The sequence below is a fragment of the Ranitomeya imitator genome, chromosome 2, assembly GCF_032444005.1.
Source record: "Ranitomeya imitator isolate aRanImi1 chromosome 2, aRanImi1.pri, whole genome shotgun sequence".
NCBI classification, from domain to species: Eukaryota; Metazoa; Chordata; class Amphibia; order Anura; family Dendrobatidae; genus Ranitomeya; species Ranitomeya imitator.
Window position 1 is genome coordinate 304004265 of NC_091283.1, and position 72089 is coordinate 304076353.

At 45.7% G+C, this 72089-nt stretch overlaps 1 protein-coding gene across 2 annotated transcripts; it reads left to right on the forward strand.

Annotated features, from left to right (window-relative positions):
• Nucleotides 1-8272: 8272 nt before the first annotated feature.
• On the forward strand, nucleotides 8273-60500 carry LOC138666955 (oocyte zinc finger protein XlCOF22-like). Of its 2 annotated transcripts, none has more exons than XM_069755160.1 (7): nucleotides 8273-9697; nucleotides 53418-53554; nucleotides 53684-53854; nucleotides 53938-54064; nucleotides 54148-54245; nucleotides 54444-54534; nucleotides 58641-60500. In XM_069755160.1, exons 1-7 carry the CDS (start codon nucleotides 9682-9684, stop codon nucleotides 59909-59911), a joined length of 1911 nt encoding a protein of 636 aa, XP_069611261.1. In that variant the 5' UTR covers nucleotides 8273-9681; the 3' UTR covers nucleotides 59912-60500. The 2 variants fall into 2 exon arrangements, with proteins under 2 accessions (XP_069611261.1, XP_069611262.1); XM_069755161.1 differs by having other exon boundaries at nucleotides 8273-9679.
• The last annotated feature ends 11589 nt before the right edge of the window (nucleotides 60501-72089 follow it).

A 72089-nucleotide genomic window follows, 5' to 3' on the forward strand; every position in this document is an offset into this window, starting at 1 on the left:
AGTGACTCTCCCCATTGGAGCCCGACCGTGTGCACTCATTTCTGACCTCGGGTTTGGGGACAAATTTCTGTATAAATTGTGGCTCCATTTTACTCTGTGAAATTGAAAAATTTAGATCTAAAACATTTTAGTGGAAAAAAATAATTTTTCCCTGACCCAGAAATATAAAGATCTATGATGTAAGGCCGGCGTCACACTAGAGAGAAATATGGATGAGTGATGAAGGCGAGAGATCCCTGCCTCTGATACAAGTAGGCATGTTGACACCGGGGTGCTGAATTACCTGTCCAGGGCTGCCCAGGATGAGGGTGAGGAGGCATATTTTCGCAGTCTGACCCGGTACCCTACCCCATGTATCCGTCCCCTACCCCGTGAGGTGAGGCTACGTGTGCAAGGATCAATTCAGATCCTCATTGATGCATGCACACCCCCCAATACCCCATATGAGGTATTTGAGTTCTTGGAGAGGTGGCAGCTGTCACCCCATAAACTTCTCCGAGTTAACGCCAACCCAGAAGTGCATGGGCAATATGGATCTGAGACCCCTACTCCACAGGTGCCTACACCTCAACCCATTCCTCCCCCAAACCAACCTTGGCCACAACAGGCTCAAATGGCATCCTACAACCCACCTGTCCAATATGGCTACTTGTACAGACCCAGTGTTGGAGGCTGGTCCCAACCTGGCTTTGGACGTTATGGCCATATTGGTGGGTATGAGTCATGTGGCTTCCAGAATCACCAGGAGTATAATGTAAATTATCCCTGTGGACACTTTTCCGCTCACCAATCTGACCCTGGCCACAACATACATCATGGCCAAGATTATGCACCCACACAGGGTGAAGGCCAAGGTGGACACCAAAGCCAGCAAGAAAGAAAGGCTGTACTCCCGCCATCACCTCCACCAACGTTCCAAAATCTGTAATGTATTTTAGTATCTGATTTTGCTATAGTAAATTTATGATTATGTTTGATTGTTTTGTTTAACAAAATTTAAAAAAAGTTTATGGCCAAATTTCTCAGGCCACAAAAGCCATATGACTGAAATATGGTTTGAATGTAAAAAATTTCTCTTTTGGTATTATAAAAATATAAAAATGCCAAGTTTTGTCTATTATTGAAATAATTACTACAAGATAAAAAAAGAAAAACAAAAACATCTATAAGCTAAAGAAAATTAACACACGCAACAGCTTAAATGAAAAAAATATATTTATATACACAAACATTTTAAAATTACAACATAGATACAGCATGTTCTTGCCAGGGAGTAGCACCCTGAGGTGTCACAAAATAATTAGTGAAAATATCACGTACTTTCAGTCCGAAGAGCGGACGACGCTGAGGGATCACGTGGTCTAAGCCTACCCACATTGCCCAACACACCTTCAGCACCATCAGATGATGGCTGCCCAACGTGGCGTGACAAAACCCAGTTGTATAGGACATGCTCAGTTGGGGTGAACCTAAGTCTGTCTGACACGTTGCCAATAAACCACCAATACACAACACAAGCACAGCAACAAAATGGCCAGATTGGAGCGTGCCACCTGTTGTAGAGGCAATAAAAATAGGGTTGCTGATGATGATTTTACCGTATATACTCGAGTATAAGCTGACCCGAGTATAAGCCGACCCCCCTAATTTTGCCACAAAAAACTGGGAAAACTTATTAACTCGAGTATAAGCCTAGGGTGGAAAATGCAGCAGCTACCGGTGAATTTCAAAAATAAAAATAGATGCTCCATACCGTTCATTATGGCCCCATAGCTGTGCCATATAGTGCTCTGCACCGTTCATTATTGCCCCATAGATGTACCATAGAAAGGTGTGCCATATAGTGCTCTGCACCGTTCATTATTGCCCCATAGATGTGCCATATAGTGCTCTGCACCATTCATTATTGCCCCATAGCTGTGCCATATAGTGCTCTGCACCGTTTATTCTTGCCCCCTAGCTGTGCCATATAGTGCTCTGCACCGTTCATTATTGCCCCATAGATGTGCCATATAGTGCTCTGCACCATTCATTCTTGCCCCATAGCTCTGCCATATAGTGCTCTGCACCGTTCATTCTTGTCCCATAGCTCTGCCATATAGTGCTCTGCACCGTTCATTCTTGCCCCCTAGCTGTGCCATATAGTGCTCGTCACCGTTCATTTTTGCCCCCTAGCTGTGCCATATAGTGCTCTGCACCGTTCATTATTGTCCCATAGCTGTGCCATATAGTGCTCTGCACAGTTCATTATTTCCCCATAGCTGTGCCATATAGTGCTCTGCACCATTCATTATTGCCCCATAGATGTGCCATATAGTGCTCTGCACCGTTCATTCTTGCCCCATAGCTCTGCCATATAGTGCTCTGCACCGTTCATTTTTTCCCCATAGCTGTGCCATATAGTGCTCCGCACCGTTCATTCTTGCCCTATAGCTGTGCCCCATATAGTGCTCTGCACTGTTCATTATTGCCCCATATATGCTCCTAATAAAGCTCTGCCATTGCTGCTGCTGCAATAATAAAAAATAAAAAAAAGCCATACTCACCTCTCTTGCTTGCAGCTCCCAGCGTCCGGTCCCGGCGTCTCTCCGCACTGACTGATCAGGCAGAGGGCGCCGCGCACACTATATGCGTCATCGCGCCCTCTGACCTGCACAGTCAGAGCGGATAGACGCCGGGAAGATGGAGCGGCGCCGGGAAGATGGAGCGACGCCCGGCGTGTGGAACGCGGAGAGGTGAATATAATACTCACCTAGTCCCGGCGCTCCCCCTGCCTGTCACACTGTCTCCGGGTGCCGCAGCTCTTCCTGTCAGCGATCACTGGCACCGCACAGAGGAATGAATATGTGGCTCCACCCCTATGGGAGTGGAGTCCATATTCAGTTCTCTAATGAGCGGTCCCACGTGACCGCTGACAGGAAGAGCTGCGGCACCCGGAGACAGTGTGACGGGCAGGGGGAGCGTCAGGACTAGGTAAGTATGCCTCAGCGCCCTCTCCCCCTCACCCGCCGCCCCTGCCACCCACCGTGACTCGAGTATAAGCCGAGAGGGGCTGAAAATCTCGGCTTATACTCGAGTATATACGGTAATTATTTTTTGGCCTCAAAACCGTTAAATGTCCATTTAGGAAGGATCCAAGAAAAAAATGCTGTACGGATGCCATACGGAGGATTACATGCGCAAAATGCGCAGCCACACATTGCCTACGGATCACATAAGGATCACTTTTCAGGAAACATTTCTGCGTATTACAACCATAAAAAACGGACCGTATTTTTATATGGTAGGTGTAACACCGGCCTATTGGTGGGAAAAAAAGGCCCCCCACACCCAGATGGATTCCCTGAGGACTGTTGATCTGAAATGGGGTTACACTGGGGGTGGGGGGGGTCACTGTTCTGACTGCTGCACATTATTCCAGACAAATGTACAATCCAGAAACCAAACAGTGATTCTTCCCTTTGGAGCCGCGGAAGCGAGATCTCCTGCCACATTCTGGGGGTCGCCTCATTCTCCAGAAATTGCTTTATAAATTGTGCCGCGTCCTATAAGATATTCCTGCCCACAGCGCCCCCATCCAGCGAGTGTCTGAGAAAGGTCATTACACCGAAACGTCACGATGTTCACGTGTCATATACGTTCTGCTCCGTACACACACGGCTCTGCTCTGTACACCTCTTACACATGTGACTCCTCTTCGTACACCTCGTACACACACGAATCCTCTCTGTACGCCCATGGCTCCACTCCATACACACATGGCTCCTCTTCGTACACCTCGTACACACACGCTGTCATGTCTCACGACTTAGGAAATCATTTAATATTTGCATTGCTTGTGTTCGTTCCTTCTTTCTAGGCAGAAGTTTGCCTTTCCCTGTATTTTGTCCCAACTCTCTCACTGTAGTCTTGTGATGTATGTTTGTTCACGCCCTTATTCTCCATTTTGTCATCATTCCTCCATCTGTATGCATCCTACTACATGTCCTCTGTTGAATATTCCTTTTTACCTGCTACTTTCATCATAATACAAGAATTTCAGTTAAAGCAACTCTCTTTTCCTGGAGTCTTCTTACATGAGATCGTGGCTGAGTTAAGCTGTCTGATTAATCGGTATGAACGTGAGTACAGGTGAATACGGAAGCGCCTAAAAAGAAGGGTCTATCCAGGCACCACTACGTTCTACATATCCATGAGTCAGAACAGTAAAAAGGAATAGCCTGCCTTCAGAGACAGTAACTCAAGGTCTGTGCTGAACCTCAGTGGAAAAGGACATTTCCCAGATAGATAGTAACCCAGTTCCCAGCCAGACCCCAGCGTGCATAGAAGCACACACTGCAGATAAACAGGGAGAAGTATATCCCTCATCCTCCACTCTTCCTGCCTGCAATCAAATCATGTCTGAAGCAAGGAATACAATGTCCCTACCAGACTTACAAACACAGGAAAGAGACCCAGATCCCCATCCACCAGCTAGTGAAAGGGGAAAACGTACAGTCAAACCTACATGGAAAGTCATGGAGAATTTAGAGACTGCAAAATGTGTCGTATATAGTGACGTGTCTTCACTGTGGGAGAAAGTGCTGAATCACATAGACACTGCATCAAGGCCTGCTTCTCATGAGCTACCACTTGAGGGAGTCCTAGAACAATTATGCACAGCATACCAAATGTATATGGAGAAGACTGACCAATACATTATTCTCCTGAAAAAACAGAATCTGCCAGAGACTTTAATCGAATTGCAAAGTTTCCAGCAGCTTAATTCTGAAAGAGACTGCACCGTACGTGACATTAAAACCAAGTTAGAGGCTAAAATTGCACGGACACCAGATGTATCAACTCGCTCATCCAAATTGTCCAAGCACTCAAAACGCTCATCTAGGTCAAGTTCATCAAAATATTCCACTCTCAGCGAGCAGCTTATAAGAGCACGTGCTAAGGCTGAAACGTCTAAGATACAAGCTGCCTTTGCGCAAAGGAGAGCAGAAATGGATACAGCCACAGCACAAAAGAGAGCAGAAATGGATGCAGCCACAGCACAAAGGAGAGCAGAAATGGATGCAGCCGCAGCACAAAGGAGAGCAGAAATGGATGCAGCCGCAGCACAAAGGAGAGCAGAAATGGATGCAGCCGCAGCACAAAAGAGAGCAGAAATGGATGCGGATGCAGCACGCAAGGAAGCTCTGGAGAAGGAATGCGAGCACGTGACAGCCATGGCAGAGTTAAGGATCCTGGAGCGAGCTATCAGTGGGAGTCAAAGAGACAGCATCAGTTTGTGTGAAGTGGAGGCAGAAGACCCTATTGAACGCACAAGAGACTACGTGCTAAGCCAAAATGGCGAACCGCAGATCATTACTAACACTCCTGGTGGCGTTCATGCTTCTCCAGGGCACCAGGATGCCGATCCACTTACACAACCCTGCATTCAAGGTCAGTACAATGCTCCCAAACTTGAACTTCCTTCGTATTCCAGTATGCGCCAAGACCCCGCATCTCACCAAACTCCACAGGTTATTATCTACACGCAACCCAATATGCCGGCAGGTCATTATACTCTCGACAACCGCGCAGTGCCAGCTCCGCATGTAGCAGAGACTATACCCACCAAACCGGTTGCTGGACTAAATGCATATGCCACTCCATACTTACCCACGTTTCAAGGCCAGGACATCTCCACCCCTATGTACAACACTGCTCAGCCTACATTTGTGCATCCTAAGTCAGAAAGAACAGACATGTCCGACTTCGCAAGGTACATGATTCGCCGCGAACTTACTAAAACCGGTCTCACAAGGTTTGACGACCAACCTGAAAATTACAGAGGTTGGAAAAATGCCTTTAGAACCGTAACTAGTGACCTCGGCATCACTGCTACCGAAGAGCTGGACCTGCTAATCAGATGGCTAGGACCACAATCCACAGAGCGTGTCAAGAGACTCAGATCTGTACATATCAGTAATCCAATGGCTGGTCTCATGGCTGCATGGGAAAGACTAGAGAAAAACTTTGGCAGTCCAGAAGCCATAGAGGATGCACTGTTCAAGCGATTACAGAGTTTTCCAAAGATATCAACCAAAGACAGTTCAAGGTTCCTAGAGCTCAGTGACTTGCTGTTAGAGCTCCAGCTGGCCAAGGCAGACACCTACCTACCTGGCCTCAGCTACCTGGACACTGCTCGTGGAGTAAATCCCATTATCTCCAAGCTACCGTACAATGTACAAGAAAAGTGGACTACACTAGGGTCAAAATACAAGAAAGACCATCAAGTGTCATTTCCTCCATTCTCCTACTTCTGTGAGTTTATAAAAGACGTGGCAGAGCGTAAGAACGACCCAAGCTTTTCCTACGAAGAATCCAGTGGCCCAGCTTCACCTCCTTCTAAGTACGTCAGCGCACGCTCGAATGACAGAAACCGCAGGGGTCCAGTGTCAGTGAAGAAGACGGATATTCTTCCCTCACCAACATCAGCCCCAGGCAAGAGCAACAAGGGTGAAAAGATAGAGAACCCAAATCGTGAATGTCCCATCCACAAGAAGCCACATCCCTTAAAAAAGTGCATCGGCTTCAGGAAGAAACCGCTCCAAGAACGCAAGGAGCTTCTAAAGAAGTTCGGGGTATGCTACAGATGTTGTGCTTCTACTGAACACCTTGCTAAAGACTGTAAAACTACAATTAAGTGCATGGAGTGTGACAGTGAGGACCACGTACAAGCACTCCACCCATTCCGTCCTGACTCTACACTTGCTCCTTCCCTCACCATGAGCCATGGCGGGGAGGACGCAGCTCAAACTGCAAGCCATACCACAATATCTTCATGCACAGAAGTCTGCGGAGAAGACCTCTGGGACAAGTCCTGTGCGAAGATTTGCCTGGTGAACGTGTATCCCAACGGTCACCCAGAGAAAGCCGTGAAGGTGTATGTCCTTCTCGATGATCAGAGCAACCGATCACTTGCAAGGTCAGAACTCTTTGATATGTTTAACTTAAAGGGAAATGCTTACCCTTACACCTTAGGTACCTGCAGTGGTGTTACAGAGGTTTCTGGGAGAAGGACCAGTGGCCTTACAGCGACATCTCTCGAGAACACCGTCGAGATACCGTTACCTACACTGGTCGAGTGCAACCAGATTCCATCCAATCGAGAAGAGAGCCCAACGCCAGAGGCTGCTCTTCATCATCAACATCTCAAGAGGATAGCAAACAAGATACCAGCCCTCAACAACAAAGCAGATATCCTGATTCTGCTGGGCAGAGACATTCTCCGGCTGCACAAGGTACGTCAGCAAATTAACGGACCACACGATGCACCATTTGCCCAACGCTTAGATCTAGGCTAGGTAATCGTAGGCAATGTTTGCATACATAAGATGAAGAGACCTAACAACATCTCCTCTTACAAAACACACATCTTGTCAAATGGTCGCAGCACCCATTTCCAACCATGCCCACATCACTACTTGGTGAAAGAGAAAGTGAGCAACACCAAGTGGCAACAGGAATCCTTCAACAACATGAACACGCACCAGCCCTGGGATGAAAACCTCGGGTCATCAGTGTTCGACTCTACAAGTAGTGACAACAAGTTGGCACCCACAAGGGAAGATAAAGAATTCATAAAGGTTATGGATAAAGAATTTGCTCAAGATGACTCCAACAGTTGGGTAGCTCCTTTACCCTTTCGTTTCCCAAGAGTGAGGTTGCCGAACAACCTGCAACAAGCTACTGCAAGGTTCTCATCCTTAAAGCGTACCCTAAAGAGGAAACCAGAGATGGAGAAGCATTTCATTGACTTTATGCAGAACATCTTTGACAGAGATCATGCCGAACCTGCGCCACCACTGAGGGAGGGAGAAGAATGTTGGTATCTTCCATCCTTTGGTGTTTATCACCCTCGCAAGCCTAATAAGATCAGAGTGGTGTTTGACTCCAGTGCTCAGTTTGAAGGCCTCTCTCTCAATAACCTGCTCCTAACTGGGCCCAACCTGAACAACAGCCTCCTTGGAGTATTGATCCGCTTCAGACAAGAACCTGTCGCCATAATGGCCGACATTCAGCAGATGTTTCATTGCTTCATCGTGAAAGAAGACAACAGAAACTATCTTAGGTTCCTATGGCACAAAGACAACAATGTCAACAATCAGGTCATAGACTACCGGATGAAGGTCCATGTCTTCGGCAACAGTCCCTCACCTGCTGTGGCGATCTATGGTCTGAGACGGACAGCCCAGGAAGGTGAGAGAGAATACGGATCCGATGCTCGGCAATTTGTAGAGGAGAACTTCTACGTGGACGATGGGCTCAAGTCCTTGCCCACAAGTGAAGATGCAATTGACTTACTCTCCAGGACACAGGAAATTCTATCCACATCAAACCTCAGACTCCACAAGATTATCTCTAACAGTCAAGAGGTAATGAACGCGTTTCCATCTGAAGACCATGCCACAAACCTAAAAGACCTCGACTTGGGTTCTGATGTTCTTGCAACACAGAGCAGCCTTGGTCTACTGTGGGATATCAAACGGGACACCTTCACCTTCCAAGTGTCAGCCATAATAAATGCTAGACCTTTGGTTCCAGTATCATCCGACCCCGATGCTCCAACGATCCTTACTCCAGCTGCACTTCTTACACAGAAGACTGGAGCTGCTACAGTTCCGCCTGGGAATTTCAATAACAAGGACATTTACAAACGTCAGTGGAGGTAAGTACAACATCTGGCTAACGTGTTTTGGCATCGCTGGAAGACCGAATATTTGCACTTGCTTCAAAACCGTCACAAATGGCAGACGCCCAGTCCCAATCTCCAAGAAGGAGACCTCGTTCTCTTAAAGGACAAAGAGGCTCATCGTAATGACTGGCCAATGGGACTTATCGCCAAGGTCCTACCCAGTGAGGATGGAAAGACTCGTAAGGTAGAAGTTAAGGTGACAAAAGGGGGCTCTACCCGAACCTTCTTCCGCCCGGTCACTGAACTCGTGCTGCTTCTACGAAAGGAGGACATCACATGAACTGAACATGCTCCTGGACGTTGCTCACGGCGGGGAGCATTCCTCCTCGTCTCCCAGTTTATTGAATATTTACATTTTCCATTGGATTGAACTGTTAACATTCCCATTGGATTCTGGGTTGGTGGAAGAGTTGGCATGTTTGCGGCTTCCCCAATCTGAAGATGGGTTTAATATATTTGGACTTATCTTTCGGTGTGATCTACGGGTCGACACAACGAGTTTGGACTTTAAAATCTTTGATGTTTATTATTGCATGCATGTTATCTTTCCTCTTATTTTTCTTTTTCAGCTTCGAACGACTTCGAAGAATTACGGACATCGTGAAATCCAAGGACTTCAGACGGGGAGTGTCATGTCTCACGACTTAGGAAATCATTCAATGTTTGCATTGCTTGTGTTCGTTCCTTCTTTCTAGGCAGAAGTTTGCCTTTCCCTGTATTTTGGCCCAACTCTCTCACTGTAGTCCTGTGATGTATGTTGTTCCCGCCCTTATTCTCCATTTTGTCATCATTCCTCCATCTGTATGCATCCTACTACATGTCCTCTGTTGAATATTCCTTTTTACCTGCTACTTTCATCATAATACAAGAATTTCAGTTAAAGCAACTCTCTTTTCCTGGAGTCTTCCTACATGAGATCGTGGCTGAGTTAAGCTGTCTGATTAATCGGTATGAACGTGAGTACAGGTGAATACGGAAGCGCCTAAAAAGAAAGGTCTATCCAGGCACCACTACGTTCTACATATCCATGAGTCAGAACACACGCCTCTCTGCTGCGTACACTTCGTACACACACAACTTCTCTCTGTACATCTTGTACACACATGGCTCCGCTCCATACACCTTGCACACACACGGCTCCGCTCCGTACATCTCATACACGTGCGGCTCCGTTCCGTACACAAGCGGCTCCGCTCCATACAGCTCGTACATGAGCATCTCCACTCTGTACACGTTGTAAACATACGACTCTGCTTCGTACACACGGCTCAGCTCCGTACACCTTGTACACACACACGGCTCTGCTCCGTACACCTCAAATACACATGGCTCTTCTCCGCACACCTCGTACACAAGGCTCCGCTCCGTACACCTTGTACACACACACGGCTCTGCTCCGTACACCTTGTACACACACACGGCTCTGCTCCATACACCTTGTACACACAGGGCTCCGCTCCGCACACCTCATGCACACGGCTCCACCCCGCACACCTCGTACACATGGCTCCGCTCCGTACACCTCGTACACATGGCTCCACTCCGTACACCTCGTACACACGCGGCTCCGCTACATCCACACTGTAAACCCCTCCTGACCCCACACATTAACTTCCCCTCATCCAGCACCATGACAACCAGCACAGCAGAGTCCTGCATACACTGAGACCCCTGATCATGTGACCCTGACTCCTCCCCTCCTGTGACCTCATCACAGGTCCTGTGTGCACAGTTCAGCCATTCAGCTCATTTGCTGGTGTTGCTTCTTAAGATCAGGTAACATTTGGCAGAAGTCTCCTGCAGAAAGTATAATTCCCCCACTAAGTGATTGGATCCTGCAGATCTCTGGAGGTGCGGATCTCGGATCTCGGCGCTTTCTTGTGCCCCACGGTACATTAACCCAGGGCCGGCTCCAGGTTTTTGAGGGCCCCGGGCGAAAGAGTCTCAGTGCCCCCCCCCCCCCGTTAACACATACTCGATTTATGATGCACAGATACGGCAGAGAAATGTATAGTACAATGCCAGATTTCACTTCTTACATGAGTGACAGCTATTGTAAATTCTTCAGTGTATATATACAGGACAGGAGGAGTGGTACTGTGCAGTGTATATATACAGGAGGAAAGGTGCTGTGCAGTGTATATATACAGGAGAGGTGCTGTGCAATGTATACATACAGGAGGAAAGGTGCTGTGCAGTGTATATATACAGGGGGAAAGGTGCTGTGCAGTGTATATATACAGGAGAGGTGCTGTGCAGTGTCGTGAGCAGGGCGTTGTTGTATCAGAAAATCTTTTCTGTTTTGAGTTTTTCTATGAAACAAAGACTTTTATACATAAACAACGTTGTTTGGTTTTGCTGCCCTAACAGATCTGTGCTACAAAGTAACATCGCTCGGGCATTAATGAGGGACCTGATGCTGAATCCTTTCCACAAACCCTAATGACCCAATTAGTGCCCCGTCATTAGAAGCTCATTAAACGCCTCCCTGTCCCGAGCAATCATGTACAGTATGGGGGGATCCTGCAGCCCACCCCAACTGCTCCATACCATACACTGCCCTCTGTCACGCTCACTATTATCCTGTGCATTTCTCCTTCATCGTTACCCCATGTTACACTTGTCACCCCCCACTACAGAGTAGCAGGGCAGCCAATGTCACCCCCTCCCGGACCCTAATGGCAGCAGGAAATGTCTGCTCCTCTATTGGGTTGGAACCTGATTTAATCAAGGAATAATGTGGATTTGTTGCCGGTGGCTGCAGGGGAAGGGTTAAGTGATGCCATGTCCTTGGTGGGAACAGTGGCAGCTGCTGGGACCTGGACAGAGACAACCAATGTTGCTGTGACTGCACAGTGTGATGTGGAGGAGAGAAGCTGAGACTCCGGAGCAGAAATCACCCACATGCCAGCACTGGGCAGAGTCCCTCCAGTCACCAGCCTGGGGCCACGGGGCCCCAACCTACAGCCCACAGCTCAGTTTTATCCATGGCAGCAGCTCCCCTTCCTCCTGGCATCTGGTTAACCCCATTTATGCGGGTCAGATTGTTATCTTTAAGGTTTAGCAATAACCTTCATACAGATGGGAAGGGGTTAAGCTTCTTCCTACCCCACTGGTGCAGGTTTGGTGCAGCATGCATGTATTCTGGGGTTCTGGGAGAGCTGGGTGGCTGCAGGCTGCACCCCACCAGCTGCTCCTCCAGACATCACCCACATTTTTAGGCAGCAGACTGAGCCACAGGACCAACTGCAATTATTGCTGGATACCTTTGCACTCTGGTAGGACAGAGCTCCTCTGGAATCTTCCTGATAAGTTCAGCTCAGCACTGCAGCCAGCCAGGGGCCAGAGCAGAGAACGTACCCTCTCCGCCCACAAACAGTCACACTGGCTGCCTTCTGTTAACCCCTATGTGTGCCTGCCTGGCTGCACTGACTGAGTGAGAAGATGCTTGTGTCTTGTGGCATTTGCCCGCTGTGCCGGGTGCTGACGCCGGCCCTGCATTAACCTCAATTACCTTCCAAGTCTGTGATACTTTCTCTTCCCCTGAGCCCTCAGTGATATTAGAGGGAGTTTCCAGAGCTCTAGTGTGATGCCCCAGGGTCCTGGTCGTCACAGTGACATTGCTTTCCTCTTGGGGAGAGTGATGTCACGCTTGGAAGCGATGAAGGATATCTTTCACCAGGTAAATACTGCGTACAACATGTTCACACTCCAGGCCAGAAGGGGGAGCTCTGTACCCGGATTTAGGGTGAACTCCCCTTGATATATTCTGGTTTTGGAGGGAAAGTAGTTAGTTTGTCCCAGACAGCAGACAGTGCAGAGTGTCAGAGGACATGAAGAGAGCGGACACTGTAGTGATGGGCAGTCCGGCTATTTTTGGTAATCAAGCTCTCCTGGCTCTGCTTACCAAAAGGAGTCGGCTCTTTCGGCTCACAAAACGGCTCTTTTTGGATCCTAAATGGATCCCCATTGCATGTGTGTTCAGGCGCCCGAAACCACGACCACCTACCACAGAAACTCCACCCACTTGCTAGGAACCAATGAAATAGACGAGTGGGTGGAGTTTTGCTCAGGTGGGTGGGGTTACGCCTGCCGAAGTTCGGGATTTTATGCACAATGAAAGCTTTTCAGGGATTTTTGTGGCTCTCACTGGCGTGCCGGCTCCCATTGTTCACAGCAGGGAGCCGGCTCTTTGTGTCAGATCGTTCACAACGACACATAACTAGCGGACATGCAGTGAGTGTCAGAAAGTCGGAAGGGGCCGTGTAGTCCAAAGTACTACAGCTCCTGGAGGAAGAAGGAAACAGAAAGAAAGAACAGATGGTAGGAAGATTGCAGGAGGGAGAAAGCGCAGGAGTATAACACCAGTGGAGCAGAGCTGAGAAGTGGCTACCTCCCTGGCTAGTACAGATTCCGGAAGACTGTGGCTGTGCTGAACTCTATAGTGGCAAAGCTGAGACCGGCAGGACAGCTGGATTGTACATCACCTGTCCGCATTGATACCCAGGAGACACAGTGATAAATATAGGGCCCGGGTCATGATAGAGACCCTGTAAAAAGGCCCAGTTCACCTGTCAAATGGGTTGTGTCCTAACCTTTATGAAGGACAGAGAGGAACTGTGAGGACCTTATTTGACGTCTTAGGCAGTAATAGACTACAACACCACCACACTTGGAGGAAGGCTTTGATCTCCACCTGGTAAAGGGGACTCTGGATTTGCTTCAAAGCGGCCGGACCCTGCCTGTACCTGTTGTCTTGTGCACTGGACTGCAGTCAATCAGTTTACACCCACAGTCTACAGCTCATGCACCTCCTCGTCCTCCTCTTCAGCCTCCATCTCTGAAATCAACACATCAGTCAGAAGCTGGAATCATTGCAGCACTGCCTCAGCCAAGCAGCAACAGGCTGTGCTGAAGCTTATCTGCATAGGTGACAAATCGCACAATGCAGAAGAGTTGTGGACAGCGCTGAAAGCAGTCAGATATTTCGATGACACCGCTGATCCTACAGACAGGCATGGTCGTGTGTGACAATGGCGGGAACCTGGTGGTGGCTCTGAGGCAAGGTGAGCTCACACACGTACCTTGCCTGGCCCATGTGCTTAACCTCGTGGTTCAACATTTTCTGAAAAGCTGGATCTGCTAGTGAAAGTACGCCGTCTGTCTGCCCATTTTTAAAAGTCAGCTTCAGCTTCAGCCGCCCTTGCTGTGCTTCAGCAGCGTTTTCAGCTAATGGCTCACCGAGTGGTGTGTGATGTCCCCACAAATTGGAACTCTACACTGCATATGTTGGAAAGGATTTGTGAGCAGAAGAGGGCAGTTGTTGATTACAAACATCAACAAGGCCCTCGAAATTCAGTTCAGACTCCACACATAAGACCTCAGGAGTAGACATGGATGTCAGACATATGTACCATCCTACAAAACTTTGAGGACTGCACCAAGCTGAAGAGTGGTGATGATGCCATAATTAGCGTCACCATCCCGCTTCTAAGCATTCTGAAAACCTCTCTGGTCACAATTAAAGAGGATGCATTGCAGGCAGAGCACGAGGACATGGACCAAGGAACCATACAGGGGGATTACACTCAGCCCAGCCTCATGTCATACCAACGTGGATTGGTAGGCAATGAGGAGGAGGAGGAAGAACAGGAGCTACTTTCATGCCCTATAGACGGTACTACAAGCACAGCTGTCATACCGTCTGTTCAGCGGGGATGGCCTGAGGACATAGTAACATAGTAACATAGTTAGTAAGGCCGAAAAAAGACATTTGTCCATCCAGTTCAGCCTATATTCCATCATAATAAATACCCAGATCTACGTCCTTCTACAGAACCTAATAATTGTATGATACAATATTGTTCTGCTCCAGGAAGACATCCAGGCCTCTCTTGAACCCCTCGACTGAGTTCGCCATCACCACCTCCTCAGGCAAGCAATTCCAGATTCTCACTGCCCTAACAGTAAAGAATCCTCTTCTATGTTGGTGGAAAAACCTTCTCTCCTCCAGACGCAAAGAATGCCCCCTTGTGCCCGTCACCTTCCTTGGTATAAACAGATCCTCAGCGAGATATTTGTATTGTCCCCTTATATACTTATACATGGTTATTAGATCGCCCCTCAGTCGTCTTTTTTCTAGACTAAATAATCCTAATTTCGCTAATCTATCTGGGTATTGTAGTTCTCCCATCCCCTTTATTAATTTTGTTGCCCTCCTTTGTACTCTCTCTAGTTCCATTATATCCTTCCTGAGCACCGGTGCCCAAAACTGGACACAGTACTCCATGTGCGGTCTAACTAGGGATTTGTACAGAGGCAGTATAATGCTCTCATCATGTGTATCCAGACCTCTTTTAATGCACCCCATGATCCTGTTTGCCTTGGCAGCTGCTGCCTGGCACTGGCTGCTCCAGGTAAGTTTATCATTAACTAGGATCCCCAAGTCCTTCTCCCTGTCAGATTTACCCAGTGGTTTCCCGTTCAGTGTGTAATGGTGATATTGATTCCCTCTTCCCATGTGTATAACCTTACATTTATCATTGTTAAACCTCATCTGCCACCTTTCAGCCCAAGTTTCCAACTTATCCAGATCCATCTGTAGCAGAATACTATCTTCTCTTGTATTAACTGCTTTACATAGTTTTGTATCATCTGCAAATATCGATATTTTACTGTGTAAACCTTTTACCAGATCATTAATGAATATGTTGAAGAGAACAGGTCCCAATACTGACCCCTGCGGTACCCCACTGGTCACAGCGACCCAGTTAGAGACTATACCATTTATAACCACCCTCTGCTTTCTATCACTAAGCCAGTTACTAACCCATTTACACACATGTTCCCCCAGACCAAGCATTCTCATTTTGTGTACCAACCTCTTGTGCGGCACGGTATCAAACGCTTTGGAAAAATCGAGATATACCACGTCCAATGACTCACCGTGGTCCAGCCTATAGCTTACCTCTTCATAAAAACTGATTAGATTGGTTTGACAGGAGCGATTTCTCATAAACCCATGCTGATATGGAGTTAAACAGTTATTCTCATTGAGATAATCCAGAATAACATCCCTCAGAAACCCTTCAAATATTTTACCAACAATAGAGGTTAGACTTACTGGCCTATAATTTCCAGGTTCACTTTTAGAGCCCTTTTTGAATATTGGCACCACATTTGCTATGCGCCAGTCCTGCGGAACAGACCCTGTCGCTATAGAGTCACTAAAAATAAGAAATAATGGTTTATCTATTACATTACTTAGTTCTCTTAGTACTCGTGGGTGTATGCCATCCGGACCCGGAGATTTATCTATTTTAATCTTATTTAGCCGGTTTCGCACCTCTTCTTGGGTTAGATTGGTGACCCTTAATATAGGGTTTTCATTGTTTCTTGGGATTTCACAAGGACAGGGAGGAGGACAGCGTGGTCAGTCATCCTGTTGCTGAGGACACAAAAATCTTGCCTGTTAGCAGTCTGGCATGCATGGCTGACTGTATGTAGGGCTGCGCTTCACGTGACTCTCGCATTATAAAAATTTTTGGTGACACTCATTACTGGTTGGTGACACTTCTAGACCCACACTACAAGGAGAACTTTCAATCTCTGCTGCCAGAGGCAGAGAGGTGTACTAAAATGTTGCAGTACCAGAGGGCCCTTGTAGTGGAATTAATTAGAAAATTCCCATGTGAGAACGCTGGCAGCAGACGTCAGAGATTGTTGTACAACCAAGGAGTCCAAGAGAGAGAGAGACAGAAGTACAATCCAGCTCAGAAAAAGGAATGATGGCAAAGTTCTGGGACAGTTTTCTCAGACCCTCCCATTGTGCCGGCACAGAGGCAAGGGGTGGTGTCACAAGAAGTGCAATGTTTGGGAAGATGTTGAGGGAGTACCTTGCAGATCGTACAAATGTCCTTGGTGATTCCTCTGTGCCTTTTAATTATTGGGTATCCAAGCTGGATACGTGGCATGAACTGGCTCTCTACGCCTTGGAGGTCCTGGCCTGCGCTGCTGCTAGCGATCTGTCAGAGCAGGTTTTTAGTGCCGCTGGTGGAATTTTAACAGATAAGCACATCTGTTGTGAATTCTGTGGCAGAGCTCCCTCCTGTGGTCACAAGTGGTACTTCGGCTGATTCTCTCTGGGAGCTTCCGTTTGTGGAGGAAAGTGGTACTGCGGTTTCTGAGTTTCCTCCCTCAGGTGATCTGGTGAGGTCGTTAGGTGCTTCTCTACTTAACTCCACCTAATGCTTTGATCCTGGCTTCCTGTCAATGTTCCAGTGTTGGACTTGTTTTTCCCTGGATCATTCCTGTGGCCTGCTGCTCTGCATAGCTAAGTTCTTCTTTGCTATTTGTTTGCTATTTTTTCTGTCCAGCTTGTCTAATTTGTTGCTGGAAGCTCTGGGACGCAAAGGGTGTACCTCCGTGCCGTTAGTTTGGTACGGAGGGTCTTTTTGCCCCCTTTGCGTGGTTTTCTTTAGGGTTTTGTGTAGACCGCAAAGTTATATTTCCTATCCTCGCTCTGTTAAGAAAGTCGGGCCTCACTTTGCTGAATCTATTTAATCTCTACGTTTGTCTTTTCATCTTAACTCAGTCATTATATGTGGGGGGCTGCCTTTTCCTTTGGGGTATTTCTCTGAGGCAAGGTAGGCTTATTTTCTATCTTCAGGCTAGTTAGTTTCTCAGGCTGTGCCGAGTTGCATAGGCAGAGTTAGGCGCAATCCACGGTTGCCTCTAGTGTTGTTTGGAGAGGATTAGGGATTGCGGTCTGCAGAGTTCCCACGTCTCAGAGCTCGTTCTATGATTTTGGGTTATTGTCAGATCACTGTATGTGCTCTGACTGCTATGTCCATTGTGGTACTGAATTGCCTCTCATAACAGTACAGGAAGCCAAAAATACTAATGATTCTCAATAGAGGGAAAAAAGAAGTTCTGAGACCATTTTTTTTCTTTGCACTGTGTTTTGCCTTTTTTTTCCCCTAGACATTTGGGTGGTTCAGGACACAGGTGTAGCGGTGGACATTAGAAGTCTGTCTTCATTTGTGGATCAGCTCTCGGCAAGAGTACAAAAGATTAAAGACACTATTGATCAGAAATCTATGTTAGAACCAAGAATTCCTATTCCTGATTTGTTTTTTGGAGATAGAACTAAGTTTCTGAGTTTCAAAAATAATTGTAAGCTATTTCTGGCCTTGAAACCTCTCTCCTCTGGTGATCCAGTTCAACAGGTTTTGATTATTATTTGTTTTTTGCGCTGCGAACCTCAGGACTGGGCATTTTCTCTTGCGCCAGGAGATCCTGCATTAAGTAATATCGATTCGTTTTTCCTGGCGCTCGGATTGCTGTACGATGAGCCTAATTCAGTGGATCAGGCAGAAAAGAATTTGCTGGCTCTTTGTCAGGGTCAGGATGAGATAGAGGTATATTGTCAGAAATTTAGAAAGTGGTCAGTGCTCACTCAATGGAATGAATCTGCGCTGGCAGCTATGTTCAGAAAGGGTCTCTCTGAAGCCCTGGTTTGAATGAGTCTATGTCTTTGGCCATTCAGATCGGTCGACACTTGCGTGAGCGTAAATCTGTGCACCATTTGGCGGTATTACCTGAGCTTAAACCTGAGCCTATGCAGTGCGATAGGACTTTGACCAGAGTTAAACGACAAGAACACAGACGTCTGAATGGGCTGTGTTTCTACTGTGGTGATTCCACTCATGCTATCTCTGATTGTCCTAAGCGCACTAAGCAATTCGCTAGGTCTGCCACCATTGGTACGGTACAGTCAAAATTTCTTCTGTCCGTTACCTTGATCTGCTCTTTGTCATCGTATTCTGTCATGGCATTTGTGGATTCAGGCGCTGCCCTGAATTTGATGGACTTGGAGTATGCTAAGCGTTGTGGGTTTCTCTTGGAGCCCTTGCAGTGTCCTATTCCATTGAGAGGAATTGATGCCACGTCTTTGGCCAAGAATTAGCCTCAATACTGGACCCAGCTGACCATGTGCATGGCTCCTGCACATCAGGAGGTTTTTCGCTTTCTGGTGTTGCATAATCTGCATGATGTGGTCGTGTTGGGGTTGCCATGGCTACAAGCCCATAATCCAGTATTAGATTGGAAATCCATGTCAGTGTCCAGCTGGGGTTGTCAGGGGGTACATGGTGATGTTCCATTTCTGTCAATTTCGTCATCCACCCCTTCTGAGGTTCCAGAGTTCTTGTCTGATTACCGGGATGTATTTGATGAGCCCTACCTCCGCATAGGGATTGTGATTGTGTTATCAATTTGATTCCTGGTAGTAAATTCCCAAAAGGTCGACTGTTTAATTTATCCGTGCCTGAGCACGCCGCTATGCGCAGTTATGTGAAGGAATCCCTGGAGAAGGGGCATATTCGCCCATCATCGTCACCATTAGGAGCAGGGTTCTTTTTTGTAGCCAAGAAGGATGGTTCGCTGAGACCTTGTATAGATTACCGCCTTCTAAATAAGATCACGGTTAAATTTCAGTACCCCTTGCCATTGTTATCTGATTTGTTTGCTCGGATTAAGGGGGCTAGTTGGTTCACCAAGATAGATCTTCGTGGTGCGTATAATCTGGTGTGAATCAGGCGAGGCGATGAATGGAAAACTGCATTTAATATGCCCGAGGGTCATTTTGAGTATCTAGTGATGCCATTCGGACTTGCCAATGCTCCATCAGTGTTTCAGTCCTTTATGCATGACATCTTCCGAGAGTACCTGGATAAATTCCTGATTGTGTACTTGGATGACATTTTGATCTTCTCGGATGATTGGGAGTCTCATGTGAAGCAGGTCAGAACGGTTTTTCAGGTCCTGCGTGCTAATTCTTTGTTTGTGAAGGGATCAAAGTGTCTCTTTGGTGTGCAGAAGGTTTCATTTTTGGGGTTCATCTTTTCCCCTTCTACTATCGAGATGGATCCTGTTAAGGTCCAAGCCATCCATGATTGGACTCAGCCGACATCTCTGAAAAGTCTGCAAAAGTTCCTGGGCTTTGCTAATTTTTATCGTCGCTTCATCTGCAATTTTTCTAGTATTGCCAAACCATTGACCGATTTAACCAAGAAGGGTGCTGATGTGGTCAATTGGTCTTCTGCTGCTGTGGAAGCTTTTCAAGAGTTGAAGCGTCGTTTTTCTTCTGCCCCTGTGTTGTGTCAGCCAGATGTTTCTCTTCCGTTCCAGGTCGAGGTTGATGCTTCTGAGATTGGAGCAGGGGCTGTTTTGTCGCAGAGAGGTTCTGATTGCTCAGTGATGAAACCATGCGCTTTTTTTTCCAGGAAGTTTTCGCCTGCTGAGCGAAATTATGATGTGGGCAACCGAGAGTTGCTGGCCATGAAGTGGGCATTCGAGGAGTGGCGTCATTGGCTTGAAGGAGCTAAGCATCGCGTGGTGGTATTGACTGATCATGAGAACTTGACTTATCTCGAGTCTGCTAAGCGTTTGAATCCTAGACAGGCTCGTTGGTCGCTGTTTTTTGCCCGTTTTGACTTTGTGATTTCGTACCTTCCGGGCTCTAAAAATGTGAAGGCGGATGCTCTGTCTAGGAGTTTTGTGCCCGACTCTCCGGGTTTGTCTGAGCCGGCGGGTATCCTCAAGGAAGGAGTAATTGTGTCTGCCATCTCCCCTGATTTGCGGCGGGTGCTGCAAAAATTTCAGGCTAATAAACCTGATCGTTGTCCAGCGGAGAGACTGTTTGTCCCTGATAGGTGGACCAATAAAGTTATCTCTGAGGTTCATTGTTCTGTGTTGGCTGGTCATCCTGGAATCTTTGGTACCAGAGAGTTAGTGGCTAGATCCTTTTGGTGGCCGTCTCTGTCGCGGGATGTGCGTACTTTGGTGCAGTCCTGTGGGATTTGTGCTCGGGCTAAGCCCTGCTGTTCTCGTGCCAGTGGGTTGCTTTTGCCCTTGCCGGTCCCGAAGAGGCCTTGGACACATGTCTCTATGGATTTTATTTCAGATCTTCCCGTTTCTCAAAAGATGTCAGTCATTTGGGTGGTCTGTGATCGCTTTTCTAAGATGGTCCATCTGGTACCCTTGTCTAAATTGCCTTCCTCCTCTGATTTGGTGCCATTGTTCTTCCAGCATGTGGTTCGTTTACATGGCATTCCGGAGAATATCGTTTCTGACAGAGGTTCCCAGTTTGTTTCGAGGTTTTGGCGAGCCTTTTGTGGTAGGATGGGCATTGACTTGTCTTTTTCCTCGGCTTTCCATCCTCAGACTAATGGTCAGACCGAACAAACCAATCAGACCTTGGAAATATATCTGAGATGCTTTGTTTCTGCCGATCAGGATGACTGGGTGTCCTTTTTGCCTTTGGCTGAGTTCGCCCTTAATAATCGGGCCAGCTCGGCTACCTTGGTTTCGCCATTTTTCTGCAATTCTGGGTTCCATCCTCGTTTCTCTTCAGGACAGGTTGAGTCTTCGGACTGTCCTGGTGTGGACACTGTGGTGGACAGGTTGCAGCAGATTTGGACTCATGTAGTGGACAATTTGACCTTGTCCCAGGAGAAGGCTCAACGTTTCGCTAATCGCAGACACCGTGTGGGTCCCCGACTTCGTGTTGGGGATCTGGTTTGGTTATCTTCTCGTCATATTCCTATGAAGGTTTCCTCTCCTAAGTTTAACCCCTCAGTGACAGAGCCAATTTGGTACTTAATGACCGAGCCAATTTTTGCAATTCTGACCACTGTCACTTTATGAGGTTATAACTCTGGAACGCTTCAACGGATCCCGCTGATTCTGAGATTGTTTTTTCGTGACATATTGTACTTCATGTTAGTGGTAACATTTCTTCGATATTACTTGCGATTATTTATGAAAAAAACGGAAATATGGCAAAAAAATTTAAAATTTTGCAATTTTCAAACTTTGTATTTTTATGCCCTTAAATCAGAGAGATATGTCATGAAAAATAGTTAATAAATAACATTTCCCACATGTCTACTTTACATCAGCACAATTTTGGAAACAAAATTTTTTTTTTGTTAGGGAGTTATAAGGGTTAAAATTGACCAGCAATTTCTCATTTTTACAACACCGTTTTTTTTTAGGGACCACATCACATTTGAAGTCATTTTGAGGGGTCTATATGATAGAAAATACCCAAGTGTGACACCATTCTAAAAACTACACCCCTCAAGGTTCTCAAAACCACATTCAAGAAGTTTATTAACCCTTTACGTGCTTCACAGGAACTGAAACAATGTGGAAGGAAAAAATGAACATTTAACTTTTTTTTGCAAACATCTTAATTCAGAACCATTTTTTTTATTTTCACAAGTGTAAAAACAGAAATGTAACCATAAATTTTGTTATGCAATTTCTCCTGAATACGCCAATACCCCATGTGTGGGGGCAAACCACTTTTTGGGCGCACCGCAGAATTTAGAAGTGAAGGAGCGCCGTTTGACTTTTTCAATGCAGAATTGGCTGGAATTGAGATTGGACGCCATGTCACATTTAGAGAGCCCCTGATGTGCCTAAACAGTGGAAACCCCCCACAAGTGACACCATTTTGGAAACTAGACCCCTTAAGGAACTTATCTAGATGTGTGATGAGCACTTTGAACCCCCAAGTGCTTCACAGAAGTTTATAACGTAGAGCCGTGAAAATAAAAAATCGCTTTTGTTTACACAAAAATGATCTTTTCGCCCACAAATTCTTATTTTCACAAGGGTAACAGGAGAAATTAGACCACAAAAGTTGTAGTGCAATTTCTCCTGAGTACGTCGATACCCAATATGTGGGGGTAAACCACTGTTAGGGCGCACCGCAGAGCTTGGAAGAGAAGGAGTGCCGTTAAACTTTTTCAATGTAGAATTGGCTGGAATTGAGATCGGACGCCATGTCGCGTTTGGAGAGCCCCTGATGTGCCTAAACAGTGGAACCCCCCCACAAGTGACACCATTTTGGAAACTAGACCCCTTAAGGAACTTATCTAGATGTGTGGCGAGCACTTTGAACCCCCATGTGCTTCACAGAAGTTTATAACGTAGAGCCGTGAAAATAAAAAATATTTTTTTTTCCACAAAAAAGATATTGTAGCCCCCAAGTTTTTATTTTCACAAGGGTAACAGGAGAAATTGGACTGCAATAGTTGTTGTCCAATTTATCCCGAGTACGCTGATGCACCATATGTGGGGGTAAACCACTGTTTGGGCGCACGGCAGAGCTCGGAAGGGAAGGAGCGCCTTTTTGGAATGCAGACTTTGATAGAATGGTCTGTGGGCATTATGTTGCGATTGCAGAGCCCCTGATGTACCTAAACTGTAGTAACCCCCCACAAGTGACCCCATTTTGGAAACTAGACCCCCCAAGGAACTTATCTAGATGTGTGGTGAGAACTTTGAATGCCCAAGTGCTTCACAGAAGTTTAGAATGCAGAGTCGTGAAAATAAAAAATATTTTTTTTTTCCACAAAAAAGATATTGTAGCCCCCAAGTTTTTATTTTCACAAGGGTAACAAGAGAAATTGGACCCCAGAAGTTGTTGTCCAATTTATCCCGAGTACGCTGATGCCCCATATGTGGGGGTAACCCACTGTTTGGGCGCACGGCAGAGCTCAGAAGGGAGGGAGCACCATTTGACTTTTTGAGCGCAAAATTGGCTGTCGTGTTTGGAGACCCCCTGATGTACCTAAACAGTGGAAACCCCCCAATTCTAGCTCCAACCCTAACCCCAACACACCCCTAACCCTAATCCCAACCTGATCCATAATCCTAATCACTAACCCTAACCATAATCTCAACCCTTACCCCAAAACAACCCTAATGTCAACCCTAACCATAACCCTAATCAAAACCCTAAATCCAACACCAACACACCCCTAAACCTAATCTCAACCCTAACCTCAAACCTAACCCTAATCCCAATACACCCCTAATCACAACCCTAACCTTAACCCTAATGCCAAACCAAACCCTAATCTCAAGCGTAACCCTAATGCCAACCCTAACCCTAATACCAACCCTAATCCAAACCCTAACCCTAATCCCAGCTCTAACCCTAACTTTAGCCCCAACCCTAACCCTAGCCCTAAGGCTACTTTCACACTTGCATCGTTTGGCATTCCGTCGCAATCCGTCGTTTTGGACAAGAAACGGATCCTGCAAATGTGCCCGCAGGATGCGTTTTTTGCCCATAGACTTGTATTGCCGACGGATCGTGATGGATGGCCACACGTCGCATCCGTCGTGCACTGGATCAGTTGTGTTTTGGCGGACCGTCGGCACAAAAAAACGTTCAATGAAACTTTTTTTGTACGTCGCATCCGCCATTTCTGACCGCGCATGTGTGGCTGTAACTCCGCCCCCTCCTCCCCAGGACATAGATTGGGCAGCGGATGTGTTGAAAAACTACATCCGCTGCCCACGTTGTGCACAATTTTCACAATGTGCGTCGGTATGTCAGGCCGACGCATTGCGACGGCCCCGTACCGACGTAAGTGTGAAAGAAGCCTAACCCTAAATTTAGCCCCAACACTAACCCTAAATTTAGCCCCAACCCTAGCCCTAACCTAACCCTACCCCTAACCCTAACCTAACCCTACCCCTAACCCTACCCCTAACCCAGTAACATAGTAACATAGTTAGTAAGGCCGAAAAAAGACATTTGTCCATCCAGTTCAGCCTATATTCCATCATAATAAATCCTCAGATTTACGTCCTTTTACAGAACCTAATAATTGTATGATACAATATTGTTCTGCTCCAGGAAGACATCCAGGCCTCTCTTGAACCCCTCGACTGAGTTCGCCATCACCACCTCCTCAGGCAAGCAATTCCAGATTCTCACTGCCCTAACAGTAAAGAATCCTCTTCTATGTTGGTGGAAAAACCTTCTCTCCTCCAGACGCAAAGAATGCCCCCTTGTGCCCGTCACCTTCCTTGGTATAAACAGATCCTCAGCGAGATATTTGTATTGTCCCCTTATATACTTATACATGGTTATTAGATCACCCCTCAGTCGTCTTTTTTCTAGACTAAATAATCCTAATTTCGCTAATCTATCTGGGTATTGTAGTTCTCCCATCCCCTTTATTAATTTTGTTGCCCTCCTTTGTACTCTCTCTAGTTCCATTATATCCTTCCTGAGCACCGGTGCCCAAAACTGGACACAGTACTCCATGTGCGGTCTAACTAACGATTTGTACAGAGGCAGTATAATGCTCTCATCATGTGTATCCAGACCTCTTTTAATGCACCCCATGATCCTGTTTGCCTTGGCAGCTGCTGCCTGGCACTGGCTGCTCCAGGTAAGTTTATCATTAACTAGGATCCCCAAGTCCTTCTCCCTGTCAGATTTACCCAGTGGTTTTCCATTCAGTGTGTAATGGTGATAGTGATTCCTTCTTCCCATGTGTATAACCTTACATTTATCATTGTTAAACCTCATCTGCCACCTTTCAGCCCAAGTTTCCAACTTATCCAGATCCATCTGTAGTAGAATACTATCTTCTCTTGTATTAACTGCTTTACATAGTTTTGTATCATCTGCAAATATCGATATTTTACTGTGTAAACCTTCTACCAGATCATTAATGAATATGTTGAAGAGAACAGGTCCCAATACTGACCCCTGCGGTACCCCACTGGTCACAGCGACCCTGTTAGAGACTATACCATTTATAACCACCCTCTGCTTTCTATCACTAAGCCAGTTACTAACCCATTTACACACATTTTCCCCCAGACCAAGCATTCTCATTTTGTGTACCAACCTCTTGTGCGGCACGGTATCAAACGCTTTGGAAAAATCGAGATATACCACGTCCAATGACTCACCGTGGTCCAGCCTATAGCTTACCTCTTCATAGAAACTGATTAGATTGGTTTGACAGGAGCGATTTCTCATAAACCCATGCTGATATGGAGTTAAACAGTTATTCTCATTGAGATAATCCAGAATAACATCCCTCAGAAACCCTTCAAATATTTTACCAACAATAGAGGTTAGACTTACTGGCCTATAATTTCCAGGTTCACTTTTAGAGCCCTTTTTGAATATTGGCACCACATTTGCTATGCGCCAGTCCTGCGGAACAGACCCTGTCGCTATAGAGTCCCTAAAAATAAGAAATAATGGTTTATCTATTACATTACTTAGTTCTCTTAGTACTCGTGGGTGTATGCCATCCGGACCCGGAGATTTATCTATTTTAATCTTATTTAGCCGGTTTCGCACCTCTTCTTGGGTTAGATTGGTGACCCTTAATATAGGGTTTTCATTGTTTCTTGGGATATCACCTAGCATTTCATTTTCCACCGTGAATACCGTGGAGAAGAAGGTGTTTAATATGTTAGCTTTTTCCTCGTCATCTACAACCATTCTTTCCTCACTATTTTTTAAGGGGCCTACATTTTCAGTTTTTATTCTTTTACTATTGATATAGTTGAAGAACAGTTTGGGATTAGTTTTACTCTCCTTAGCAATGTGCTTCTCTGTTTCCTTTTTGGCAGCTTTAATTAGTTTTTTTAGATAAAGTATTTTTCTCCCTATAGTTTTTTTAAGAGCTTCAATGGTGCCATCCTGCTTTAGTAGTGCAAATGCTTTCTTTTTACTGTTAATTGCCTGTCTTACTTCTTTGTTTAGCCACATTGGGTTTTTCCTATTTCTAGTCCTTTTATTCCCACAAGGTATAAACCGCTTACACTGCCTATTTAGGATGTTCTTAAACATTTCCCATTTATTATCTGTATTCTTATTTCTGAGGATATTGTCCCAGTCTACCAGATTAAGGGCATCTCTAAGCTGGTCAAACTTTGCCTTCCTAAAGTTCAGTGTTTTTGTGTGACTCCCCGACAAGTCCCCCTAGTGAAAGACAGGTGAAACTGTCTTTCACCCTACCCTACCCCTAACTCTACCCTACCCCTAACCCTAACCTTTTTTTTGCGATCGCCGGTAAACGGTTAATTACCGGCGATCGCAAATGCGGGGTGGGTTAAAAACCCCCCGAATCATGTTCTCTGGGGTCTCGGCTACCCTCGGCAGCCGAGACCCCGGAGAAAATCGGCCTCTGGGGGGCGCTATTGACTTTTTCCACAGCGCCGTTAATTAAGTACCCTTAGCGGCCGCCGTTAAAAGGCGTATCGGCGGTCGCTAAGGGGTTAAACCTCGTTTCATTGGTCCGTATAGGATTTCTGAGGTTCTTAATCCTGTATCTTTTCGTCTGACCCTCCGAGATTCTTTTTCCATACATAACGTATTCCATAGGTCATTGTTGCGGAGATACGTGGCACCTATGGTTCCATCTGTTGACCCTCCTGCCCCGCTTTTGGTGGAGGGGGAATTGGAGTATATTGTGGAGAAGATTTTGGATTCTCGTGTTTCAAGACGGAAACTCCAGTATCTGGTTAAATGGAAGGGTTATGCTCAGGAAGATAATTCCTGGGTTTTTGCCTCTGATGTCCATGCTCCCGATCTTGTTCGTGCCTTTCATGTGGTTCATCCTGGTCAGCCTGGGGGCTCTGGTGAGGGTTCGGTGACCCCTCCTCAAGGGGGGGTACTGTTGTGAATTCTGTGGCAGAGCTCCCTCCTGTGGTCACAAGTGGTACTTCGGCTGATTCTCTCTGGGAGCTTCCGTTTGTGGAGGAAAGTGGTACTGCGGTTTCTGAGTTTCCTCCCTCAGGTGATCTGGTGAGGTCGTTAGGTGCTTCTCTACTTAACTCCACCTAATGCTTTGATCCTGGCTTCCTGTCAATGTTCCAGTGTTGGACTTGTTTTTCCCTGGATCATTCCTGTGGCCTGCTGCTCTGCATAGCTAAGTTCTTCTTTGCTATTTGTTTGCTATTTTTTCTGTCCAGCTTGTCTAATTTGTTGCTGGAAGCTCTGGGACGCAAAGGGTGTACCTCCGTGCCGTTAGTTTGGTACGGAGGGTCTTTTTGCCCCCTTTGCGTGGTTTTCTTTAGGGTTTTGTGTAGACCGCAAAGTTATATTTCCTATCCTCGCTCTGTTAAGAAAGTCGGGCCTCACTTTGCTGAATCTATTTAATCTCTACGTTTGTCTTTTCATCTTAACTCACAGTCATTATATGTGGGGGGCTGCCTTTTCCTTTGGGGTATTTCTCTGAGGCAAGGTAGGCTTATTTTCTATCTTCAGGCTAGTTAGTTTCTCAGGCTGTGCCGAGTTGCATAGGCAGAGTTAGGCGCAATCCACGGCTGCCTCTAGTGTTGTTTGGAGAGGATTAGGGATTGCGGTCTGCAGAGTTCCCACGTCTCAGAGCTCGTTCTATGATTTTGGGTTATTGTCAGATCACTGTATGTGCTCTGACCGCTATGTCCATTGTGGTACTGAATTGCCTCTCATAACACACATCCGCCTGTCAACTGAAAATGCTGACAGGCTGACTCTTATAAAAAATGAACAAGGGCTGGATTGGGCAAGATTTCTGTACACCGCCAAGTGAAAACAGCAAAACATAAACTGTAATACATTGTCTTTTTTGTGGAGGTGTATTGTCATGCACCTCTCCCCAACCACACATTGCTATCCGCTTCCTGATTTTGTCTGTTTGGTGTTATCCTCCTTATCCTCATCCTTATCATCCACAACCAGTACAACACCAGGGTGAATGTATTCCGTGATGTAAAAGTCACTCAATTTTTGTGCAAGGGTGTTTTTTCCCATCTCCCATTACAGCATACCTGAGAGAGGGATCCGCCCAGTCGGGACAGGAAGCCTACTGAAATAAAAGGGCGGTTCCTCTCCCTCGCTTCAGTTGGGTTTCCTGTCCTGATGGGAACCCTTGTGCTGAATCACGGCGGTATTTTTGATTGAAGATTTCCACTCACCCGCTCCTGTCCCGGCACTGGAAGGGCAGGCAGGGCGCCTGTATGCCGGCCTTCAGGATGCTGGAAGCGCCGTTCGCAGATCCTGCGGGCTCTTGTGCACATGCGGGTGTCGGACAAGCACAATCCGGACTCTTGGGGGCCATTCTGTGTCTGCCACGCCACTCTCTCCCCCTCTGGACGACTTCCGGGCGCGCGGCTGATGTTGTACGCAAGGCACGCTGGGAAGGGGCGTGCCTGTGTGACTTCAGAGCGGCGCGCCGGATCCAAGATGGCGGCGCCCATGGAACGGATGCCTGAGATGATGTGGCTTCCCGGAAGTATGCAGGAGGGGAGAGGGCATAAACGGATACCGAAAGAGGTGGGGATCACTACAGATTACCCTTTATTTAAGGGTGGAGTCACACAGAAACGTTGCTCACTTCTATACAGCCTTCCAGAGATGGAGGATCGTATGGCGCAGCAGCCATTGCAGCAGCAGCAGCAAGAGCCCTTATCAGGTGATGCACCTGCTCACCAACGTGCTAAGAAAAGTAGCCGCTCGAGTGGAATGAGCGGCAATCGTCCTAGCTGGACGTCACAGGACTCTTCAGCTTCCAGGAGGGACGTTGTCCGTGCTCCCTGTCAGCCTCAGAATCCGGTACCCTTCTTGGTCAGCGGGTTGTGAGTGATCTACGTGAATGTCACCCTGGTGGTTATGGGCTACATTTTCTGTTTACTTGGCAGGCACCGAGGAAGGCTAGCTCCAAGTCAAAGCATAAGAAATGTGCCCTCTGCAGAGTTCCGTTGGCAGTCCAGTGGCAGAAGAATCTTTGTGTAGATTGCATCCAAAAGACTATCCAGAAAGAGACCCCTGACTTTGCCTCTAGTCTTAGGGCAATAATCAGAGCGGAAGTAGAAGGCTCTGTAAAAGCAGCCCTTAGGAAAAAGGGTAGTAAAAACCCGGAACCGGTTTCTGTTTCCGAGGGTTCTCATTCTGACGAGGAATGTCAGGAGGAACCATTATCTCCCTTCTCCTCCTCTTCCATTTCCTCGGGTTCCTCTTCAGATAGCGATGTTGGGGGCCGTCCGTGCTTTCTAACAGAGAACACGGATAAGTTAATAAAAGCCGTCAGAGCTTCAATGGGCATAAAAGATGAAAAAGCGGCCAAATCCCTGGAGGACATTATGTTTGGGGGTTTAGAGGAAAAAAGAATCCGTACTTTCCCAGTTAACTCCAAAGTAAAAGCCCTTATAGAGAAGGAATGGAAGAAGCCGGAGAAATCGGGTAATCTACCCTTGGCTTCTAAAAGACGTTACCCCTTTGAAGAAAAAGATTCGGAGACGTGGGATAAGGTTCCAAAAATTGATGGTGCGGTAGCTAGATCATCTAAAAAATGATCCCTTCCCTTAGAAGACTCTGGCGTGTTAAGGGATCCCTTAGACAAAAAATCGGATGGATTCCTGAGACACACCTGGGAAGCAACCGCAGGGGGTTTAAAACCAGCGATTGCGGGGACTTGTGTCGCACGCTCCCTTATAGTCTAGCTACAGCAGATAGAGGAGCAATTGAAATCTAAAGCTCCAAGGGAAGAAATTTTATCCAATATAACTATGGCTAAAGAAGCAGCAGCCTTTATAGCAGATTCTTCAGCAGACTCTGTCAGGCTAGCAGCTAGAGCAGCAAGTTTATCCAATGCGGCTAGATGTGCTCTCTGGTTGAAGGGGTGCCCGGGCAACTTACCCTCGAAGAATAGACTTTGTTCCATACCGTGTGATGGCCATTTCCTCTTTGGTCAAAAACTAGAAGACATTTTGGAGAAAGCAGGGGACAGGAAAAAGGGTTTTCCTCGCTTTCCGGTGGACATTAGAAGACCTTATTTTCGGAGGGGGAAATTTAGTAGAGGCCGCCCCCCGGGAGATAGGAGGAATTGGGACTCCAGAGACAGAAAAGGATCTGGGTACATGTTTAAGGGTCCCTCGACATCAGCAAAAAAGCCAATGACGCCAGGCCAGAGGTAGGGGGAAGACTCTCATTCTTTTTCCCAGCCTGGGTAAATATCTCCCCCAGTCATTGGACTCTGAAAGTTGTCAAGGAAGGCCTAAAAATAGATTTTGTTTATCCACCGTGACAGACTTTTGTTTTAACATCCCAAAGAAAAACCCCGGAAGAACAGCTAACCTTGGAAGCAGAGGTATTGGAGCTGGTGTCAAAGCGAGTTCTGGTAGAAGTCCCGGGGGAAGAGGAGGGAAAAGGTTTTTATTCCCCTCTTTTTTGATATGAAAACCGGACGGGTCACTAAGAACTATTGTCAATTTAAAAAATCTCAATCAGTCGGTAGTGAACTGCTCCTTCAAAATGGAGTCGGTAAATACAGCGATAAAACTCTTGTTCCCAAACTGCTTCATGGCAGCTATAGACTTAAAGGACGCCTACTACCATGTCCCAATCCATCGGGACTACCAAAAATTTCTAAGAGTAGCAGTTTATGTCCAAGGAAGTCTCAGGCACTATCAATACGCTGCCCTCCCATTCGGCCTGTCAATAGCGCCAAGAATATTCACCAAGCTAATGTCAGAGGTCATGTCCTTCATCCGTTCTCGGAACGTGGTTATAGTCCCGTATCTAGATGACTTCCTTATAATAGGGAATTCAGCAGCACATTGCCTGGCACAAATAAAAGAGGTCACGGCAACGCTAGAGGTGTTGGAGTGGAAAAGAAAATCTCACCAAATCAAGGTTGACGCCGGAGTTAGTTCAGTCCTTTGTGGGCTTAGTTCTGGACTCCAGGCGTCAGCTTTGTCTCCTACCAGAAAACAAATTGGTCAAAATTCAAAATCTGGTGGAGTCGGCAATTCAACACCCTGTAATGACACTGAGAAAGACAATGTCCCTGTTGGGTTCTCTGACATCCTGTATACCCGCAGTGGGAGGGGCGCAGTTTCTTCTAAGACAGTTACAGTGGGAGGTCCTGTCAGCACAAAAGTGGTTAAAAGGGCATTTAGAGGGAAAGCTACGCCTTTCATTGGATGTAACAGATTCCTTACAATGGTGGGCAGTAAAAGATCATTTGGCATCGGGGGTCCAGTGGGTAATTGTTATGATCTGGTGGCCTTGGAGCAGCATGAGATGTACTCTGGAGAAGGTGGTCCCTGTACTGACCGCAAATCCTGAACCTAGCAGCGCAACTAAAAGCAGCCGTGGGGGGTACCTAACTCTCCCTAGACCCCTCGGCACAGCCTAAGATCTAACTACCCCTAAAGACAGAAACAGGAAACCTATCTTGCCTCAGAAAAAATCCCCAAAGGATAGATAGCCCCCCACAAATATTGACTGTGAGAGGAGAGGGAAAAAACATACGCAGATATGAAATCAGTTTTTAGCATAGGAGGCCATACTAGCTAAAAAGAAAGAATAGAACAGAGTACTATGCGGTCAGTACAAAAACACTAGAAAATATCCACCGCAGAAAATACGGATCACCACATCTGACTAAAGACATGGGGGTATATCTGCATCTCCAGAGAAATAGCGAGGCTGCAAAAAATCCTTCACAGACCAAGCTGGACAAGACAAAAACATGAAAATGCACAGAACTATAAGGTCCACTGCAGGTGGACAGAAAAAACAAAGCCAGGACTTATCTTTGAAGAAAAACACAGCAAACTGGAGAGACCAGCAGGGAAGTGAATCCTTCAAGAACAATGGACAACTGGCACTGATTAAAGGATCCTGCAAAGCTATATACCCCAGTCCGTCCTGCAATTAGTAGAAACACATGTCCACTCCTGCAATCCAGACATAACTGCATTACCCTCTACAACCACCGGAGGGAGCCCAAAAGCTGAATTCACAACAGTACCCCCCCTTGAGGAGGGGTCACCGAACCCTCACCAGAGCCCCCAGGCCGATCAGGATGAGCCCGATGAAAGGCACGAACCAAATCAACGGCATGGACATCAGAGGCAGAAACCCAAGAAATATCCTCCTGGCCATAACCCTTCCACTTGACAAGGTACTGAAGCTTCTGCCTTGAAAAACGAGAATCTAAAATCTTCTCAACAACATATTCCAACTCCCCATCGACCAATACAGGGGCCGGAGGATCAACAGAGGGAACAACGGGCTCCACATATTTCCGCAACAAAGATCTATGGAAGACATTATGAATAGCAAACGAGGCCGGAAGCGCCAGGCGAAAGGACACCGGATTAATAATCTCAGAAATCCTATAAGGACCAATAAATCGAGGCTTAAACTTAGGGGAAGAAACCTTCATAGGAATATGACGGGAAGATAACCAAACCAGATCCCCAATCCGAAGCCGGGAACCAACACACCGATGACGATTAGCAAAACGTTGAGCCTCCTCCTGAGACAGCACCAAATTGTCCACCACATAAGCCCAAATCTGCTGCAACCTGTCGACCACAGAATCCACACCAGTAAGGTCAGAAGGCTCAACCTGCCCAGAAGAAAAATGAGGATGAAAACCAAAATTACAAAAAAAAGGCGAAACCAAAGTAGCCGAACTAGCCCGATTATTAAGGGCAAACTCGGCCAATGGCAAAAAAGCCACCCAATCATCCTGATCAGCAGACACAAAGCATCTCAAATAGGTCTCCAAGGTCTGATTAGTTCGCTCAGTCTGGCCATTTGTCTGAGGATGAAATGCAGAAGGAAAAGACAAATCAATGCCCAGCTTGGCACAAAAGGCCCGCCAAAACCTAGAAACAAACTGGGAACCTTTGTCGGACACAATACTCTCCGGAATACCATGCAAACGCACCACATGCTGAAAAAACAACGGAACCAAATCAGAAGAAGGCAATTTAGGCAAAGGCACCAAATGAACCATCTTAGAAAATCGGTCACAGACAACCCAGATAACCGACATTCTTTGGGAAACAGGAAGATCGGAAATAAAATCCATAGAAATATGTGTCCAGGGCCTCTCGGGGACCGGTAATGGCAAAAGCAACCCACTAGCGCGGGAACAGCAAGGCTTAGCCCGCGCACAAATCCCACAGGACTGCACAAAAGAACGCACATCCCGTGACAAAGAAGGCCACCAAAAGGACCTACTAACCAAATCTCTGGTACCAAAAATCCCAGGATGGCCAGCCAACACAGAACAATGAACCTCAGAAATCACTTTAGTAGTCCATCTGTCAGGAACAAACAGTTTCCCCACAGGACAGCGGTCAGGCTTATCAGCCTGAAATTCCTGAAGAACCCGTCGCAAATCAGGGGAGATGGCAGAAAGAATCACCCCTTCCTTCAAAATGCCGACTGGCTCAAGAACCCCAGGGGAATCAGGAAAAAAACTCCTAGAGAGGGCATCCGCCTTAACATTCCTAGTACCAGGAATGTACGAGACCACAAAATCAAAATGGGAGAAAAACAGGGACCATCGAGCCTGTCTAGGATTCAGCCGTTTGGCAGACTCGAGGTAAATCAGATTCTTATGATCGGTCAGGACCACAATACGGTGCTTGGCCCCCTCAAGCCAATGTCGCCACTCCTCAAATGCCCACTTCATAGCCAATAACTAGTGTTGAGCGATACCGTCCGATACTTGAAAGTATCGGTATCGGATAGTATCGGCCGATACCCGAAAAATATCGGATATCGCCGATACCGATATCCGATACCAATACAAGTCAATGGGACATCAAGTATCGGAATGTATCCTCATGGATCCCAGGGTCTGAAGGAGAGGAAACTCTCCTTCAGGCCCTGGGATCCATATTAAAGTGTAAAATAAAGAATTAAAATAAAAAATATTGTTATATTCACCTCTCCGGCGGCCCCTGGACATCAGCGGGAGGATCCGGCGTCCGGCACGGCTTCTTTCTTCAAAATGCGCGCCTTCAGGACCTGTGGAATGACGTCCCGGCTTCTGATTGGTCGCGTGCCGCCCATGTGACCGCCACGCGACCAATCAGAAGCCGCGACGTCATTCCTCAGGTCCTAAAAGGCGCTCATTCTAGGACTTTAGCTGAGGAATGACGTCGCGGCTTCTGATTGGTCGCGTGGCGGTCACATGGGCGGCACGCGACCAATCAGAAGCCGGGACGTCATACCACAGGTCCTGAAGGCGCGCATTTTGAAGAAAGAAGCCGTGCCGGACGCCGGATCCTCCCGCTGATGTCCAGGGGCCGCCGGAGAGGTGAATATAACAATATTTTTTATTTTAATTCTTTATTTTACACTTCCGATACCGATACCCGATATCACAAAAATATCGGATCTCGGTATCGGAATTCCGATACCGCAAGTATCGGCCGATACCCGATACTTGCGGTATCGGAATGCTCAACACTACCAATAACTCCCGATTGCCGACATCATAATTGCGTTCCGCAGGCGAAAACTTCCGAGAAAAGAAGGCACACGGTTTCATCAAGGAACCGTCAGAATTCCTCTGAGACAAAACGGCCCCTGCCCCAATCTCAGACGCGTCAACCTCAACCTGAAATGGAAGAGAAACATCTGGCTGACGCAACACAGGGGCAGAAGTAAATCGGCGTTTAAGCTCCTGAAAGGCAGAAACAGCCGTGGAGGACCAAATCGTCACATCAGCGCCTTTCTTCGTCAAATCGGTTAGAGGTTTAACCACACTGGAGAAGTTGGCAATGAAACGACGATAAAAGTTAGCAAAGCCCAAGAATTTCTGAAGGCTCTTCACAGATGTGGGCTGAATCCAATCATGAATGGCCTGAACCTTAACCGGATCCATTTCTATAGATGAGGGAGAAAAAATGAAACCCAAAAAAGAAACCTTCTGCACTCCAAAGAGGCACTTTGACCCCTTCACAAACAAAGCATTATTACGGAGGATCTGAAATACCATCCTGACCTGTTTCACATGAGACTCCCAATCATTGGAAAAAATCAAAATATCATCCAAATATACAACCATGAATTTATCAAGATAACTCCGAAAGATATCATGCATGAAGGATTGGAACACAGATGGGGCATTAGAGAGTCCGAATGGCATCACAAGGTATTCAAAATGGCCTTCGGGCGTATTAAATGCAGTTTTCCATTCGTCACCCTGCTTGATATCAATAAGATTATATGCCCCTCGAAGGTCAATCTTAGTAAACCAGCTAGACCCCTTAATCCTAGCAAACAAATCAGTAAGCAAAGGCAAGGGATATTGAAATTTAACCGTGATCTTATTCAAGAGGCGATAATCAATACAGGGTCTCAAGGAACCATCTTTTTTAGCAACAAAAAAGAACCCCGCTCCCAACAGTGAAGAAGATGGCCGAATATGCCCTTTCTCCAAAGACTCCTTAATATTGCTCCGCATGGCGGCATGTTCAGGCACAGACAGGTTGAAAAGTCGACCCTTAGGGAACTTACAACATGGAATCAAGTCAATAGCACAATCACAGTCCCTATGCGGTGGAAGGGAACTGGACTTGGGCTCATCGAATACATCCTGAAAGTCTGACAAAAACTCAGGAACTTCAGCAGAGGGGGAAGAAGAAATTGACATCAAAGGAACCTGATCATGAACCCCCTGACAACCCCAACTAGTCACAGACATGGATTTCCAGTCTAACATCGGATTATGTAGCTGTAATTATGGAAAACCCAGCACAATGTCATCATGCAAATTATGCAACACCAGAAAACGACAATCTTCCTGATGGGCTGGCGCCATGCGCATGGTCAGCTGTGTCCAAAACTGAGGTTTATTTTTAGCCAACGGTGTAGCATCAATGCCCCTCAAAGGAATAGGGTTCTGCAAAGGCTGAAATGGAAAACCACAACGTCTGGCAAATTCTAAGTCCATTAAGTTCAGAGCGGCGCCTGAATCCACAAATGCCATGACAGAAAATGATGATAATGAGCAGATCAAGGTCACAGATAACATAAATTTTGGTTGTATAGTACTGATGGCAACAGAACTAGCGATTCTCTTTGTACGCTTAGGGCAATCAGAAATAACATGAGCAGAATCGCCGCAGTAAAAACACAACCTATTCTGACGCCCGAATGTTTGACGTTCAGCTCTAGACAAAATCCTGTCACACTGCATAGGCTCAGGGCTCCGCTCAGAGGGCAACGCCACAGTGTGCACAATTCTGCGCTCGCGCAAGCGCCGATCAATCTGAATGGCCAGAGACATAGAATCACTCAGACCAGCAGACGTGGGAAACCCCACCATAACGTCTTTAGCGGATTCAGAAAGACCGTTTCTGAAAATTGCCGCCAAGGCATCCTCATTCTATTTAGTCAGTACAGACCATTTTGTAAATTTCTGGCAATACGATTCTGCCACTTCTTGACCTTGACACAGGGCTAACAAAATTTTCTCAGCCTGATCCACAGAATTAGGCTCATCATACAACAACCACAATGCCTGAAAGAACGAATCAACATTAAGCAAAGCAGGATTGCCAGATTCCAGGGAAAATGCCCAATCCTGTGGGTCACCATGCAGCAGAGATATGATGATTTTAACCTGCTGAATAGGATCACCAGAAGACCGGGGTCTTAATGCAAAAAACAGTTTACAGTTATTTTTGAAACTCAAAAATTTGGATCTGTCACCAAAGAATAAATCAGGAGTGGGAATCTTAGGTTCTAAGGCAGGAGTCTGAACAATGAAATCTGAAATCCTCTGTACCCTAGCAGCAAGCTGATCCACCCGAGAAACTAACTCCTGAAGATTCATGTTAATACTAGACTCCGTAGCCACCCAGAGGTAAAGAGGGAGGAACAGACCAAACAAGCTGAGGAAAAAAAAATGGCTCAAAATCTTTTCACCCTTCTTCTGAGATGCAATTAACTCATTGTGGGCCAGTTGTACTGTTATGATCTGGTGGCCTTGGAGCAGCATGAGACGTACTCTGGAGAAGGTGGTCCCTGTACTGACCGCAAACCCTGAACCTAGCAGCGCAACTAAAAGCAGCCGTGGGGGGTACCTAACTCTCCCTAGACCCCTCGGCACAGCCTAAGATCTAACTACCCCTAAAGACAAACAGGAAACCTATCTTTCCTCAGAGAAAATCCCCAAAGGATAGCCCCCCACAAATATTGACTGTGAGAGGAGAGGGAAAAAAACATACGCAGATATGAAATCAGATTTTAGCATAGGAGGCCATACTAGCTATAAAGAAAGAATAGAACAGAGTACTATGCGGTTAGTATAAAAACACTAGAAAATATCCACCTCAGAAAATACGGATCACCACATCTGACTAAAGACATGGGGGGTATATCTGCATCTCCATAAAAATAGCTAGGCTGCAAAAAATCCTTCACAGACCAAGCTGGACAAGACAAAAACATGAAAATGCACAGAACTATAAGGTCCACTGCAGGTGGACAGAAAAAACAAAGCCAGGACTTATCTTTGAAGAAAAACACAGCAAACTGGAGAGACCAGCAGGGAAGTGAATCCTTCAAGAACAATGGACAACTGGCACTGATTAAAGGATCCTGCAAAGCTATATACCTCAGTCCGTCATGCAATTAGTAGAAACACATGTCCACTCCTGCAATCCAGACACAACTGCATTACCCTCTACAACCACCGGAGGGAGCCCAAAAGCTGAATTCACAACAGGTAATTCCGATAGAGCAGGTCATCACCACAGACGCAAGCGGTACAGGATGGGGGCTCATTTAGGAACTCTCTCAGTTCAGGGATCCGACTGGAATCAGAGCAGGCGTCCAATTTAATAGAATTATGGGCTGTAGAGAGAGCTATAAAACATTTCCTCCCTATCCTTCAAGGTCACCATACCAGAGTCATGTCAGACAATCACGCAGTGGTGGCGTATATCAACCACCAAGGGGGACGAGATCCCCTTCCCTTATGAAGTCAGCGTCTTTCCTCCTGCAACTAGCAGAGCACCACCTACTATCCCTCTCCGCTCTTCACATAATGGGAGTCGAGAATACGAAAGCCGACTACCTAAGTCGCAAGACACTGAGACAGGGAGAGTGGTCGTTGAATCCCCAGGTGTTTCAACAGATAGTACAGGCTTGGGGCATACCTGTAATAGATTTATTTGCCACTCTGAACAATAGGAAAGTGGAAAGTTTCTGTTCGTTAGACCAGAGAGAGAAACCTTTTGCAGTGGATGCTCTTCAAATTCAATGGAACTTTAGTCTTGCTTGTTTTTCAACCAATAGCGATGATTCTGGCAGTGGTAAGGAAGATCAGAATGGAGCAGGCGAGAGTAATTTTGATTGCTCCATTTTGGCCGAAAAGACCTTGGTTTTCCCTCCTAAGACAGATGTCAATAACCGATCCATGGATTCTGCCAGAAATTCCGGACCTTCTTACCCAGGGTCCAATATGCCACTCTCAGGTGAAGGGCTTCCATCTTGCAGCCTGGAATTTGAGATGGCATAACTGAGTAGGCAGGGGTTTTCACAAGGGTTAGTCTCCACCTCGTTGAAAAGTAGAACACCGGTCACAACAAGAATTTATGGTAGAACATGGAAAAAGTTTTGGGATTTTTCAGGGCAACCTTTGGGGGACAAGGCTCCTGTAGGTACTATTTTAGAATTTTTACAAGCGGGTTTACAACTTGGGTTGGCAATTAATACACTCAAAGTACAAGTATCGGCATTAGGAGCCTTGTATAATTGTCATCCGGCCTCCAATAGGTGGGTGTCCCGCTTTATAAAATCTTGTAGTAGGTCTAGACCAGTGGTAATTCAGAGGGTTCCCCTGTGGGATTTAAATCTGGTGTTAGAGGCTCTAACTAGAAGTCCATTTGAACCTTTACAGGAATCATCGGTAAAAATACTCACTCTTAAAACAGTGCTTCTGTTGACATCAGCCCGTAGGGTGAGTGACTTGCAAGCCCTGTCTATCTTCCCTCCTTACATGCAAATATTTGATGACAGAGTAGTACTCAGACCAGATCCGGCATATCTGCCAAAAGTGGTACTTAAGTTCCATAGGAGTCAAGAAATTGTATTACCCTCTTTTTTTGATAATCCTAAGAACCCAGGGGAAGAGAAATGTCATACACTGGATGTAAGAAGAGCTATTTTGCAGTACATATCTTTCACTAGTCAGTGGAGGAAGGATCAGTCCCTACTTGTAGCTTTCCAGGGTAGCAGGAAGGGATATGGGGTATCCAAAGGTACTATTGCTAGGTGGATTAGGGAGGCTATTAACTTATCCTATGCTTCACGTGGTGCCCCGATCCCTGAGGGCATCAAGGCTCACTCCACCAGAGCTGTGGCTACTTCCTGGGCAGAGAAGGCAGAGGTATCAATTGATCAAATTTGTAAGGCCGCTACCTGGTCCTCACCGTCTACCTTCTTTAGACACTACCGACTAGATCTATCCTCAACTGACCTTACCTTTGGTAGAAGGGTTCTACAAGCGGTGGTCCCTCCCTAAGGTGTTCCTTTCTCCAAAAATCTCTCAGGTGTGCTGTCATGGGAGACGGGAAAACACTAAGGTTACTTACCGGTAGCCGGTTTTTCCGGAGCCCATGACAGCACCTGTATATTCCCTCCCTTCTTTCTTTCACCCTTTGGTGTGCACTTTTAGCTGGGTGTTTTTAGTTATTAATGTGATGTGGTGGTAGATTGCCATGTGTACTAAACAAGGGGGCCTCTTATGCTCTGAAAACCAACTGAAGAGAGGGAGAGGTACCGCCCTTTTATTTCAGTAGGTTTCCTGTCCCGACTGGGCGGATCCCTCTCTCAGGTGTGCTGTCATGGGCTCCGGAAAAAACGGCTACCGGTAAGTAACCTTCGTGTTTCAGATGCTCGTTACTAATTAGAAACCAAAATAAACTCCCCCAGGGAGAACTGTATAGATGTACATATATTTTTTTCCATTTATTCTTATATTTTCCAGTTTTAATAACTCTGCACCGTCCCTTTATGACCCAGTGTATACCTCTACAATATGAAAATATTGAAATACTATTATATATTTTTTGTGATATCCCTGACTCTGAGCTATTGTCAGGGACAAACATATCTCGTTGGACACAATCTGGCATCGTATATATGAACCTGTGTCCGCCCCTCCCTTTTGTTATTTACTTTCATCGGTGGATTCACATTTTATATATATATATATATATATATATATATATATATATATATAGTCCAGAAAGATGAAGGCAGCACTCCAGTATAAAATTTATTGGCTCATGTGCGGCATTTCAGTCCAAAGTGTGGGCCTTTCTCAAGCCCACACTTGGGACTGAAACCTCGCACATGGGCCAATAATATACTCTTATTTTTTCTACTGGAGTGCTGCCTTCATCTTTCTGGACAATTGCATGAGGTTTGGTATATACCTGGAAGGATTTTTTGTACCCTCTGTCTTCTTTTGGTGCTGCTTTTTGTTTTCTTTATATATATATATATATATATATATATATATATATATATATATATATATATATATATATATATATATATATGTAATCAGTATGATTTATCTTAGTCTCCTCATTCTCTACTACCAGATCACCAGGCTTAATGTCTTCTGTGCCGCTACAGGCAGTTTAATTTTTGGCAAGGGTGTCTATGATGCCCATAGTATATTTTTTAAAAATGTATCCCCCTTGGCGAAATGTTTGTCAGCCCATGCACTGTGTGTATGGGCATTACAAGTCTAGGAGACACACTCCTTTGGGCCGGGGTCGCACTGGAGCGAAATATGGACATATGAGAGGCGCAAAAACAACACATTACACTTGGACCAATGTTTCTCTATGGGGCAGCTCTCATCGGCCGTATATTTCTCGGCTGTATTTTACGGGTTGAGAAAATAGCAGCATGCTGCGATTGTCAGCGTATTCCTCCAAAAATACGCCAATGCAATGCAAATGTCTACACATAGTATAGGGGTGTATATATATATATATATATATATATATATATATATATATATATAATGCCAGTGCGATAAATATATATACAGTACAGACCAAAAGTTTGGACACACCTTCTCATTTAAAGATTTTTCTGTATTTTCATGTCTATGAAAATTGTAAATTCACACTGAAGGCATCAAAACTATGAATTAACACATGTGGAATTATATACTTAGCAAAAAAGTGTGAAACAACTGAAAATATGTCTTATATTATAGGTACTTCAAAGTAGCCACCTTTTGCTTTGATGACTGCTTTGCACACTCTTGGCATTCTCTTGATGAGCTTCAAGAGGTAGTCACCGGGAATGGTTTTAACTTTACAGATGTGCCCTTTCAGGTTTAATAAGTGTGATGTCTTGCCTTATAAATAGGGTTGGGACATCAGTTGTGTTTTGCAGAAGTCTGGTGGATACACAGCTGATAGTCCTACTGAATAGACTGTTAGCTTTTTTCTTGCCATAATACAAATTCTAAGTAAAGAAAAACGAGTGGCCATCATTTCTTTAAGAAATGAAGGTCAGTCAGTCCGAAAAATTGGGAAAACTTTGAAAGTGTCCCCAAGTGCAGTTGCAAAACCATCAAGTGCTACAAAGAAACTGGCTCACATGAGGACTGCACCAGGAAAGGAAGGCCAAGAGTCACCTCTGCTACTGAGGATAAGTGTGTCCGAGTCACCAGCCTCAGAAATCGCAGGTTAACAGCAGCTCAGATTAGAGACCAGGTCAACGCCACACAGAGTTCTAGCAGCAGACACATCTCTACAACAACTGTTAAGAGGAGACTTTGTGCAGCAGGCCTTCATGGTAAAATAGCTGCTAGGAAACCACTGCTGAGGGTAGGCAACATGCAGAAGAGACTTGTTTGGGCTAAAGAACACAAGGAATGGACATTAGACCAGTGGAAATCTGTGCTTTGGTCTGATGAGTCCAAATTTGAGATCTTTGGTTCCAACCACCGTGTCTTTGTGTGATGCAGAAAAGGTGAACGGATGGACTCTACATGCCTGGTTCCCACCGTGAAGAATGGAGGAGGAGGTGTGATGTGTGGGGGTGCTTTTTTGGTGACACTGTTGGGGATTTTTTCAAAATTGAAGGCACACTGAACCAGCATGGCTACCACAGCATCTTGCAGCAGCATGCTATTCCATCCGGTTTGCGTTTAGTTGGACCATCATTTATTTTTCAACAGGACAATGACCCCAAACACACCTCCAGGCTGTGTAAGGGCTATTTGACCAAGAAGGAGAGTGATGAGGTGCTACGTCAGATGACCTGGCCTCCTGTTATGATCAGGCGGCCTTGGAACAACATGAAAAAACCTTCGCTGGAGTAGTGGTAACTATACAGACCGCTAACCCTGAACTTATCACAGACACTAGATGTAGCCGTGGGGTGTACCTATCCAGACTTAGACACCTTGACACAGCCGGAGGACTAATTATCCCTAAAGATGGAAAATAGGAAAACTGACTTGCCTCAGAGTAGACCCCCAAAGTATAGGCAGCCCCCCACAAATAATGACGGTGAGTAGGAGAGGAAAAGACACACGCAGGCGGAAAACAGATTTAACAAATGAGGCCACTTCTACCTAGATAGGGAAGTATAGTACAGGATACTGAGCGGTCAGCACAAAATCTACAAAATATCCACAGCAGAAAAATACAAAAACTCCACCACCTAACTAAAGGTGTGGAGAGTATATCTGCAACTCCAGCGAATCCAACCAGACTGAGAAATCAACAGGACAGTCGAAGCTGGAACAAAATAGAAACTATGAACAGCACGAAAAAATAGACACACAGCCTGTGAGCCTAAGAAAAAGAATCAGACACTTATCTTTAGCTGAAATGGCAGCAGGCAGGACAGGGCAGGGAGAGAACCATTACTGGCAATAGAACATTGACAACTGGCAGGGACTAATGAGTCTTGCAAAGCTAAATACCCCAGTCAGCTTTGCAATTAGCAGATACACCTGTCCAATCCTGCAGTCCAGGCCCAACTGCATTACCATCTACAACCACCGGAGGGAGCCCAAAAGCAGAATTCACAACAGCCTCCACAGTCACCAGACCTGAACCCAATCGAGATGGTCAACAAGGGCCAATAAGTGCTAAGAATCTCTGGGAACGCCTTCAAGACTGTTGGAAGACCATTAACGGAGACTACCTCTTGAAGCTCATCAAGAGAATGCCAAGAGTGCAAAGCAGTCATCAAAGCAAAAGGTGGCTACTTTGAAGAACCTAGAATATAAGACATATTTTCATTTGTTTCACACTTTTTTGTTAAGTATATAATTCCACATGTGTTAATTCATAGTTTTGATGCCTTCAGTGTGACTGTACAATTTTCATAGTCATGAAAATACAGAAAAATCTCTGAATGAGAAGGTGTCTAAACTTTACTTCTGTACTGTATGTATGTGTGTATATATATATATATATATATATATATATACTATATAATTGTCTAAGGGTCACTTCCGTCTTTCTGTCTGTCTGTCACAGATATTCATTGGTCGCGGCCTCTGTCTGTCATGGAAATCCAAGTTGCTGTTTTGCTGACGTTTTTATTGATACAATTTTTGTGTAGATACAGTGTTTTGATTGCTTGTTATTGCATTTTAATGCAATGTTGCGTTGACCAAAAAAATTTTATTCTTTTGTTTTTACTTTATTTGTCGTTACGCTGTTTACAGATCAGATGAATTATTTTTATATATTAATAGACTAGGCAATAATGAACTAAGCGATACCAAATATATATATATTTTGTTTTTGAATGGGGTCGTGATTTAAACTTTTATATACGGTATATATTTTATATTTTTAAAAAACATTTTTGTATTTTACTTTACACTTGCTTCAGTAATCTCCATGGGAGACTGGAATCTGTGATCATCCGATCACTTGTGCTACACAGAACAGTGCTTCAGCCCTGCTCTGTGTAGCAGAAATGTTCACTTGCTGTGAGCACCGATGGGTGGCCCAGCGCTCATAGCTATCCGGCAATGACAACCACAGAGGTCTCCCCTGCAGACCCCGGGTTGGCATGCCAACCCATTGGTGACCCGCAATCATGTTAGTGACGTGCTTTGGCACGATCATGTTAAATGCTGCTGTCAGAGATTTACAGCAGCATTTAACAGGTTAACAGCCGCGGGTGGATCATGATTCCATCCGCGGCTGTTAGGGGCACAAGTCAGCTGTTGAAAACAACTGACATGTGCCGGAAAAGATGTGGGCTCAGCGCCTGAGCACACATCAAACGGGGAGACCTGACATGTTCGGCACATATCATGAAGGGGTTAATATCTGTTTTGTTTTCTGGTGTTTCCGTGTAATATAGGAAAGCCTAAAGGGAGAAATAAACCCCATAAAACACTGTACATGGAGACTTTGGTATTAGATAACTTCTGTCCACGGTGTTTGTGCAAACAAAAAAGCTTTTTATAAAAGCCTCAAACTTTTGTGTGTGAATCAGACCTGAGATCTAACGTGATAGAAGATTACAGTGCGGGGAAGACGGGAAACATTCATATAGACGGCCGGTGGTGATGAAGTCAGTGATGAACTCTGGCCAAATATGTTTCTAGAGCCTCACCATGAAGTACCATATATACTCGAGTATAAGCCGACCCTCCCCCCCCCCCTAATTTTGCCACAAAAAAACGGTAACATAGTAACATAGTAACATAGTTAGTAAGGCCGAAAAAAGACATTTGTCCATCCAGTTCAGCCTATATTCCATCATAATAAATACCCAGATCTACGTCCTTCTACAGAACCTAATAATTGTATGATACAATATTGTTCTGCTCCAGGAAGACATCCAGGCCTCTCTTGAACCCCTCGACTGAGTTCGCCATCACCACCTCCTCAGGCAAGCAATTCCAGATTCTCACTGCCCTAACAGTAAAGAATCCTCTTCTATGTTGGTGGAAAAACCTTCTCTCCTCCAGACGCAAAGAATGCCCCCTTGTGCCCGTCACCTTCCTTGGTATAAACAGATCCTCAGCGAGATATTTGTATTGTCCCCTTATATACTTATACATGGTTATTAGATCGCCCCTCAGTCGTCTTTTTTCTAGACTAAATAATCCTAATTTCGCTAATCTATCTGGGTATTGTAGTTCTCCCATCCCCTTTATTAATTTTGTTGCCCTCCTTTGTACTCTCTCTAGTTCCATTATATCCTTCCTGAGCACCGGTGCCCAAAACTGGACACAGTACTCCATGTGCGGTCTAACTAGGGATTTGTACAGAGGCAGTATAATGCTCTCATCATGTGTATCCAGACCTCTTTTAATGCACCCCATGATCCTGTTTGCCTTGGCAGCTGCTGCCTGGCACTGGCTGCTCCAGGTAAGTTTATCATTAACTAGGATCCCCAAGTCCTTCTCCCTGTCAGATTTACCCAGTGGTTTCCCGTTCAGTGTGTAATGGTGATATTGATTCCCTCTTCCCATGTGTATAACCTTACATTTATCATTGTTAAACCTCATCTGCCACCTTTCAGCCCAAGTTTCCAACCTATCCAGATCCATCTGTAGCAGAATACTATCTTCTCTTGTATTAACTGCTTTACATAGTTTTGTATCATCTGCAAATATCGATATTTTACTGTGTAAACCTTCTACCAGATCATTAATGAATATGTTGAAGAGAACAGGTCCCAATACTGACCCCTGCGGTACCCCACTGGTCACAGCGACCCAGTTAGAGACTATACCATTTATAACCACCCTCTGCTTTCTATCACTAAGCCAGTTACTAACCCATTTACACACATTTTCCCCCAGACCAAGCATTCTCATTTTGTGTACCAACCTCTTGTGCGGCACGGTATCAAACGCTTTGGAAAAATCGAGATATACCACGTCCAATGACTCACCGTGGTCCAGCCTATAGCTTACCTCTTCATAAAAACTGATTAGATTGGTTTGACAGGAGCGATTTCTCATAAACCCATGCTGATATGGAGTTAAACAGTTATTCTCATTGAGATAATCCAGAATAACATCCCTCAGAAACCCTTCAAATATTTTACCAACAATAGAGGTTAGACTTACTGGCCTATAATTTCCAGGTTCACTTTTAGAGCCCTTTTTGAATATTGGCACCACATTTGCTATGCGCCAGTCCTGCGGAACAGACCCTGTCGCTATAGAGTCACTAAAAATAAGAAATAATGGTTTATCTATTACATTACTTAGTTCTCTTAGTACTCGTGGGTGTATGCCATCCGGACCCGGAGATTTATCTATTTTAATCTTATTTAGCCGGTTTCGCACCTCTTCTTGGGTTAGATTGGTGACCCTTAATATAGGGTTTTCATTGTTTCTTGGGATTTCACCTAGCATTTCATTTTCCACCGTGAATACCGTGGAGAAGAAGGTGTTTAATATGTTAGCTTTTTCCTCGTCATCTACAACCATTCTTTCCTCACTATTTTTTAAGGGGCCTACATTTTCAGTTTTTATTCTTTTACTATTGATATAGTTGAAGAACAGTTTGGGATTAGTTTTACTCTCCTTAGCAATGTGCTTCTCTGTTTCCTTTTTGGCAGCTTTAATTAGTTTTTTAGATAAAGTATTTTTCTCCCTATAGTTTTTTAGAGCTTCAATGGTGCCATCCTGCTTTAGTAGTGCAAATGCTTTCTTTTTACTGTTAATTGCCTGTCTTACTTCTTTGTTTAGCCACATTGGGTTTTTCCTATTTCTAGTCCTTTTATTCCCACAAGGTATAAACCGCTTACACTGCCTATTTAGGATGTTCTTAAACATTTCCCATTTATTATCTGTATTCTCATTTCTGAGGATATTGTCCCAGTCTACCAGATTAAGGGCATCTCTAAGCTGTTCAAACTTTGCCTTCCTAAAGTTCAATGTTTTTGTGACTCCCTGACAAGTCCCCCTAGTGAAAGACAGGTGAAACTGCACAATATTGTGGTCGCTATTTCCTAAATGCCCAACCACCTGCAGATTTGTTATTCTGTCAGGTCTATTAGATAGTATTAGGTCTAAAAGTGCTGCTCCTCTGGTTGGATTCTGCACCAATTGTGAAAGATAATTTTTCTTGGTTATTAGCAGAAACCTGTTGCCTTTATGCGTTTCACAGGTTTCTGTTTCCCAGTTAATATCCGGGTAGTTAAAGTCCCCCATAACCAGGACCTCATTATGGGTTGCAGCTTCATCTATCTGCTTTAGAAGTAGACTTTCCATGCTTTCTGTTATATTTGGGGGTTTGTAACAGACCCCAATGAGAATTTTGTTACCATTTTTCCCTCCATGAATTTCAACCCATATGGACTCGACATCCTCATTCCCTTCGCTAATATCCTCCCTTAAAGTGGACTTTAGACAAGACTTTACATAGAGACAAACCCCTCCTCCTCTCCGATTTTTACGATCCTTTCTAAACAGACTGTAACCCTGTAAGTTAACTGCCCAGTCATAGCTTTCATCTAACCATGTCTCGGTTATTCCCACTATGTCAAAGTTACCTGTAGATATTTCTGCTTCTAGTTCTTCCATCTTGTTTGTCAGGCTTCTGGCGTTTGCGAGCATGCAGTTTAGAGGATTTTGTTTTGCTCCAATCTCCTCACTGTGGATTGTTTTAGAAATGTTCTTACCTCCCTTCTGAGTATGTTTTCCTGGGTCGTCTTTGTTCGAGTCTAATGTTTTTCTTCCCGTCCCCTCTTCTTCTAGTTTAACGCCCTCCTGATGAGTGTAGCGAGTCTTCTGGCGAATGTGTGTTTCCCAGGTTTGTTGAGGTGTAGTCCGTCTCTGGCGAGGAGTCCATCATACCAGTAATTCACACCGTGGTCCAGGAATCCAAATCCTTGTTGTCTGCACCATCGTCTTAGCCAGTTGTTTGCATCAAGGATCCTGTTCCATCTCCTGGTGCCATGCCCGTCTACTGGAAGGATAGAAGAAAAAACTACCTGTGCATCCAGTTCCTTTACTTTCTTCCCCAACTCTTCAAAGTCCTTGCAGATTGTCGGTAGGTCCTTCCTTGCCGTGTCATTGGTGCCAACATGTATCAGAAGAAATGGGTGGACGTCCTTGGAGCTGAAGAGCTTTGGTATCCTATCGGTCACATCCTTGATCATCGCACCTGGAAGGCAGCATACTTCTCTTGCAGTTATGTCCGGTCTGCAGATGGCTGCTTCGGTGCCTCTCAGTAGTGAGTCTCCCACCACCACCACTCTTCGTTGCTTCTTGGCTGTACTTTTTGCTGTCACTTGTTGCTGTGTGCCCTTTTCTTTTTTGCTTGCTGGTATTGCTTCATTCTTAGGTGTGCCATCTTCATCCTCTACAAAGATTTGATATCGGTTCTTCAGTTGTGTGGTTGGTGATTTCTCCATGGTCTTCTTGCTTCTTTTGGTCACATGCTTCCACTCATCTGCTTTTGGAGGTTCTCTGACACTTTTTGCACCTTCTGTGACCAGTAGAGATGCTTCTGTTCTGTCTAGAAAGTCTTCATTCTCTTTGATGAGTTTCAAAGTTGCTATTCTTTCTTCCAGACCCCGCACCTTTTCTTCTAAAAGGGCCACTAGTCTACACTTCTGACAGGTGAAATTGGATTCTTCTTCTGGTCGATCTGTGAACATGTAGCACATGCTGCAGCTCACCATGTAGGTTGTCACATCTGCCATGTTGCTCCTAGATCCTGCTGACTTGCTGTGTGTTTTCCTTCTTGTGTAATCTACTCAGCCAAGCTCTCTTGCAATAATGTCCTACAGGCAAAAATTCGCGCGCCGTAAGGCGCGCGGTTTGGTGATGCTTTCGAAGCAGCTGGTCCCGGCTGTACCCAACGATCTTCTAGCTTAGGGAGACTTCGCTTCTCCCAGAAGGCACCTGGAATATGCAAATTAGCCTCCTGAAGCTTGAATCCCTGGTTTGGTGATGCTTTCGAAGCAGCTGGTCCCGGCTGTACCCAACGATCTTCTAGCTTAGGGAGACTTCGCTTCTCCCAGAAGGCACCTGGAATATGCAAATTAGCCTCCTGAAGCTTGAATCCCTGGTTTGGTGATGCTTTCGAAGCAGCTGGTCCCGGCTGTACCCAACGATCTTCTAGCTTAGGGAGACTTCGCTTCTCCCAGAAGGCACCTGGAATATGCAAATTAGCCTCCTGAAGCTTGAATCCCTGGTTTGGTGATGCTTTCGAAGCAGCTGGTCCCGGCTGTACCCAACGATCTTCTAGCTTAGGGAGACTTCGCTTCTCCCAGAAGGCACCTGGAATATGCAAATTAGCCTCCTGAAGCTTGAATCCCTGGTTTGGTGATGCTTTCGAAGCAGCTGGTCCCGGCTGTACCCAACGATCTTCTAGCTTAGGGAGACTTCGCTTCTCCCAGAAGGCACCTGGAATATGCAAATTAGCCTCCTGAAGCTTGAATCCCTGGTTTGGTGATGCTTTCGAAGCAGCTGGTCCCGGCTGTACCCAACGATCTTCTAGCTTAGGGAGACTTCGCTTCTCCCAGAAGGCACCTGGAATATGCAAATTAGCCTCCTGAAGCTTGAATCCCTGGTTTGGTGATGCTTTCGAAGCAGCTGGTCCCGGCTGTACCCAACGATCTTCTAGCTTAGGGAGACTTCGCTTCTCCCAGAAGGCACCTGGAATATGCAAATTAGCCTCCTGAAGCTTGAATCCCTGGTTTGGTGATGCTTTCGAAGCAGCTGGTCCCGGCTGTACCCAACGATCTTCTAGCTTAGGGAGACTTCGCTTCTCCCAGAAGGCACCTGGAATATGCAAATTAGCCTCCTGAAGCTTGAATCCCTGGTTTGGTGATGCTTTCGAAGCAGCTGGTCCCGGCTGTACCCAACGATCTTCTAGCTTAGGGAGACTTCGCTTCTCCCAGAAGGCACCTGGAATATGCAAATTAGCCTCCTGAAGCTTGAATCCCTGGTTTGGTGATGCTTTCGAAGCAGCTGGTCCCGGCTGTACCCAACGATCTTCTAGCTTAGGGAGACTTCGCTTCTCCCAGAAGGCACCTGGAATATGCAAATTAGCCTCCTGAAGCTTGAATCCCTGGTTTGGTGATGCTTTCGAAGCAGCTGGTCCCGGCTGTACCCAACGATCTTCTAGCTTAGGGAGACTTCGCTTCTCCCAGAAGGCACCTGGAATATGCAAATTAGCCTCCTGAAGCTTGAATCCCTGGTTTGGTGATGCTTTCGAAGCAGCTGGTCCCGGCTGTACCCAACGATCTTCTAGCTTAGGGAGACTTCGCTTCTCCCAGAAGGCACCTGGAATATGCAAATTAGCCTCCTGAAGCTTGAATCCCTGGTTTGGTGATGCTTTCGAAGCAGCTGGTCCCGGCTGTACCCAACGATCTTCTAGCTTAGGGAGACTTCGCTTCTACCAGAAGGCACCTGGAATATGCAAATTAGCCTCCTGAAGCTTGAATCCCTGGTTTGGTGATGCTTTCGAAGCAGCTGGTCCCGGCTGTACCCAACGATCTTCTAGCTTAGGGAGACTTCGCTTCTCCCAGAAGGCACCTGGAATATGCAAATTAGCCTCCTGAAGCTTGAATCCCTGGTTTGGTGATGCTTTCGAAGCAGCTGGTCCCGGCTGTACCCAACGATCTTCTAGCTTAGGGAGACTTCGCTTCTCCCAGAAGGCACCTGGAATATGCAAATTAGCCTCCTGAAGCTTGAATCCCTGGTTTGGTGATGCTTTCGAAGCAGCTGGTCCCGGCTGTACCCAACGATCTTCTAGCTTAGGGAGACTTCGCTTCTCCCAGAAGGCACCTGGAATATGCAAATTAGCCTCCTGAAGCTTGAATCCCTGGTTTGGTGATGCTTTCGAAGCAGCTGGTCCCGGCTGTACCCAACGATCTTCTAGCTTAGGGAGACTTCGCTTCTCCCAGAAGGCACCTGGAATATGCAAATTAGCCTCCTGAAGCTTGAATCCCTGGTTTGGTGATGCTTTCGAAGCAGCTGGTCCCGGCTGTACCCAACGATCTTCTAGCTTAGGGAGACTTCGCTTCTACCAGAAGGCACCTGGAATATGCAAATTAGCCTCCTGAAGCTTGAATCCCTGGTTTGGTGATGCTTTCGAAGCAGCTGGTCCCGGCTGTACCCAACGATCTTCTAGCTTAGGGAGACTTCGCTTCTCCCAGAAGGCACCTGGAATATGCAAATTAGCCTCCTGAAGCTTGAATCCCTGGTTTGGTGATGCTTTCGAAGCAGCTGGTCCCGGCTGTACCCAACGATCTTCTAGCTTAGGGAGACTTCGCTTCTCCCAGAAGGCACCTGGAATATGCAAATTAGCCTCCTGAAGCTTGAATCCCTGGTTTGGTGATGCTTTCGAAGCAGCTGGTCCCGGCTGTACCCAACGATCTTCTAGCTTAGGGAGACTTCGCTTCTCCCAGAAGGCACCTGGAATATGCAAATTAGCCTCCTGAAGCTTGAATCCCTGGTTTGGTGATGCTTTCGAAGCAGCTGGTCCCGGCTGTACCCAACGATCTTCTAGCTTACGGTAAAACTTATTGACTCGAGTATAAGCTTAGGGTAGGAAATGCAGCAGCTACCGGTGAATTTCAAAAATAAAAATAGATGCTCCATACCGGTGATTATTGCCCCATAGATGCTCCATATGAAGCTGTGCCATATATAATGCTCTGCACCGTTGATTATTGTCCCATAGATGCTCCATATAAAGCTATGCCACATATAATGCTCTGCATCGTTCATTATGGCCCCATAGATGCTCCATCTAAAGCTATGCCACATATAATGCTCTGCACCGTTGATTATTGCCCCATAGATGCTCCATATACAGCTGTGCCCCGTATATAATGCTCTGCACCGTACATTATGGCCCCATAGATGCTCATATAAAGCTGTGCCATATATAATGCTCTGCACCATTCATTATGGCCCCATAGATGCTCTATATAAAGCTGTGCCCCGTATATAATGCTCTACACCATTCATTATGGCCCCATAGATGCTCCATATAAAGCCGTGCCCCGTATATAATGCTCCATACTGTTCATTATGGCCCCATAGATGCTCCATATAAAGCTGTGCCATATATAATGCTCTGCACCGTTCATTATTGCCTCATAGATGCTCCATAGAAAGCTGTGCAATATATAATGCTGCTGCTGCTACAATAAAAATAAATAAATCACATACTCACCTCTCTTCGCTCGGGACACTGGCGCTTTTAATATTTACCTGCTCCTCGTGCGGCTCCGTCTCCAGCACTGACGCTCAGCAGAGGGCGCGCACTGACTACGTCATCGCACCCTCTGAACTGAGCGTCACTGCCAGAGGACGCTGGAGACGGAGCCGCACCGGAGCGAGGAGCGGTAAATATCACGCAGCATTCCCCTCCCTGTTTGCTTAAGTGCTCCCGGCACGGTCCCTGTAGTCCCTGCTTCTGCCGGCGCTGCATCTTTTTCCTGTATTGAGCGGTCACAGTTACCGCTCATTGCAGTCATGAATATGCGGCTCCACCTCTATGGGAGGTGGAGCCGCATATTCATGCCTGTAATGAGCGGTACCATGTGACCACTCAGTACAGGAAGAAGATCTAACGCTGGAAGAAGCAGGGACGTGCAGGGAGCAGGTAAGTATAACTAGACAGCCCCCGCTCCCCCTCCCCTGCGACCCCTGAGTATGACTCGAGTATAAGCCGAGAGGGGGACTTTCAGCCCCCAAAAATGGGCTGAAAATCTCGGCTTATATTCGAGTATATACGGTAGTTATTTCTCCTGTCACGTGTAATGAATATCTCCTGCAGTATTGCTAATGCCGATTCCAGTGTCGGTAAATGAGACGAGAATTAGCGTTATGGAAGATGAGTCTATGAGGAACGTATTCAGCTGCCAACTCCGAGGAAGAAACTGCTTGTTGTCTGTGGCCTAAATATATAGGTTTTATTAGTGGATGTAAAGAAGAAAACTAAATACTGTATAATAATAATAAATCTCATATGTTTCGCTTATTTTCTCCAGTAATTGTATTATTACACAGGATTTTTATGCTGTTCCATCAGCTTATCTTCTTCTCAGTCAGGTCTCTCAGTGAAGATCTTCTATATAAGAGAATTTTTCTGAATTACCCATCAAAGATGGATATGGATAGAGACAAGATGGCGGAGAGGATATTACACCTCACCCTAGAGATCCTCTTCCGTCTTACTGGAGAGGTGAGAGATTCTGATGACGTCACATTACATCATTCTTATCTATGGGAATAACAGATGGACAGAACTGGAGAGGTGAGGACTCTGGAAATGTCTGTAGTGAGATCTATTTATGTTTCTCTCTATAACCAGGATTACACAGTAGTGAAGAAGACCTCTAGTGAGCACTGTCAGGACCCTATGTCTGAGGGATGGGGAAGACCCCTGAGCCCAGTCACGGGGCCTCCCCTGATATATGAGGACATTAATGACCAGAAGATCCTGGAACTTACCTACAAGATGATTGAGCTGCTGACTGGAGAGGTAACACTGCTGGGAATACTGGGAAATTATACAGTAACACTATGAAGAGATCGGGGGCATAACGGTATCATTGTATGTGTCAGGTTCCTATAAGGTGTCAGGATGCTGCCATTTATTTCTCCATGGAGGAGTGGGAGTATTTAGAAGGACACAAAGATCTGTACAAAGATATCATGATGACGGAGGTTCCCCAGCCCCTCACATCACCAGGTAATAGACAGGACTAAATACACACGGCCTATAATTATCTGTATGTAAAGAATGAATTCGGTCCCTGTATGTGTTTCCTCCAGATCTATCCAGTAAGAGGACAACACCAGAGAGATGTCCCCGTCCTCTTCTTCCACAGGAGTGTAAACAAGAAGATCCCGATGTTCCTCAGGATCATCAGGTAGATGGAGAGAAGGTGTCATGAGACCTCCCCTATGATGTGTAGACGGCTGTGAAGGTCTTGTGCTTAATCTTGTTTTATCCACCAGTATTATATATTTTATATTTGTGTAATGAGAACGGTGGAGATGGCAGGATTAGAGCTGATCATAGATGTGACTTCTCCATCTGTCTGTGACTTTTATAATATATGTTTCAGGGTGAAGATCTGACCCATATTAATACTACAGAGACATATTTGAGGGGTGATGAGCGGTGTAAAGAGAAGATTGCAACATATGACTACCCAGGTGAGTAGTGACCACTAAATGCAGAGAAGTCACAGATTCTTCTCAGTCACCTCCTGTGTCTGTTTTATCAGTGTTGTACTACGACCATATTACAATCGTGTGATCACCATTTTGCCTCTAGACCACAACATTCTCCTCCACCCAAAACTGATCTACTTACTTTGGGCATTGAAAATCCTTTTCTATAGAACTTACAACCTGGAGGATCCACCTACCCCCTGGGATTAGTAGATGCTGACCTTTACCTGCCCAGATCTGTAAACTACAAAGTAAAATGACAGCGTACGTAGAATGTGCTCACAAGTTGGAAATATATTATGATGGGCCTCTTGGAGAAATTGGAGGGTAATGATGCTGTTGTATTCCAAGATCCCTGATATGAGAAGAAGTAAAAAATCAGGGCTTCGAAAAGCGCTGCCAAGTGCGGAGCCATAAAGTTGGGCATCAAAACAAATTAATAAAAAATTGCTTTCATTTTAAAATGCTTCACATTTCCGATGCGAACCAGCTCTTTCCTCAGGCATTTACAAATAATACATTGTGGATTTTAAATATCCTCCAAAATGGCGTCACTAATCCAATTGCTTAATTCATTAATTACCGTATATACTCGAGTATAAGCCGAGATTTTCAGCCCATTTTGGGGGGCTGAAAGTCCCTTTCTCGGCTTATACTCGAGTCATACCCAGGGGTCGGCAGGGGAGGGGGAGTGGGGGGCTATCTAATTATACTTACCTACTCCTGGTGCGGTCCCTGCGCGTCCCTGCTTCTTCCAGCGCTGCATATTCTTCCTGCACTGAGCGGTCACATGGTACCGCTCATTACAGTAATGAATATGCGGCTCCACCTCCTAAAGGGGTGGAGCCGCATATTCATTACTGTAATGAGCGGTAACGGTGACCGCTCGGTACAGGAAGAATATGCGGCGCCGGGAGAAGCAGGGACTGCACCGCGCCAGGAGCAGGTAAGTATGCGGGGAGGGGGAGCGCAGCGCTGCGCTATATTCACCTGTCCTCGTTCCGATGCGGCTCCGTCATTAGCGTCCTCTGGCTGTGATGCTCAGGTCAGAGGGCGCGATGACGTTGTCAGTGTGCACCCTCTGCTGAACGTCAGTGCTGAGGACAGAGCCGCACCCGAACGAGGAGCAGGTGAAAGTGCCGGGGTCCTGAGCGACGGAGAGGTGAGTATATGATTTTTTTTTCTATATCGCAGCCTCAGCATATGGGGCAAGTGACTGTATGGAGCATCTTATGGGGCCATAACGATTGTGCAGCATTATATGGGGCAGTTACTGTATGGAGCATCTGTATGGGGCCATAACGATTGTGCAGCACTATAAGGGGCAGTGACTGTATGGCGCATCTTAAGGGGGCCATAACGATTGTGCAGCACTATAATGGGCAGTGACTGTATGGCGCATCTTAAGGGGGCCATAACGATTGTGCAGCACTATAAGGGGCAGTGACTGTATGGAGCATCTTATGGGGCCATAACGATTGTGCAGCATTATATGGGGCAATTGACTGTATGGAGCATCTTATGGGGTCATAACGTTTGTGCAGCATTATATGGGGCAAGTGACTGTATGGAGCATCTTATGGGGTCATAACGTTTGTGCAGCATTATATGGGGCAAGTGACTGTATGGAGCATCTTATGGGGCCATAACGATTGTGCAGCATTATATGGGGCAGTTACTGTATGGAGCATCTGTATGGGGCCATAACGATTGTGCAGCACTATAAGCGGCAGTGACTGTATGGCGCATCTTAAGGGGGCCATAACGATTGTGCAGCACTATAATGGGCAGTGACGGTATGGAGCATCTAATAGGGCCATAACGTTTGTGCAGCACTATAAGGGGCAGTGACTGTATGGAGCATCTTATGGGGCCATAACGATTGTGCAGCATTATATGGGGCAATTGACTGTATGGAGCATCTTATGGGGTCATAACGTTTGTGCAGCATTATATGGGGCAAGTGACTGTATGGAGCATCTTATGGGGTCATAACGTTTGTGCAGCATTATATGGGGCAAGTGACTGTATGGAGCATCTTATGGGGCCATAACGATTGTGCAGCATTATATGGGGCAGTTACTGTATGGAGCATCTGTATGGGGCCATAACGATTGTGCAGCACTATAAGGGGCAGTGACTGTATGGCGCATCTTAAGGGGGCCATAACGATTGTGCAGCACTATAATGGGCAGTGACGGTATGGAGCATCTAATAGGGCCATAACGTTTGTGCAGCACTATAAGGGGCAGTGACTGTATGGAGCATCTTATGGGGCCATAACGATTGTGCAGCATTATATGGGGCAATTGACTGTATGGAGCATCTTATGGGGTCATAACGTTTGTGCAGCATTATATGGGGCAAGTGACTGTATGGAGCATCTTATGGGGCCATAACGTTTGTGCAGCATTATATGGGGCAAGTGACTGTATGGATCATTATGGCGCCATAAGGTTTGTGCAGCATTATATTGGGCAAATGTGTCTATGGAGCATCTTATGGGGCCCTTATTACCCTTTATGCAGGATTATATGGGGCATATTTTAATATGGAGCATTTAATGGGGCCCATCAAACTTTATGGAGCATTATATGGGGCTCCTGATTCAATATGGATATTCAAAAACACTTAACCTACTGATGTCTCAATTAATTTTACTTTTATTGGTATCTATTTTTACTTTTGACATTTACCGGTAGCTGCTGCATTTTCCACCCTAGGCTTATACTCGAGTCATTAAGTTTTCCCAGTTTTTTGTGGCAAAATTAGGGGGGTCTGCTTATACTTGGGTCAGCTTATATACGAGTATATACGGTAAACCGTGCTTCTGATGCATAGTTTTTTGTATTGAAACCTTTCATCTTATACAAAACAATACAAATAGATGTAAAATGCATATTGGATGCACAACAAAATACATATAAAGAAAAATAAACATACATGGCAACAACCAAAATACCTAAGAATTATTCAAAAAGATACCCCTATTATGTCGTATTTGCTCTCATTCAGGCCCTCCGGTTTAATCGTGGATAGTTTAAATATCCAATAGGATTTCTTCTTCACAAGTCTTTGGAACCTATTGGACACAGTTTCTGATATTAGTTCTAATATAATAAGTCTTAAACAGGTGGAATCTTGTTTACATTCTAAAACAAAATGTCTAAACAGGCTGTGACAAATTACACCTTTTCTAATATTATGTCTATGGCTTTTCATCCTTTTAAGGATCGCTTGAGTCGTTTTTGCCCTCTATCGGTCTTTAGCTTTGTTGTCCCCAAAGTCTGCTGCTTGACCTTGTTGTAATGGACTGCTGTCTCAGAAATTTTAAGGATGGAGGCAGCAAGACGCTCACTCTGTCCCTCTGCTAGTAAAGCTAGAATTGAGCCCTTCTTTTCCTCACTCAAGACTTTTCTTTTCAAATCCTTTGACATGGTTAAAAGTTATTTTTTCATTCCCGTTACTTTTGGGATATTATTAGCACTTGTTTTGCCATCCAGCTTGTCCTATGGCAAGAGGATTGTGAACACCACAGCAGTGTTTTTATACATTCCTTCATGAAATAAGATATGGTTCAGGTGATCACCTAATCAGAAGCACATTAAGTAGAATGATGTGTACTCTAGTTGGAATTCAACTGACACTGGGATGGAATGGCACACTGCAAGGCTCAGTAGTGTGGGGGAGATTTGAGTTTGGGAGAGTGGATATTGCTGGATTGGTTTATGGAAGTCATGTTGCTTTGTAAAAGCCTTTAAGCCACTATGGAAACTTCTATTTTTCCATTGATAAATGATGGACCGAAGTGGGGACCTTTTTTTTGCGGGATGAGTAGAAGCTTGTATTGTTATTATTTTCACCTGCATAACATTGTTTGGAGGCTTTTTATTCCTTTTTTGGGAGGCAGAATTAACAAACACCACGCTCTACTGGTTCATGCTATGAGGTTTTTTTATTAGACTGTGAACTGCCATTGTTTTGTGAATTCAATATTTTTACATAACCTGCCATTTTTGCAGACATTTTCAGTAGCAATGGTAAACAATTTTTTATTCAAAAATAATAATTGGTTTTATGCTTGACAGATGACTGTACCTGGAGATCAGAGGGACAGCTGACATCTTCAATTTTTAAATCAGATGATTGTGAGATCACCCAGGATTCTATTGAAGTGACTGCCATTACTCCAGATATACCAAAATCCGTTCACAGCAAAGATCAGTCATCTGATCCTTTGAAACAGGACTTGTCTTATGATTCATTACCGACTGCTAAGGAAAATCAAATTCACAAAAAAAGCATTAAAAAAAGAACTGCTCCTAAATCAAAGACATTTTCACATTCAGAACATCAAAGTAGTTTTCCCCTCAAAAAATGTTTTCTTAAACATCAAAAAATTCACACAGCAGTGAATAGATTTTCCTGTTCCATTTGTAGGAAAACTTTTAGCAAGAAATCAAGTCTTGCTAGTCACACGAGAACTCACACCGGGGAGAAGCCTTTTTCATGTCTAGAATGTGGGAAATGTTTTAACCAGAAAGCGCATCTTGATAGCCACCAGAGAACCCACACAGGGGAGAAGCCATTCTCATGTTCAGAATGTGGGAAATGTTTTAACCAGAATTCAGATTTTGTTATGCACCAGAGAATTCATACAGGGGAGAAGCCTTTTTCCTGTTCAGAATGTGGGAAATGTTTTAACCAGAAAGCGCATCTTGATAGCCACCAGAGAACCCACACAGGGGAGAAGCCATTCTCATGTTCAAAATGTGGGAAATGTTTTTACTTTAAATCAAATTTTGTTAAGCACCAGAGAATTCATACAGGGGAGAAGCCTTTTTCCTGTTCAGAATGTGGAAAATGTTTTAACCAGAAAGCGCATCTTGATAGCCACCAGAGAACCCACACAGGGGAGAAGCCATTCTCATGTTCAGAATGTGGGAAATGTTTTAACTCTAAATCAAATTTTGTTAAGCACCAGAGAATTCATACAGGGGAGAAGCCCTTTTCCTGTTCAGAATGTGGAAAATGTTTTAACCAGAAAGCGCATCTTGATAGCCACCAGAGAAGCCACACAGGGGAGAAGCCATTCTCATGTTCAGAATGTGGGAAATGTTTTAACTCTAAATCAAATTTTGTTAAGCACCAGAGAAATCATACAGGGGAGAAGCCTTTTTCCTGTTCAGAATGTGGAAAATGTTTTAACCAGAAAGCGTATCTTGTTAGCCACCAGAGAACCCACACAGGGGAGAAGCCATTCTCATGTTCAGAATGTGGAAAATATTTTGTGAAGAAATCATCTCTTCTTAGTCACCAGAGCAGTCACACAGAGGAGAACCCTTTGTCATGTTCTTAATGTGGTTAATGTTTTGCTTGGAAATCAACTCTTAAAGGGAACCTGTCACCAGCAAAAAGGCTATTAACCTGCAGATGGGGTGTAATCTTCTGGTTAATTGCAATACTTGCCTGGCGCCTGCTGTTAGCCAAAAGCTGCTGTGAGAAAATTAACTTTATTCTCCTTGGCAGCATTCGGTTTTAGTCAAAGGGGCATCGCCGGCGCTGGTTCTTTCACCCTCTGAGAATACTGAACGGTAGCTGTAACCGTGCACTTTGCGTGACTGACACTGTCTCTGCATTGGGGCCAATAGCCAGTCAGTCTCTGGGCACAGTTATAGCCACTGCTCTGTGTACTTTCTTGCTCAAACTATGGAAGTGCAAGTCTAAAGAGATCACTTGCACCCGGATCTGTCTGCAAATCGGAAGCTTACTGAACTCCATGCCACAGTCTGGATGATTTGTTAATAGTGGTAAATACAGCTCTGACAAAAATTAAGAGATCACTGCAAAATGTTCAGTTTGTCTGATTTTTCTCTTTATAGGTATATTTTTAAGTAAAATGTTCAGAAAATACTTATTATACACAATAAAACTTAACATTTAATAAATTATCCATAAAAATTCAAACCACATACGACCTTGGACCAATGTCAGTTGTTTGACTAAAAGATACAGGGTGCTCAATATCCCTGACCTCTCAACTATCTGTCCCCTACCTTGCTGCGGAGGTTGGCACCCTATATCCTGCACAATGGCTCCCCCGCTCAATACATGCTCTCCCTAAGGCTGGGTTCACACTGCGTTGTGTGAACCCGTTTAACGGACTACGTTACACCGCGGCATAACGCGGTGTAATGTAGTCCGTTAACGCCGCCATTACAAGCAATGGCGAGCGCATCGCTAGCGCACGCCCACAATGGGCGTGCGCTAGTGATGCGCCGTCATTGAGTGCCGGACCCGAGACGCCGCCTGCAGCGTTTCCGGGTCCGTCACTGCTAGCTCGCCGCTAGCGCAGATGGAGCTAGCAGAAGCTCCATCTGCGCTAGCGCTGTGCAAGTGCCGGCACTTGCGTTAGTGTAGTCCGTTTAACGGATATGTTGAACGGACTGCACTAACGTAGTGTGAACCAAGCCTAAATCACCCTAATGGGCCCAATCGGGCAGGAAAGAAAAAAATCAAACAGACCATTCATTCCAGATAAATACAAAAATTAGTCACAGGTATTGATTAATAACATGTGCTCCAGTATATTGCACATGCCCAGGTGCATTCATGTGTGCTCCTATATACTGCACACCTACTCTTATTGCACTTATTCCCAGGGATTAAGGCATACTGGAAACCTATATACTGTGCCTAGGTAACCCTACCTGTTAGAGGGGATTGGCACCCTATAACCCTGCGCAATTGGCGCCCCCGCTCAGTGGCGTCTCACCCTGATTGCACCCTATGCTACTTGTAAAGGGGAAATTTAATATACCCTTAATCAGAGTGACACAGATGTATATCAAGATGGGCCTTAACAGGTAACAAATGCTCAAAAACATCACACCAGTGACATGACACGCTAAACTGTGGAGCCCCAACCCGGAAGTAACGAGCGGGGATACAGGAAACATGAGGAGGTAATTGATATATATAAGCCTGTCATGATACAGGGAACATAAGGCTGATAGATACCTGTGGGTATGGATGGACATTGTTCCCCACTGCATCTGAGGGCAGATCTTTTTGAATCCTCCTGAAGCATCATTCAGATAAGTCTCTTTGAGAAATAATAAGTATGTCTCCCGATGAACCGATTTCGAGGAAATGCGTTGAGAATTAAATTTTTTCTTATTAGTACACATTTTACATTATGAGAAGGGAGTCGTCACTGGTGTGATTTTTTTTTTTGAGCATTTGTTACCGGTTAAGGCCCATCTTGATATACATCTGTGTCACTCTGATTAAGGGTATATTAAATTTCCCCTTTAAAAGTAGCATAGGGTGCAATCGGGGTGAGACAACGCTGAGCGGGGGCACCAATTGCGCAGGATTATAGGGTGCCAACCCCCTCTGACAGGTAGGGTTACCTAGGCACAGTATGTAGGTTGCCAGTATGCCTCAATCCCTGGGAATAGGTTCAATAAGAGTAGGTGTGCAGTATATAAGAGCACACATGAATGCACCTGGGCATGTGCAATGTATTGAAGCACATGTTATCAATCAATACCTGTGACTCATTTTTGTATTTATCTGGAATGAATGGTCTGTTTGATTTTTTTCTTTCCTGCCCGTTTGGGCCCATTAGGGTGATTTAGGGAGAGCCTGCGTTGAGCGGGGGCGCCATTGCGCAGGATATTGGGTGCCAACCTCCGCGGTAAGGTAGGAGACAGATAGTTGAGAGGTCAGGGATATTGCACACCCTGTATCTTTTAAACAACTGACATTGGTCCAAGGTCACATGTGGTTTGAATTTTTATGGATAATTTATTAAATGTTAAGTTTTATTGTGTATAATAAGTCTATTTTATATATGGTGCTTTTTGACGATGAATTGATTAAATTGTTGCACTTTTTACCTTGTGGTCTGTGAAAAAATTTGAGTAAAATGTAACTTGTTCTTTTATTTTATAAACTTCTGACAACATGTCTCCGAATTTCCAAGCAATAAATTTAGGATTTTTTTCTGACAAAGAAAAATGGTCAAAATGAAGAAAAAAAGTCCTTTCAGACCTGAAAGGGAACCTGTCACCTGAATTTGGCGGGACAGGTTTTGGGTCATATGGGCGGAGTTTTCGGGTGTTTGCATTGCGCAGGCGTGTACTATGGAGGACAGAGAATGAACTTCAATCCAATATTGCAGCCAGCATGCAGCCAGCGGGTAATGAAAGGGTGAATCAAACACCCGAAAACTCTGCCCATATGACCCAAAACCAGTCCCGCCATATTCAGGTGACAGAGTCCCTTTAAATAATGCAAAGAAAACACGTTCATAATCATTTAGAAACAACAATACTAATGTTTTAACTCTGGAAGAATTCGGAAATCAATATTTTGTGGAATAACCAGGATTTTTAATCACAGCTTTCATGCGTCTTACCATGCTTTCTACCAGTCTTTCACAATGCTTTTGGGTGACCTTATGCCACTCCTGAAACAAAAATGTAAGCAGTTCTTCTTTGTTTGATGGCTTGTGACTATCCATCTTCCTTTTGATTACATTCCAGAGGTTCTCAATGGGTTTCAGGTCTGGAGATTGGGTTGGCCATGACAGGAATTTGATTCGCAGCAGTTTTCCCTGAGTTTACAGTAGCATGTAAACCTATGGAAAACAAAATCTGCAGTGCATATGCTGCGGAAAAAAACGTGCGGAAACACTGCGTTGTTTATTCCGCAGCATGTCAATTCTTTGTGCGGATTCCACAGCGGTTTACACCTGCTCCATAATAGGAATCCGCAGGTGTAAAACAGCAGATGGAATCCGCACAAAAACTGCAACAATAAAAAACGCGGTAAATCCACAGTGCGGTTCACCTGCGGATTTACAAAAATCAGTGCGGAAAAATCCGCACACCTTTCCACAACGTGTGCACATGGCCTTAAACTGCCACGGGATTACAGTGGGGCCAACGGATCAAGGTGAATATTCTATTGATAGAAACTAGCAAGGTTAAGGCATTAAGACCTATGCATTTTGTCAAATATTTGTATGTGCTCCCCTGTGGAGCTACCTGTATTTCTCACCCGACTCCTTTCATTGAGAAAACTTTAGCCTATCTTTAGACTAACAGGCAGTTGAGATGGAGTAAGTAGCTAAACATGGGCATCCAGGATCAAGGTCCTTTTCTGGGTCTAAGCGGTGGTTTCCGGGAGTGCTTAGGGGCTCTTGGGGGAGATTAGTAACAGATGAAGCCTTCCTATCCTGCCCATGATGAGGTCCGCTGTCCACCATAACCGAGGACAGTGTGAAAAACTGTGATCACTGTGGGATGGTTATTTGTGGGAGATTGAGTTGTTTTAAAAACTCCAGTAGGTCTCCACGGGTGAGTGGTCTGCCTGAGCATCCATTGTGTCTAACTTGAAGGAAGAATGGGAAACCCCACCGGTAGGGGATATCACGCTCCCTAAGGGTGTCTGTGAGTGGTTTCAAAGCTGCTCTCATTGTTAATGCCCACCTAGACAAGTCAGGGAGGACCATCAACCACTTGCCTTTGTCTATTGTTGCAGAGCTGTCCCTGGTTTTGAGCAGGATCTCCTCCTTAGCTTTGTAGTAGTGGACTCGACATAACATCTCTTGGTTTATTGGGGTCTAAGTCCATGGGGCATAACTCCCTATGAGCTTTGTCTAGCTCTTATCATGGATGAAGGGGGAGCCCCTAGTATTTTAATGAATACTAGATGGTGGCCTGATTCTAACGCATCGGGTATTCTAGAATATGCATGTCCACGTAGTACATTGCACAGCTCACGTAGTATATTGCCCAGCCACATAGTATATTGCCCAGCCACGTAGTATATTGCCCAGTCACGTAGTATATTGCCCAGTCACGTAGTATATTGCCCAGTCACGTAGTATATTGCCGAGCCACGTAGTATATTGCCCAGTTACGTAGTATATTGCACAGCGATGTAGTATACAGCACAGAGCCACGTAGTATACAGCACAGTCACGTAGTATACTGCCCAGTCACGTAGTATATTGGCCAGTCACTTAGTGTATTGCCCAGCCATGTATGTAACAGATTAAAAAAGAATTAAAATACAAAATAAACATACTCACCTTCTGAAGAGCCCCTTGTAGTCTTGCCGTCTGTGTGCGGTGCACTCGGCAGCTTCCGGTCCCAGGGTTGGTATGAGCGCAGGACCTGTGATGACGTCACAGTCACATGACCGTGACATCATGGAAGGTCCTTCTCTCAAAGCATCCTTTGCACCCGAAACCTGCCGCTTGCAGTGCCGAGGACCGGACGCCACGTCGGAGGGTGAGAATAACCTTTTTTTTATTACTATTATTATTTGTAACATTAGATCTTTTTACTATTGATGCTGCACACGCAGCATCAATAGTAAAAAGTTGGTCACACAGGGTTAATAGCTGCGTTAATGAAGTGCTTTACACCGCGGCATAACGCGGTCCATTAATGCTGCCATTAACCCTGTGTGAGGGCTGACGGGAGGGGAGTACGGATCGGGCACTGACTGCAGGGAGGAAGGAGCGGCCGTATTGCCGCCGGACTTTTCCGGTTGCTGATTGGTCGTGGCTGTTTTGCCACGACCAATCAGCGACTTGGATTTCCATGACAGAGGCCGCGACCAATGAATATCTGTGACAGACAGAAAGACAGACGGATGGAAGTGACCCTAAGACAATTATATACTAGACATAGCTCCCAACCGTCCCTCATTGTGCGGGATTGTCCCGGTTTTGAACCTTTGCCCTGCTGTCCTGCACAGTACGCTCCGATCCCGCACCCGCAGACAGCAGGACCGACACGCCCCCTTATGTTATGCCATGCCCCGGGCCCTTACCCTTCCGTATGGCTGCCTGCTTTCTGTGCACAGGACCTGTGATGAAGTCACAGGAGGGAGGAGTCAGTGGTCACATGATCGGGACCTCCGTGAATTGCAGGACTCGGCTGCCTGTGCTAATTGCCAACATGCCATTGTGCTGCAGACGCAGGATGAGGTAAGTATGCTGCCTTGTGTGGGGTTAGGAGGTGTACAGTGTGGATGTAGCAGAGCCGTGTGTGTGCGAGGTGTACGGAGTGGAGCCGTGTGTGTGCGAGGTGTACGGAGTGAAGCCATGTGTACGAGGTGTAAGGAGCAGAGCTGCGTGTGTGCGAGGTGTATGGAGTGGAGCCGCGTGTGTGCGAGGTGTATGGAGTGGAGCCGCGTGTGTGCGAGGTGTACGGAGCGAAGCCGCATGTGTGCGAGGTGTACGGAGCAGAGCCGCGTGTGCGCGAGGTGCTATGTGTCGCCATTATATGGTACGAGGTGCTATGTGTCGCCATTATATGGTACAAAGTGCTATGTGCGGCCATTATATGGTACAAAGTGCTATGTGCGGCCATTATACGGTACGAAGTATCATGTGCGGCCAATATACAGTAAGGAGCATCATGTGCGGCCAATATACAGTAAGGAGCATCATGTGTGGCCAATATACAGTAAGGAGCATCATGTGCGGCCAATATACAGTAAGGAGCATCATGTGCGGCCAATATACAGTATGGAGCATCATGTGCGGCCAATATACAGTAAGGAGCATCATGTGCGGCCAATATACAGTATGGAGCATCATGTGCGGCCAATATACAGTATGGAGCATCATGTGCGGCCATTATACAGTAAGGAGCATCATGTGCGGTCATTATACAGTATGGAGCATCATGTGCGGTCATTATACAGTATGGAGCATCATGTGCGGTCATTATACAGAATGAAGCATCATGTGGAGCCATTATACAGTATTGAGCATCATGTGCGGCCAATATTCAGTATGGAGCATCATGTGCGGTCATTATACAGTATGGAGCATCATGTGCGGTCATTATACAATATGGAGCATCATGTGCGGTCATTATACAGTATGGAGCATCATGTGGGGTCATTATACAGTATAGAGCATCATGTGGGGTTATTATACAGTATGGAGCTTCATGTGCGGTCATTATACAGTATGGAGCATCATGTGGGGTCATTATACAGTATGGAGCATCATGTGCAGCCAATATACAGTATGGAACATCATGTGCATTCATTATACAGTATGGAGCATCATGTGCGGTCATTTTACAGTATGGAGCATCATGTGGGGTCATTTTATAGTATGGAGCATCATGTGGGGTCATTTTACAGTATGGAGCATCATGTGGGGTCATTGTACAGTATGGAGCATCATGTGGGGCCATTATACAGTATGGAGCATCATGTGGGGTCATTATACAGTATGGAGCATCATGTGCGGTCATTATACAGTATGGAGCATCATGTGCGGCCATTATACAGTATGGAGCATCATGTGCGGCCATTATACAGTATGAAGCATCATGTGGGGTTATTATACAGTATGGAGCTTCATGTGCGATCACTATACAGTATGGAGCATCATGTGCGGTCATTATACAGTATGGAGCATCATGTGCGGTCATTATACAGTATGGAGCATCATGTGCGGCCATTATACAGTATGGAGCATCATGTGCGGCCATTATACAGTATGGAGCATCATGTGGGGTTATTATACAGTATGGAGCTTCATGTGCGGTCATTATACAGTATGGAGCATCATGTGCGGTCATTATACAGTATGGAACATCATGTGCGGCCATTATACAGTATGGGGCATCATGTGGGGTTATTATACAGTATGGAGCTTCATGTGCGGCCATTATACAGTATGGAGCATCATGTGGGGTTATTATACAGTATGGAGCATCATGTGCGGCCATTATACAGTATGGAGCATCATGTGGGGTTATTATACAGTATGGAGCATCATGTGCGGCCATTATACAGTATGGAGCTTCATGTGCGGTTATTATACAGTATGGAGCATCATGTGCGGCCATTATACAGTATGGAGCATCATGTGGGGTTATTATACAGTATGGAGCATCATGTGGGGTTATTATACAGTATGGAGCTTCATGTGCGGTCATTATACAGTATGGAGCATCATGTGCGGTCATTATACAGTATGGAGCATCATGTGCGGCCATTATACAGTATGGGGCATCATGTGGGGTTATTATACAGTATGGAGCATCATGTGCGGCCATTATACAGTATGGAGCATCATGTGGGGTTATTATACAGTATTGAGCTTCATGTGCGGTCATTATACAGTATGGAGCATCATGTGAGGTCATTATACAGTATGGAGCATCATGTGCGGCCATTATACAGTATGGAGCATCATGTGTGGCCATTATACAGTATGGAGCATCATGTGCGGCCATTATACAGTATGGAGCATCATGTGGGGTTATTATACAATATAGAGCTTCATGTGCGGTCATTATACAGTATTGAGCATCATGTGTGGTCATTATACAGTATGGAGCATCATGTGCGGACATTATACAGTATGGAGCATCATGTGGGGTTATTATACAGTATGGAGCTTCATGTGCGGTCATTATACAGTATGGAGCGTCATGTGCGGTCATTATACAGTATGGAGCGTCATGTGCGGCCATTATACAGTATGGAGCATCATGTGCTGCCATTATACAGTATGGAGCATCATGTGCGGCCATTATACAGTATGGAGCATCATGTGGGGTTATTATACAGTATGGAGCTTCATGTGCGCTCATTATACAGTATGGAGCATCATGTGCGGTCATTATACAGTATGGAGCATCATGTGCGGCCATTATACAGTATGGAGCATCATGTGCGGCCATTATACAGTATGGAGCATCATGTGGGGTTATTATACAGTATGGAGCTTCATGTGCGGTCATTATACAGTATGGAGCATCATGTGTGGTCATTATACAGTATGGAGCATCATGTGCGGCCATTATACAGTATGGAGCATCATTTGTGGCCATTATACAGTATGGAGCACTGTGTGGCCATATTTTTTTGTTTATAATTATTGTATATGAAACAGTGTGATCAGCAGTGCTAAATGGGTGTGGTTGGGTCGTGGATATGGGTGTGACTAGTGTTGAGCATTCCGATACCGCAAGTATCGGGTATCGGCCGATATTTGCGGTATCGGAATTCCGATACCGAATTCCGATATTTCCCGCATATCGGATACCGGAATCGGAAGTTCCCAGAATTCAAAACTGCACGCAGCAGCCAATGAGGAATGAATGGACGTGTGGGCACATCCTGTTTAGCATGGTGGGCATGTAAGTACTGGCAAGGCTGTGATTGGCTGCTGAAATGATGTCACGATGCACTATAAAAAACGCTGCCGCCATTTTGCGCTCACTCTGCTGTGATTTCAGTTAGGGACAGGACGCTGTGTTCTAAACTGAGGGCCAGTTGAGATAGCGAATTGCTTCATTGCGCTTTTCCAAGTCTAATTTAGCAAACGCTGTGTGTTCACCTTGCTCTTGCCTTGCAGCGCTGTTTTAACAACGTTCTGCAAGGTCACTGTGTGTGTGTGTGTGTGTGTGTGTGTGTGTGTGCAGCTCACTCTGTAGTCTGTGTGCAGCCATATACCCGGTTGTATTCAGCTCAGGGGGGTTCACACTGCCTACTACTGTTCTAGACATTGTCCTTTTTTGCTCATAGTGCAGCCTTCGGCACATTTTTTCAAAAATTTCCTATTAGTGTATTTCCACCCGTCTCTAGCTAAATTGTGGAAAAACACTACATAGGATAACCTATAGGAGGGTTTTTGGGCCTTGCAGCGCCGTTTACAGCTGTCTGCACGGTCTCCGTGTGAGCGCAGCTCGCCCTGTAGTCTGTGTGCAGCCACAGCCGGTTGTATTCAACTCAGGGTGTGTCACTGCCTCATACCGTTAAATAACTTGTCCTTTTTTGCAAATAGTGCAGCCTGCTGCAAATTTTTTCTAAAATTTCCTATTAGTGTCTTTCCACCCATCTCCAGCTAAATTGTGGAAAAACACTACATAGGATAACCTAGAGGAGGGTTTTTGGTCCTTGCAGCGCCGTTTACGGCTGTCTGCAAGGTCCCCGTGTGAGTTAAACTCGCTCTGTAGCCCGATCTGCAGAAGAAAAAAAAAGTAAAGTTCACCAAACACCACTTAACACTTGTGTAGGCCACATTTTTATCAATAATAAAGTCTAGTCCACACTTTACAAAATTAGTGTTTCTTACACCTGTTAGGAGGAGCATTTCAGGAATAAGCACACTAAGGCCTTAGTACTTTTCTGCTTATCTTTATCTGTCAACCAAGATGAAGAGGGCAGGGAGTAAGGCACGTGGGCGTGGAGCAGGGAGAGGACGTGGTGATTCTGTGCCTGCTGCGGGCACCGGTGACTCATCATCACCCAGTTTCAGCAGGGAACAGTCCTTCATGCGCAGCTTTGTCGGAGAGCGCCATGCACTGCTGCTGCGTGAAGATCAAATTGAAGCCGTTGTCGGATGGATGGCAGCTAACGCATCGGCATTGACTTCAATTAGTGCCACATCCTCTCAGGCACAGACCACTGGAGAGCAGCCATCTGTCTCTTCACCACCTGCCAAATTGGCCAGGCAGTCAGAGAGCCCAGGACAGGAGCCGTCTCTACTTCTGTTCTCTGAATCTCTTGGCTTGGAAACAGGGGGCCAGCCAAGCAGCATTGGAGAAATGGAAGAAGAGGCAGTGTGCAGTGATGACCAACAGCTTTGTCTCTCTGACTCTGAAGAGGCGGGTGGGCCAGTGCCTCCGGTGACCACAGCACAGTACGCATCTGATGAGGAGGAGCAGTTGGTGGCAGAGGGTAGTGGAGATGATGAGGTCCTTGACCCATCGTGGCATGAGGAACAGGAAGGTGGTGGGAGCAGCTCTGAGGAAGAGATTCCCTGAACGGGCCAAAGAGGGAGAGGGAGGGGGAAGACTGCGGAGCCTGTAGCCTCCACTTTGGCACCCGTTAGGAGCCTGTCTCTTCCAAAAGCCAAAAAGGGCACTCCCAAGACTTGCAGTGCCTGGTCCTTTTTTGACACAGTTGCAGATGACATTTGTTTTGTCAAATGCAAGCTGTCATCAGAAAGTCAAAAGAGGGAAAAGTGTCAGCAACCTCAATACCACAAATATGTGGAAACATGTGCGGACCAGGCACGCGGTGGAGTTACAAAAACACACTGAAGACCTAGGCCAACCAACAGCGGCAGCTACCACCTCTTCAGCTCGTTTTGCCTCTTCCTCCAGCTCACACACAGCTGGTTCGGCTTCCTCCCAGGATCGCCATGGAAGAACCTCTGGCACTGTTGTCCAGAGACCTAGTGTAATTCCACCCACAGCACCACGTTCCCAGTCATCCTCACACTCCCAGCCTAGTCTACAGCCATCGGTAGTACAGGCATGGGAGAAAAGGCGGGCATTCTCGGCCAACCACCCCCGAACACAGGCTCTGAATGCAGGCATTGCCAAACTTCTGTCACTGGAAATGCTCTCATTCAGGCTGGTGGAGACTGGCAGCTTCCGTGACTTGATGGCATTGGCAGTCCCACGGTACAAGGTGCCCAGCCGCTTTTACTTCAGCAGGCAAGCTGTCCCTGCCCTGCACAAGCATGTGGAGGGACACATAAAACACGCGCTACTGAACGCCGTCAGTAGCAAGGTCCACCTCACCACCGATGCGTGGACCAGTCAACATGGACAGGGGCGATACCTTTCCCTCACTGCCCATTGGGTTAATGTTGTTGAGCCAGGTACAGATCGTGCGAGTGGCGCAGGACGTGTCCTGCCCACTCCAAGGATTGCAGGAATCCAGTCTGTACGTATTGACTCCTCCTCATACACAAGTTCCTCAGAATCATCGCTGCAGGAGCTGTCACAGTCCACCTCCACATGGACCCGTGAACGTTTACCTGTTACGACTGACATGAGCACAGCCGTGGCCAAACGTCAACAGGCCGTCTTGAGACTAGTTTCTTTGGGGAATCGAAGCCACACAGCGCAGGAGCTCTGGAATGCCATCAAGCAGGAGAGCGATGTGTGGTTTGTGCCAGCGAATCTCCAGCCAGGCATGGTAGTGTGTGACAATGGCCGAAATCTGGTGGCAGCTTTGGCCATTGGCAACCTCACTCACATCCCATGTCTGGCACATGTGCTCAATTTGGTTGTGCAGAGTTTTCTGAGGGACTATCCGGATCTTGATGCACTGCTGCACAAGGTCCGCCTAGAGTGTGCTCACTTGCGGCGTTCCAGCTTGGCAAGATCCCGCATTGCTGCTCTGCAGCGCCGATTCCGCCTTCCGGAACACCGCATCATATGTGACCTACCTACCAGGTGGAATTCCACGTTACATATGTTGGAGCGGTTGTGTGAGCAGCAGCAAGCAGTAATGGAGTACCAGCTGCATCAGGCGCAAAGAAGTCGCAGTCAGCGCCGATCAGACTTCACAACCACAGAGTGGGCCACTATGAAGGACGTCTGCCAGGTTTTGCGTCCTTTCGATTATTCCACGCGGATGGTAAGTGCAGATGATGCACAAGTCAGCATGACTGTCCCCCTTATCTGCCTGCTTCAACAAACACTGCAAACGTTAAGGGATGATGTTGCGGAATAGGTGGAGGA

What these genes read in the sequence shown, in the direction of transcription:
- LOC138666955 (XM_069755160.1), top strand. An exon ending in TTGAGCTGCTGACTGGAGAG is followed by an intron (nt 53,855 to 53,937) that starts GTAACACTGCTG and finishes TGTATGTGTCAG; the next exon opens with GTTCCTATAAGGTGTCAGGA. An exon ending in CCAGCCCCTCACATCACCAG is followed by an intron (nt 54,065 to 54,147) that starts GTAATAGACAGG and finishes TGTTTCCTCCAG; the next exon opens with ATCTATCCAGTAAGAGGACA.